This window comes from Plecotus auritus (genome assembly GCF_963455305.1).
Source record: "Plecotus auritus genome assembly, chromosome: 1".
In the NCBI taxonomy this organism is placed as follows: Eukaryota; Metazoa; Chordata; class Mammalia; order Chiroptera; family Vespertilionidae; genus Plecotus; species Plecotus auritus.
In genome coordinates this window covers 25,592,827-25,663,836 of record NC_137770.1, presented here as the reverse complement: position 1 = coordinate 25,663,836, position 71,010 = coordinate 25,592,827, and the positions used below count along the sequence as shown (strand labels likewise).

Sequence of the window (71,010 nt, the reverse complement as noted above, 5' to 3'; positions counted from 1 at the left end):
GGATACAAGCAACCAAAATTAAGTAGGAATTTAATTAAATTTAACATAAAGTTAAATTAGAAGTATATGCAAAGGGCAGCAGCACTTCACTTATCCAGAGGTGAGCTACACAGCAGCCTCAGTTGTTTGGAACAAGGTCAGGAACCAGAAAGGAGCAAAAATAAACAAAAACCAAAAACAAATGAGAAACAAACAACTATCCCAAAACAAAACAAGACTGTTCACAGCCAAGGTCAGTGCCACAGAATTTATCCCGTACACTTGATGTTTACCTATAGGCAAGTGCCACCTTCCAACCTTCCCTCAGAGCCAATTAACTCTTTTTTTTTTTTTTTTTTGCTGGTGCCAAAGGAAAGAGGTTTATTTAGGTGCTGCATGACCTGGGAGAATGGTGGACTTACATCTCAAAGACCATCTCCCCTTCCTTCTCAAGCCTGTCATTCTTAGAGGGTTAGGTAGGGGAGAGGGTTTTTTTAATCCAATTATCTTAATAGCTTTTGGCATACTCAGATCCTATCCATTCATCCTTCTAGCTTTTGGTGTGCCAATTAACTCTTTGTGTAGACACAATTCAAGGGACAATTTGGGTGAAAAACTTCCCATTTTACAGCAGATTTGAAGGAGCACCTTAGAGGGGAGGGAAAAGGCTGTTGGCGACTTGGCTGGATGCTCTGATTGGAATGAGAAGGTGGTTGTTAGTTTGCATTAAAGGCAGAAACAAACCTAGAATAAAAAGTAGACAGGAGCCCGGCCACAGTGGCTCAGTGGTTGAACATCAACCTATGGACCAGGAGGTCATGGTTTGGTTCATGGTCAGGGCACATGCCCAATTTGTGGGCTCCATCCCCAGTAAGGGGTGAGTGGGAGGCAACTGATCAATGATTCTTTCTCATCGTTGATGTTTCTATCTCTCCCTCCCTTTCCCTTCCTTTCTGAAAGCAATCCTATATAATAAAAGGCTAATATGCAAATTGTCCCCTTGGGAGTTTGACCGACCAGGAGCTCGACTGCTCGCTATGATGTGCGTTGACCACCAGGGGGCAGCATGGAACGAAGGAAGGCCCCAGCCAGTCGCCAGAAGACCACCAATCGGCCCTGATTGCCGGCCAGGCCTAAGGACCCTACCCGTGCATGAATTTCGTTCACTGGGACTCTAGTAAAATAAAATAAAATAAAATAAAATAAAATAAAATAAAATAAAATAAAATAAAATAAAATAAAATAAAATAAAATAAAATAATAAAATAAAATAAAATAAAATAAAATAACAGGAGACCATAGCATAGCCTCTGAGCCCAACTAGAGTCATAGAAACAACCCTGTGTCATGGCCCAGTCCTAGAATGGGGAGGGGGCAAGAGAGTGAGGAGAGTGTGTGCTATGGCCTGAATGTTTGTGTTCCCCCAAATTTTTACATGCTAACTCATAATGCCCAAGATGATGGTATTAGGAGGTGGGTCTGTGGGAGGTGCTTAGGTCGTGAGGGCAGAGCCTTCAAGAATGAGATTAATGTTCTTACAAAAGAGGTTCCAGAGAGCTCCCTAGCCCCTTCTACCATGTGAGGGTACAAGGAGACGTCCATGATCCAGAAGGGGGCCCTCACCTGACCATGTCGGCACCCTGGTCTTGAACTTCCAGCCTCCAGAACCGTGAGAACCGGTTTCTGTTGTTTATTATGGCAGCAAGAATGGACTATGACAATGTGATTCATGAAAACTGTGGGCATCACCAAAAGTTAGGAAAATTTTAAAAGTGGGAAGTATCTAGTGTTGGTAAACCTGTGCAGCAATGGGGATTTCCCCACTGCTGCTGGGAGAATAATCACACAGGCAGCACCTTGTATAGCTGAGCATGTGCAGAACCCTTGACCCAGCAGTCTGCTTCTAAGGATATGTAGAGAGAGCCCTTCCTTGCACATGGTCGTGGGAGACACGGGCCCGAAAACTCATGGCAGCACTGTTTGTAATAATATTCAAAATCCCTCAAACGTCCATCAGACAGTAGAACGAATAAGTGCATGGTGGTATATAGTCTGCGATGGAATGTTATACAGCAGAGAAAAGAACAAACCATTGCCACACAATGGCGGCATGGATGAACCTAAAAACCACAATGTTCAACAAAAGGAACTAGTCACAACGAAACACATAGTAGGATTCAATGCATTTAAAGTCCAGGAACAGGGAAAACTGATTATATTGTTTGGAGCTACAGTCATAAATGGTAAAACAATACAGAAAAGCAGACAGGATTACCATATAAATTGGTGCAGAGGTTACCTCTGGCAGGAAAGAGGGGCTCCTTTGGTACCATAGTAATACTTTTTCTCCTTATCTGGGTGATGGTTCTGTTGGTATTTACTTGATTTATAGCCTTTAAGCTGTGCATGGATGTTTTATTTATATACTTATTTCACCAACAATATTTTTAAAAGAAGGGAAAAAAAAGCAAGAGCCAGGTTCTGTCTAATTTACTCTGTTTAAGAAAGCAAGACAGTGTTTAATAACATTAATTTGAAACATTTCCACCAATAACAATGAAAAGAAAAACAGTTTTGGGCACGTGGAGGGCTCACTTTCAGTGATCCGGAAAGTTTTCATTTGTATGTGACAGTTGCTCAGCTTTTTCCCAGCTACTACGGCAATGACCCGAGTCCGTCGCTTTACAAATAAATTTCTGAATTGGTTGAGAAAGAAAAGAAAGAGGAGCCTTAGGGGGAGCTCCTTGGAGGCACAGAGGACCTTCACCAACCTTTTGGCCTCCCTCCCTCTGGCTGCCTTCCCCTGGGCATCACCTGGGAGCCTGTTACAAATGCAGACTCTCAGGCCCCACCCCAGACCTACTGAGTCCGAATCTGCACGTTAACAAGGTCCTCAGGGGCTCCCACGGTACAGAGAAGTGTGAGACACACTGCTCAAGTCCAGACCATGACCAGGACCAAACACTCAACTCATTTCAGGGAAAAGCTGCCTCTGAACAGGCCCAAGGTGGACCCTCCTTGTACTGAACCCCATGCTGCAGTGGGTAGTGCTCAGAGAAACTCAAATTCTTTCATTCATTCAATTAATATTCGGACGAATCATATGAAACTGCCATTCTATGTTTGATATGGTCTAGCTCTTAATATTTATTGAGCTCCTATTATATGCCAGGCACAATGCTAGGTATCGGGCAAAACCAGCCTTGGTTGCTGCCCCATAGAGCGCACAGTCTACCAGGAGAGATGGTCATTTTTTTTTTTTTAATTCACACAAATAGATATTAAATCACAACTGTGGTAATAGCTACAAGGTGGAAATCCCTGGTGCATGGACTGTCCTTGAGTTGACATATTTCAAGGTGGGTGTTGGTCAGAAGAGGCATCCCGGAGGAAGTGTGGCCAGAACTACATTCCCAAGGGTGGGGATGAGAATTCCAGGCAGAGGGCTGGCAGGTGCTAAGGTCTCCTGTAAAGGATTCCATGGAAGACAGAGACCTCCCTGACTGCAGGGCCCAGCTGGCCAGGTCTAGAGTCTCTCCTCTCCCCAATGACCTTGCCAGCAGGGCAGCTGAGCTTGTTCACAGCAGCTCCCCGGGTTTTCTGCTTCCCCAATAGCTCTGTGTTTAAAAAGGCTGCCAGTGCCTTCTCTTTCCCCTGGGAAGGGACCGGCAGACAACTGTTGAGTGGTCCTGCTCGTCCAATGCACTCACTTCACATCTCTGTGCTCTGCTTTTGATCTTTCTTGTCTGAATAAATGCTGGCCTCGGGGAACCGGTTTCAGTTCCCTGAATGCCTGTGCTGATCTCTTGCTGCTAATCTGTACATGCTGTTCCCTCTGCCTGGAACACCGCATGGGCAGCCTGCCCACCTCCCTCCACTCCAAATACCTGGCTTACTCCTGGTCATTGTCAGCACCTACCCGGGAAGTCTTTGTTACCTCCTCCCCACAAACTCTGGTGTTGCTCCCACAACCCCCTGCAATAGATATGCCAAGCACTCATTGCCCCCCCAGCATCAATCCTCCCCAACATTCAGCTCAGGGCACCGGAAGTGCTCAATATTCCCTTGTTTCAGGTATTCATCCAACCTGAAGCACAACAGTGGGCCGCACTGTGGTTTGGCTTACTCAGCTGCTGTTTTCTCCTTCTTTCTTTCTTCCTTGCCTTCATTCTGGAGGCTGGTTTGGTTTCCTAGCCTCCAGAGTACATAAAAGTGACGCAGTCATGCCAATGAGACGTCTGCTGTGGGGGTTTCTGGGAGATTTTTTCCTTTTTTATAACAGGAGACCTCACAGTTGGTTCTGCTCCTTTCTCTTCTTCTTCCTGCCTGGAATTGAGCTGTGATGCTTGGAGCTGCAGTAGCCACGTGTTTTTTGTTGTTGTTGTTGTTGTTGTTGTTTTAAAATTTTAAAAATTTTGGTTGTCTCCCCCCAAAAAAATTGGGAGAGAGAGAGATAGTAGCCATGTTTTAACCACGAGGGAAAGACCAACAGAATCAAAGAGACAATAGTCCTGCCATTGCGGAGCCACAGAACCAGAGCCAGAGGCTTCTTATCTCTTATTCTTCTCAGTTGAGGAAATGAATGCCTCTTTAGTCCATTGGTAGATGGTTTTCTATTATTCGTAGCAGAGAGCAGGCCAGCAGGGGTGTAGGGTTAAGGAGAAAATAGTGGGGAGAGTCTACTTGGCTTGTCAAAGAACGAAGTTAACATTTGTTGAGCACCTATATGTTCCTGGTTGTTGCTTTATATTCGTGACATTTAACTCACAATCTATCCAAGTAGAGTTATTCGGTCATTACACAGGCATTAAGCATATGACCCCATTTTACAGACATGGAAACTGAGGCTTCTACCCAAGGTCAAGCAGGAAAGACTCAAACCCAAATCTGGTGGACTTTAAGCCTGAATTATAGTCTTGGTTAGGTTGTTTCTCACCTGACCCCTCAAATATTTTCCTCCCAGCCTCCCTGCCCCCACCCCGCCACAAGCTCCCAAGGAGCCCAAATATTCCCTATTAAGAGATTTATTCCTTGAGACCAAAAGCAACACCAGAGTTTGATTTTTAAGAGTCTCCATTAAAATGCAAATGCCTCTGGGAAGTATTAATCCCGCCTAAACCTTTATCTTATAGCCTAAGAGTGTGTGTGTGTGTGTGTGTGTGTGTGTGTGTGTGTGTGGAGGGGGGCGGTTAATGGAGCAGTCCTGTGGGAGGGCAAGAAGGAGGGCCTCAGGGCAGGGAGGAGAGGGGCAGATTGAAAGTGTTTAATTGGCCCACTGCCTCTTTCCCTGGGGCCTTGATCAGTCCAAGGTTAGCTCCCTACCTGATTTCCCAGGAGCCCTAAGGCTGATCATTTCCTGCAGCTACTCTGGGAGGGCAATTATCCTCAGAGCATCTTCATTCCCCACCCTCCTCCCAAATACAGACTCATAAGGCTTCCAGGAGCCCTGAGCTTGCAGTGCTGAGTGGAGAGGTGGAGTGGCAGGAGTGGCAGGGCGACATGCTCTCTCTTTATCACCAGACGCAACTTCTGAGGCTTAGAGAGTCCGGTCCTTCCAAGGCAGGTCTGACCCTGTGGTGTGTGCACATGTGGGGTGGTGGTGGGTGGGAGAGGTTCAAGTCCTGGCCTCTGGGTTGTCATGGCAACCTCTCCTTGAGCCAATCTCATGGTGATCTGGGTGTTTCTGAAGGCAGGCTGATAACTTCCTGGCTGACAGCCTCCGTTTAAGCTGAGCTGTGAGACCCTCTAGAATAGGGACCATTGCATTTCTGGCTTGACACCTTAGGCTTCCTGCACTCAACCTCAAGAATCAATACTTTTATTTCTGTCTCAGGGCGGAAGTCTCTTTGCTGACCTGCAGGAATGAAATGGCCCCTTGACGTTCTGAGTCGGGGCCTGAAGGCAGGTGACAAATGTCCCCTGAATATAGAAGGAATATTCCATGGACTGTCCTTCACTGTCTCCCTTCCCCCCACTTTGGTACTGGATCTGCATTGACTGCTCTCATTCCTGTATATTTCCCAGGACATGGGATACAGGTTTTGGAACAGGGACTAAGGAGTAGGTCATCAGCATGCCAGGCAGTGTGATAAGCATGTTCCACGTCTCATTTACCCTCAGTGCAGCCACATCAGGCACAGAGGAGGAGGGCTCTGATAGCCTGGGCGGGTCAGTGGCTTGCCCAGGGTCACGGAGCCAGCTATGGCAGAACTGGATTTGAGCCCAGCTGTCTGAGTGTGGAGCTGGAACTGCTAGCACACTGCCTCTCAGTCTGGGTCCGGTGAGCAGACGGCGGGGAAGCAGGGTACAGGGTGAGATGTAGAAACGTAGCCAGAGGACATAACGAGTGCGTCCAGGAGAGAGGGACCCGCCCCACACTGCCATGCTGAGTGGCATGCCCTGAGCAAGAGGCACCCTTGTCAGGATTTAATTATCTGGAATAAATATCAGACTCCCCCTAAAAAGTTCAAATTTGGTTTAGAATAGCGACACTGTGATTTCCAGTCTTTTGGGATTTGCAATTCTCTGTTTTGGTGGTGGCTGTTTCTTTTGTCTTTGTAAATATCCCTTTTGTAAAAGGATATGTATCTGTGACATGAAATTCAATTAAAACATGTTAACTTTGAAGTCTTCATGGCGACCCCTTAAGGTAACCGGAGATGCCTAAAGATGTTACCTGAAATTAGAGGAGCAGGTTACCAGATGCATCCACTTTGTGAACACACGTCTGGCTGAACACTTGAGATGTGTGCACTCTTTTGTTTGCATGTCACTGTTCAATAAAAATTCGCTGAAGTATTAGAAAAGTGAAGGAGTGAGCGCTGTCCGAGCAGTGTGCATATGAGAACGAGGGTTCGGGGTCACCATGTCTGTTTTTTGGTGGAGCTGATGGGCTCTAATTCGTGACCTCACAGATAGCTTTTTTCCCCCTGTGAGCAGCTTTCTTGTGGCAGCTTCTGGGGGGTCTTGTGTATGTGCCTTTTAGCTTTCAGAGGCTCACCATGTAGGGTTCGCACAAGTGGAGTGTGAAGACCTCAGTGTCTGTGTGCACGCTCACGTGTGAGGGACAGAGGCTGGCCAACAATTCTGGGTTGTTTTTATTTGCACGCAGCTCCAACACATGCTAGCTGTGTGACCCTGGGTGAGTCCCTTAATCCTTCTTATCCATGGTTTCCTCATTCACACGGTGAGAATGCTAATACGGTCCACATCATAGAATTGCATAAGGAAGGATTACATAGGATAACGTGTGTGAAGGGCTTCTCCCAGGATTTAATATGCAGTAAACATGAATGCAACATATGGAATCAGAATGTCTGGGGATGGGGCTTAGGCATGCAATTTAAAAAAAAAATAGTTTTGACCAAACTGTAGAATGACTGGTGGAACGACCGGTCGCTATGATGTGCACTGTCCACCAGGGGGCATATGCTCAATGCAGGAGCTGTCCCCAGCCTACAGGCCCCAGGCCAGCCAAGGCAGGTGCCAGCAGGGGCCCCCTGGCAGAGGGAGGTGACAGGAAGGTGGGGGCAGGGTCAGCAAACTGGCAGCGCCAGGCCAGCCAAGGTGGGTGCCAATTGCCCCACTGATCATCCCACAGATTGGCCTTGATCGCTGGCCAGGCCTAGGGACCCTACCTGTGCACGAATTTCGTGCACCGGGTCTCTAGTAAAAAATAAAAAATATATATATATTTTTATTGACTTCAGAGAGGAAGGAACAGGGAGAGAGGGAAAGAAACATACTTGATGAGAGAGAATCATTGATCCTCTGCCTCCTTCAAGTCCTTAACTGGTGATCGAGCCCACAACCCTGGCATGTGCCCTTGACCAGAATTGAACCTGGGACCTTTCATTTCGCAGGCCGACACTCTATCCACTGAGCCAAACTGGCTAGGGCTAGGCATTCAATTTTTAACAAGCTCCATAGGGGATGCTGGCACACAGGTTAAGAATTACACTCTGATCTGGCCTCTGCCCCCACTATTGCACCATAGAATATCTAGAGAAGTCAGAGGAGCCTTCCTTTGGGAAGGGTGCCTGGAGGCCACAAGACAGTCATTCCTCCCTCCTTCCCACACACATTTGCTAAATGTGTGCCAGGATGGTGTGGGGGAGGGGCAGACAGGTGGCCAGGTGTGACTCCTGTCCCTGGGGAGTTAACTGCTCTCAAAGGAAATTGCCAGATGGCATGCACTCGGTGAAGGAGCACTGGACTCTTAAAAACATTGTATTGTAAAACTCAACAATAAGAAAAGGAACAACCCTGTTAAAAAATAGGCAAAAGACCTGGACACCTCACCAAAGAAGATATGAAGATGAGAAATAAGCATAGGAAAAGATGCTCCACATCCTATGTCATTAGGGAATTGTAAATTAAAGCAACAATGAGATACCACTACACACCCATTAGAAGGGCCCGAATCCAGAACACTGGTGACACCAAATGCTGAGGAGGACACGCAGGAACAGGAACTCACTCACTGCTGGTGGGAATGCAAGTACTACAGTTGACCTTGGCCAAAAAAGGGTCTCTGAGCCACTTTGGAAGACAGTGGGCTGGTTTCTTCCAAGGTAAACATAGTCTAACCATACGACACAGCAATTGTGCTCCCTGGCATTTACCCAAATGAGTTGAAAACTTATGTCCAAGCAAGAGCCTGCATGAGAATGTTTGTAGCAGCTTTATTCCAAAACTTGGACGTAACCAAGATGTCCTTCAGTAGGTGAATGGGTAAATAAACTGTGGTACATCCAGACAACGGAATATTATTCAATGTTACATACCGTATGATTTCAACTCTATGATATTCTTGAAAAGGCAAAATTATGGAGGCAGTAAAAAGAGCAGTGGTTACCAGAGGTGAGGAGGGAGGGAAGAATCTGTGGAGCACAGAGAAGTTTTAGGGCAGTGAAACTATTTTGTGATACTACAAACGGGGATACCTGCTGTTATACATTTGTCCAAACCCATAGAATGTATAACACAAAAAGTAAACCCTAAGAAAACTGGACTTTGCATGATAATGATGTGTCAATGTAGATTCATCAACTCTAACAAATGTTCCACCTTGGTGGGGATGTTGATAGTAGAGAAAGATGTGTGTGTGTGTGTGGGGGGGGTGGGCAAGGATATATAGGAAATCTTTGTACTTTCTCTTCAACTTTGCTGTAAATCTAAAACTCTTCTAAAAAAATTAAATCTATTAAAAAATAAAATAAAATTCCTCAGTTTCCTCATCTGTAAAATGGGGATAATAATAATGCCTGCTTCATGGGGTTTTGTGAGGATTAAGTAAATTAATAAATACAAAGCATTTAGCATAGTGCTTGGCATATAGTAAGTACTCAATCAATATTAGCTATTCAAAAAGTGAACCTTTTAAAGAGCTGATTCCAATCGATTGGCTGTCACTACCCTTTGGCCACAGCAATCCCTTGCACTCAGATAGACAATCAGATGCCTGATGGGATGACTTCCTTTCACTCTGCGTTGGGGTAGATCTTTGCAGAGCCAGAGCTTTCAAGCCCACACATGTTCCAAGGCCTAGACTTGTTCTCAACCTTTTAAATGCCGCAACCCTTTAATACAGTTCCTCATGTTGTGGTGACCCCCAACCATAAAATTATTTTCGTTACTACTTCATAACTGTAATTTTGCTACTGTCATGAATCATAATGTAAATATCTGTGTTTTCCGGTGGATATTTTTCCCATTGATTTTTTTCTTTTTAGAGAGAGTGGAGGGGAAGAGAGAGAGAGAGAGAGAGAGAGAGAGCGCCATCGATGTAAGAGAGACACATTGATTGGTTGAGACCCACAGGTTGAGAACCACTGCTGTAGAGCCGACCAACAGAAAACACAGATATTTACATTACGATTCATTAACAGTAGCAAAATTACAGTTATGAAGTAGCAACGAAAATAATTTTATGGTTGGGGGTCACCACAACATGAGGAACTGTGTTAAAGGGTCGCGGCATCAGAAAGGTTGAGAACCATTGGCCTAGAGGAAGTGCCTCTTAATGGACCATGCCAGTGGATCAGGCAGGGAAAACAGAGCTCAATCCATGTCTCATTTTCCTGAGTGACTTGGCAGTCCCCATTCTTTCCTTCACCAGCATTGTTTGTTTCTGATGTCACTCTGGGGAGGAAAGCTCTGTGCTGGATTAAACTAAGGTTGGTGTTCAAGGTTAAGGTGATCTTAACATCCTAGCAACCAGCCTTGAGCATCATGGCCTCCCAGAGATTAGTTGAGAACCACTGATGAACTTCGACACTTCTTTTGTACTTAAATGCATTTAATATTTATTGGAATTCTTCCAAATAGCTCTAATGGCATAATTGTGTTTGGAATGTGTACATATACATATCAATACCAGTAGTTTACATTGCAATTTAGGGTTTTTTAAAAAGGACACATACTTTTTAGGTCCTAAGACTCTAATAAAAGACCCTTTTATTAGGATTTACTTTTGGTGTTGTACATTCTATGGTATATATTGCTTTCGGATAAAGAATTATTAACATAACCCTAAGTGGTTTGGCTCAATGGATAGAGCATTGCCTTCGGAATGAAGGGTCCCAGGTTCGATTCTGGTCAAGGGCATGTACCTTGGTTGCCAGCTCGATCCCCAGAAAGGGGCATGTAGGAGGCAGCAGATTGATGTTTCTCTCTCATTGATGTTTCTAACTCTATCCCTCTCCCTTCGTCTCTGTGAAATCAATAAAAAATTTTTTTAAAAAAGAATTATTAACATAAGAACAAGTACTACAGTTGACCTTGGCCAAAAAAGGGTCACTGAGCCACAGTCTGTAAAGACCGAGGAGTGAGTGCCCCCAATAGGCAATGACAAACACTTTCCCTTCCATAGAAGATCTATTTGTGTCACCCCACTTTCATTGCTAATGACAACTGTGAGATAGAGGACATCATATAGTGTGGGAGGTTAAAGTCTGCCACAGGCTTGCATGAACATTAAATTACCTCACCTGACTTACTGCAGCCTTGTTAGATCAACCTGAGGCTCTCAGAGGCCAAAGTCCCATTCAAGGCTTTTCAGTTGGTAAGAGGCATAATTTGGACTCAGCTCTTTGGCTTCAAAGCCATATTCAATCCTTTACATTTTAACACTTTCTCCTGTGGCTGTGACCTGGTTGCTGGAGTAGGTTATCACTGCTTGTGGTTCTCACAGCCCACCTCCCCCTTTCCTGCAGACAGAGCCTCAAATCATTTAGTTCAGGTACCTCTGTGGATTCTAAGTAACTAATTCAATCACAATCCTCTGAGCACCCTGGCCAGGGATTGGCTTGGAGATGGACATGTGATTATGTCTGGCCAATGAGATGCCAGGGGAGATCTAAGGAAGAGGTTTCTCTGACCTTAAAAAGTGAACATGGAAGAAACTATCTTCTTCCACTGGGGCAGAGCTCAGGTCCTGGAATAACTTTTCATTCAACATCATTTTGCCATATTGTTGATGAGATGCCATAGGAACTTACTTACCTCTTCTTTATATTGATCAGCCTATGGTAAAATTGGTTTTGTTAATCATAATTTCGCTTAAAGTTGCAGAACCTACCCATGTTAAGTGAGGACTTACTGTATTTCTATCAGACTCATTTTATTTTGATTCTTACTTTATTGCGCCTGGTCCTCTTTTAAAGAGCACCTGGCTAACGGCCTTTGACTCTGGGCCTGTGAGCTCATCTCTGATGGCACCGAGGCTGGGTCTGCCGTTTGATGGCACTTGGCTGCCCTTCCACACAGCAGGGAGCTTTGCTCATGGAGAGGAGCTGTCCCGCTTGGTTGTGCCCGAGTGGCGGGCCCAATGGTAACATTTGTGGACTCAGGCCCCCCAGTTGCTCTCGGAGAAGGTTGAAAGCCAAGCCCCAGACCGCATGCTACGTTAACAGCAGTGAGCTTTCTTCATGAGACCACGGTTACTAAGCACTGGGGCTGGGAAAGGTGTTTCTTCTTTGAGAGGTCCAATCCCTAATGAGAAACCTCAAGAACCAGAAAGTAAGTTTCACACATGGACATTAACCCTTAAGTTCTTAGTACCCTGGCCAGCTCCCCAAATGGGTTCAGTAAATCTTAATGGGAAGGGTAACGATTACATAACATTTCTATTTTCAGAGTGAATCTTCCATTGCTTTGCTTTACTCTTTTCTCAACCCAGTGAAGAAGGTAAGAAAGAGATGGTCATGTGACACTGGAAAATGGCCTTATACTTACTCAACCCTACCCAGACCCTGGGTGAGGTGCATCATATGTGGTCTCATTTAGTCCTTATCATGACCTATGCAGTAGGAATTCCTATCTTCATTAAAATTTTTTTTTTATTGATTTCAGAGAGGAAGGGAGAGGGGGAGAGAGAAAGAAACATCAGTGATGAGAGAGAATCATTGATCAGATGCCTCCTACATGCCCCACACCAGGGATTGAGCCCACAACCTACGCATGTGCCCTGAATGGGAATTGAATTATGACCTCCAAACCATGATCTCCTGGTTTATAGGTCAATACTCAACCACTGAGCCACACCAGCCGGGCCCTATCTTCACTTTTCTAAGAGTGTAATGAATCTCAGAGAAGAGACTAAGTTGTGGGGCTGGGATTTGAATCTAGCCCCTGTGCCCATATCACATATTTCTGGGTCTCAATTTTCTTAGATGGAAAATAAGAGGGTTGCAAGATGGACTCTCTGAGGTCAATTTTATTTTATTTTATTTTATTTTATTTTATTTTTTAATATATTTTATTGATTTTTTACAGAGAAGAAGGGAGAGGGACAGAGAGTTAGAAACATCGATGAGAGAGAAACATCGATCAGCTGCCTCCTGCACACTCCCTACTGGGTATGTGCCCACAGCCAAGGTACATGCCCTTGACCGGAATCGAACCCAGGACCCTTGAGTCCCCAGGCCGACGCTCTATCCACTGAGCCAAATCAGCTAGGGCTGAGGTCAATTTTAGTTCAAACACTATGACTCTATGAATATTATCCTCTGCCATTAAAAGATGGAATTGAAGCATGGAAATGATCATTGTCTGGGGCCACATAAGAGACTAGAGGTAGGTGAGCCCTGCTCAAAGCCAGGCCTCTGGGCTCCCTTCTCATTGCCCGAGCAATGGACAATTGGAATGGCTCCCGCATTAGGGAATTGAGATCAACATGTTGCACAGCCAGTTGGCTTCAGCGCCCTTGTCTAGTTAGCTCCGGGCAGTCTTCAGTGCTGCCAGTACCTTGTCTCTTTTTGAAAGTTCCAGCCTCTCCTCCCAGGCAAGCAGCAGCCTGAGACGCTGACCCAGGCTGGGTTCCAGGAGCCAAGGCTGGACACCTTGTCGGGGAAATCCAAACTATAACGTCCAATAGATCCCTCCCCAAGCCCTTACTCGTGCTAAGCGCGGTTCTAAGTGCTTTTCCGGCAGTAGCTGCTTGTATATCTATGTATTTAAATGGTTAGAATATCCCTCTGGGTTGGGTATTATCACATACACTCCACTTTAATGATGATGAAATTGAGCATAGAGAGGTTAAGTAACTTGCCCAAGGCCACACAGCTAGTATGCATCAGAAACAGGATGTAAACAGGGAACATCTGGTTCCAGAGTCCACACTCTTTATTGCTATGCTCGATTGCCCAGCTTGATGTGTTAACCTTAGAAGACCAGGTAACTAGATGAAAGCTGTGTATATGGTGATGGATGACCACCTGAGACCCCCAACATGGAGAACAGGTCTGGGAGAGTTAGGGCTGGACAGTGGAGTCTGAGGAGACCCCCTGCCACACTGGAACTTGGCCTGATGGGAGGAAGGAGCATGTAAGTCCCAGAAAGGCTTTATGAAGGACACCTGCCTCGGTGCCCGTGAGTAGGTCAGGACTTGGACGCCAAGCTGACTTGAATATGGTTTCTGACAAGTAGACAAAGGTTGGGTCTGATGGTTTCTCTCTCTGCCTCATAACACCCTTTCATTCTCCTTTGCACCCTTGTAATTGTTTAGTCACCAAAGAACCGGGCCAGCCTGGTCCAGGATTGTATCGCCGCGGCCCTGCACATACAGTTAAGCAAATATTTGTTGAATGAACGTATGAGTGAAAGTCCGGCCCTGAGGTCTAAAGTATACTTTCAGCCAGAGCTCTTGGGGAGGGCTCTTGAAGGGGAGGGCACACAAATAACAAGTTGGCATTTGAGGAAGTATTTGAAAGGAAGGGCAGGCTTTAAAAAGGAGGAAGGAGAGGATTACGGAGGTGTATTTAAGAGATAGAGAAACACTGGTGGGAGGCGAGGGGAGGGAAATGTGGGCATAAAAGCTGAAAGGGAGCCTGTGAGCCTGGCCAGGCTACCAAAGAAGCCCTTGTCCAAGGCCTCGCTGGGCAGGGCACTGGCCTTCCTAGATTTCCTGAGGCTCCCCGAGATGCGTTCTAATTGTAAGCGTTTTATTCTCATTGCCCAAGGACAGCAGGTTCTGAGGGTAGGAAACTTTCCTGGCCCCTGGCGTGAGAGTCTGTGGGCTGGGCCTGGGCTCTCCCAGCGCAGGTACTGAGCTGGGACAGTGGGGCGGTCTGGAAAGCACTGAGGAGCCAACCTAAGGCAGAGTGCTTACAAAAGCAGGTGTCAAAACCTGGCCCAGATTGCCTGGGCCTGGAAGAGCTTCCCAAGAAGTGAAAATTCCAGCCCTCCCCCACCCACCCAGGCCACACAACAGCCCAGTCATAGGGCCCCCTGGCTCCTTCCCACACCTCTTTCTACCACACCACCAAGATTGCTGAGTGCAAGAGGAAACGCCACCTCCCGCAGAAAACCTAAGGGACTTTTTTCCTCCCTTCAATAAACATTTGCTGAAATAACTTTTTTATTGGTGGTTGTTTTAAAACACGTAGCATAAAAAGAGTCCTGAGAATTAATCCCATCATAACTTTTGTTCCGCTAGATCTGTGTCATCAATGTGGACTTCAATTTCCTCATCTATAAAATACGGCCCCTTTCTAATGTTAGTATTCTACCAGTGTGTGCTGCCCAATGGGCGGCTGAGCATTGCCTTCTGCTCAGCATCTGTTCAACCAATATTCTTTAAGTGCCAAGAGCCCAGACTGTTTTTGACATTATTGGAGATTGAAAAAAAAAAAAAAATTCCTGGCCCCTGACCATCGTTTATTTAAGTACTCATTGAGTGCCAACTATAAGCTCAGTACATGGTAGGTGCTATAGGAGTTTTAAAAATGCAAGACATTGCCCCTAATCTCCCAGGTAACTTCAAGCACAACAGAATGACATATATGATAAACAGAACAGTTTAAAATAGCGTACAATTCATGTTAGGTAGGCAGGGAAGTGCTACTTAAGGTTAGAAGAGGGAGAAATCACTGAGGGTTTGACGGATCTAAGAAGGCCATGTAACAGTAGGGCTTGAGTTGGCTAGAATGTAATGTTGATGCTGATGATGAATACAGCCCAATTTATTGAACTCTTAGCATGTGGTAGGTATTCATATGGTGCTTTATAAGTATCACATTTATTTATTTATAACTTTTTATTTATTGATTTGAGAGGTGGGGAGAGAGAGTGAAAGAGGGAGAGAGAGAACATCGATTTATTGCTCCACTTATTTATGCATTCATTGGTTGATTCTTGTGTATGCCCTGACTAGTGATTGAACCCACAACCTTGGCATATGGGGATGATGCTCTAAACAACTGAGTTACCCGGTTACCTGGCCAGGGCCTGTAAGTATCCCATTCAATCCTTGCATCAACTCTCTAATGTAGGCACTATTATTATCCCCATTTAACAGATGAGGAAACTGAGGTCCAAATGTTTTGTCTAAGAATCTGACCATTCCATCATAACACCTTCTGGGAGTGAAGGGACAGGGATTATTAATCCCTCCAGAATCAACATTGTAGAGGTGCTAGGTGGAACCATCTTTGTAGCACAATGTCTACATTTTCAGGTTAAATTCCCTCTTTTAATATATTCAGGCCTCTTGCATATACACCCCTAAGGTTACAATGTACCTTCCAGATCTGAATAAATAAACATCTTTGTAGCATAATGTCTACATTTTCAGATTAATTCCTTCTTCTTCTTCTTCTTTTAATTTTGTTAATACTCATCCAAGGATATTTTTCCATTGATTTTTAGAGAGAGTGGAAGGGAGAGGGAGAGACAGAAACATGGATGCACAAGAGACACATTGATTGGTTGCCTCCTGCATGCACCCCAACCAGGGCTGGGGAACCTGCAACCACGGTACGTGCCTTGATCGGAATTGAACCCAGGACCGTTCACTCCACGGGCCAACGCTCTATCCACTGAGCCAAACCGGCTAGGGCTAAATTTCCTCTTTTAATAATAATCTCAAGCCTCTCGAATATACATCCCTAAAGTTACACTGTACCTTCCAGATCTGAATAAATGCAATGGACTCATCTCAGATCTCAGTTCCCTGTTATATTTGACCATATTGACAACTTATTTTGGCTTCCATGGCAGTGGGCAAGCTCACTCCCTTGTTCAGGGCAAGGGGATTTGAAGAGGCTTGATGTTCTCTGAGTCGATGTCTGTGCCTACCTTTCTTCTATCTTATGGGGCACGCTTTGTCTGCTATCTTCTTTGTCTTCTCTGATTTCTCCAGCTTATTCATTGTCAGCATCTCCTAAGACTGAGTCCTAGGCCAGCTTCTGTTCACTCATTCATTAACTCAAAATTTATTTGTTAATTACGTGTTATTTGAAATTTAACATACCTAAGAATCATCTTTGATCTGAAGGAGTTTGGTGATTCTATCTGCACTCCTGGTGTCAGCTTCAGGGAGCACCCACGTGTGGATGACTTACACAGTGATACCCCCAACATGGATCTTTCATCTCCTCCCCAGGTGTTTTCAGGACTAATTTTGACACATAATATTCTGGAAGCAGAATGCATTAGGTTTTCCCTAGATCACTCAAGTCCTCCTTTCCCCATTTTTATGAATATCATCCATCTTCCTGGGCCTCTTGTCTGTCACCTTTTATGGGCAGGGATAATAACTTTTTTGCTTTGCCTTCTCAAATAGGGGGGCACATGGTACATGGCTCATAGAAAACATTTAAACAAGGCTGTCTGACTAAATTATTTAAATGACTAACTGAACCTTGAGCTTCGAGAAGGCAACTCTGTGCAGTTCTGTATTTAGTTTCAGATGGTTGAGTGGCATTTGATGGATGAAGCAAGAATAGTAAGCAGATAAAATTCCACGGTGTCAGTTCAGCAGTCCTGTACAAGATTGACTTCGGGCCATTTTATTCATGTGTTCTTCGGCCTTCTTTTGGTGGCAAGTGTCAGAAAACTTAACCCATTTTAGCAGAGAGAGAAAGGGGATGTATTGACTCCATCACTGTGAGGTCCAAAGGCCAATTCAACATGCATATGAGGTTCAGAGACTGAGATGATTATCTCCTGGCTGATTCTCTCTTTACATGTCTTAGATCTCTATTCCTCTGTGTATTACTTACATTCTCAGTCAGGTTCTGTCACATGACAGGAAAAATGGCAGTGGACAGACACAAACTACATTCTTGCACAGGTGTTTTAAAGGAAGGTTGCTACCTAGCCAATGTGGCTCAGTGTTTGAGCGTAGACCAGGAGGTCACGGTTCGATTCCGGGTCAGGGCATATGCCCGGGTTGCAGGCTTGATTCCCAGTGTGGGGTGTGGAGGAGGCAGCCAATCAATGATACTCTCTCATCATTGATGTTTCTATCTCTCTCTCTACCTCTCTGAAATCAATTAAAAAAATTTTTTTTAAAAAAGGAAGGTTGCTCCCCTATTCCTTAATATTCACATATCAAATCTTAAGGAAGACTGTGATTGGCCCTGTTTGGGTCATGAGCCAATCCCTGAACCAATCACTGTAGCTTTGGAAATGGACTAACTACTCTAATTGGCCAGCTTAGTCTATACACCCACACTTGGTTCGGGATGATGGGACACCAGGATTGGCACCTCTCCAGACCCACAGGGAGAGGGTGAGTAATGGTTCTCCAAAGAAAGGAATACTAAAAACAAAACAAAACAAAAAAAAACACACCCCAAAACAAAAAAACACCAACAACAAATAAACACCAACAAAAAAACCCCAAAAAGAAATATAGGAGAACATAAATCCACCTCACTCCTCCTTTCCTTAACCCCACCTGGCCCAGCATTTTGACCAGAGAATTGACTATCTCTTCACCTTCCAAAGACTTATTGTGTTAGATTAAAGATACTGGGCTTTCCTCAGAGACGGCTGCATTTCTATGGGTGCTGATTTACTACTAAACCTTTAGACATGTTGCCTGTTGTTTAATAAAATTCTCATCGGTGGTTATTGAAAGAGAAGTCCTCTCATTCCCAACTTACATATTTTCTTCTCAAATATTTCAGCCATATATATGTTAAACTTTAAACTAGACGCCCCCCCCCACACACCCCAAATCACTACATGCCACTTCTCTTCTCATGTTGCCTTACTTTGTTTTTCAAGAGGCTCATTTATCCTGGTTTCTCCTGGTAGGTGTTTGATTGAGCAAGGGAAGAGCAGGAGGAAAAAAACCATTGTCAACAGGTCTGTGCAATTTGCAGAAAATGTAACAGCTAGCCTCAACTTTTTGTTGGCTCTTATGACACCATCTGCCCTTCACCTATGAATTCTCTACAGTATTATTTTTAAATTAGCAAATCAAAGCAAATGTTTTAACTCCTTGGAACACCAGGGACACCTGGAAGACTGATAACGACAGTGGCTTTATCTGTATCAGGAGCTGTAAAATCAAATGCCTCTAGGGGCTAGGCAGGCCATGGAAATGACCTGGCAGGGTGGGTGGAGACTGTGTCAAACTGGGGGTCAATTTCCATCTCAAGAGAGCAGCTTCCAGTGGGCTGTCGCCCATTGTTGCCACCAGGTAGTGTGTGCTGTGTCAGATATTAATTGTTCACTAATACATGGTTTCCTTCTCCTCCATGGAACACCAGAGTCTTTGCCTCTTTGAAATTAAGAATAGCGATGTGACTTGCTTTGGCCAATGAAATGTAAGCTAAAGTGACATATATCACTCCTGGAGGCAACATTTAACTGCTGGTGCCTGGCCCTCTGTGTGGGAAACCAATCATTCTACCACTAATAGAAAGATGTGGCCAGGAAACTGGGAAGGCTGGTCAACAACCTTAATTGTTTTGATCACTCACTGTTTAGTTGAAACATTGTTAGCTGAAGCAGCCTCCACCTGTTTGTTTCATGTAAATTTCTATTATTGGAATTTCCTGCCTAAAGGTTATGGGCGTATCCCATAGTCTCAATAAAAGGGATTGCAAGGCCAGAGCAAGGGGTAGTCCTTCCACTAGAGTTGGCCTTCCGCCTGGCCCCCAATATTTCCAAATTAATACTTTTCCAAGTCTCTTTTCATTTGTGTGCGGCCTTCTCCAGAACCCGAACCCTGAACGGGAACCCTGAACCACGCGGGACGTGAAAGGGGTTCCCACACTCTCTACTTCTCCCTGTTGTTGATATGGAGGTGCAATACTAAGCCATCACCTGTAGGGCAGCCATCCTGGGCAATCAATCACCTTGATCCAAGGTTGTCTCATGTTAAGCCACTGAGTTTTGAGGATACTTGCAACTTCAGCATAACCTATCCTAACTTGACTATGGCACGTTGCCTGTTTTCAAGAGAAATTAGAAATTTAGATTTTTGTGAGAAATCTTTGATACATAAAAGAAAAAGAATTTAAGGTTGAACCAACAAAGCCAAATTCAGCCTGCCAACTACTGGTCTGCAGTTTTGGGTCTGCCCAGTTTGAGTAGAGAATGGATCAATTAACGAATGATTTTTCTCTGTGCAGCAATCCTACCTAAACTCCTACAGCCTTTATAATCGATGCCACATACTAGCTCTTAGTTACTCGTCTTGCTCTTCATTAGTGTTCAGGTCATTCTTTCTAACTAGGCAGTAGGTGGGGACAAGTGAGGGATCATATCTTAAACTTTATGTACCTCACAGGCACATAATAGAGCTCTAAAAAATTAGTATTAAGACTGGTTAATTACTCAGAACTATCATTTCCTCCTTTGATAATGGAGGAACACCTCTAGGGAATTAATTATTTTATCTTGCCGGTGCATATTTTCCTGTTTGCAAAGAGCTTGGGATTCATCAATGTCTATTAAGCTTCAAAATGTAATTGTCGCCGTAGCGGGTTTGGCTCAGTAGGTAGAATGTTGGCCTGCGGACTGAAGGGTTCCAGTCTCGATTCTGGTCAAGGGCATGTACCTCGGTTGCAGGCTCCTCCCTGGCCCAGGCCCTGGTCGGGGTGCATGCGGGAGGCAACCAATCGACGTGTTTCTCTCACATCAATGTTTCTGTCTTTCCCTTTCTCTTCCACTCTCTCTAAATATCAATGGAAAAATATCTTTGAGTGAGGATTAAAAAAATAATTAAAAAAAATAAAGTTTCAACTTAAAAAAAAATGTAATTGTCTAAATAAGTCAGAAATGCAAAATCCAATGTATTAACCAGGTCTTCTCTAGTTGCAAGTAATAGGAAACCTAAATTCAAATTGCCTTGGGTAAGATCTAATTTACTGGTTCCTCTAACTAAAACCTTCAGAGGTGGGGAGAATGCAGGCACAGCAGGTCCAGGAGCTCAGACAATGCTATCTGAACTGGAGCTCTCCTTCCTCCATTGCTTGGCTCTACTCTTTGCATTAGCGTCAGCATCAGTAGACTCCCTCCATGTGGTAGCTTCTGGCAATTTCAGGTCTAGTTTCTGCCTGCTTCTCTTCCTGGCAGATCCACAAAATTCCTAGTCTCACTGGACTAATTTGGGATACTTGGCAATCTCTGACCAGACCACTGGCCAGGGCTGGGTGAATTAATCAGGGCTTTCCTAGTTGCAAGCGATAGGAAACACAAATTCAAACAGCCTTAGGCTGGGTCACTTGTCCATCCCTAAGAGCCAGTGGTAGAGGAGCTCCATCCAAGCAAAGCAGGGAGAAGCAGGCCAATGTCTACATACATGGGCCCACTTATGGCCTCGCCCTCCAGCCACTTCCAGGGCCAATGACCATGTAGAGGGGCCGAGTGGGGGCAATGTGGTAGAAGGGAGGTTCCGAAGCTATGTTTATACAGCGTGCTATATAAAATTGAAAACCATCCACATCAAATAATGGAGGAGACAGGATGGATAAAACAGGGAAATAGAGGGGGCTAGTGACCCCCAAGTCACCCCTTGGTGCCATCCCTGTAGCATATTTAATTTGTGGGGGCTAGTGACCCCCAAGTCACCCCTTGGTGCCATCCCTGTAGCATATTTAATTTGTGGAGGACTACCAGTGGCCCAGCTACATGCAAAACAATCCCTGGAAAGGACTTGCTCTAACCACATATACTAATTATTAGTCCCCACACATGGATCAGGTTAGTTTTTTCTAAGTCCTAGACAAAGATGCATAAAGTAACTCTGTCCCTATTCAGTGTTTTCTTCCATATAAATGTCCAGACCTCAGTCTCATGGGGGAAACATCATAAGGCAGTTTCACAGGACCCCGCTTTGATCTTCATGCTGCAGTAGAGGTGTAGTTGGCCTTTCGGATGCTGAGAGCCCTGTTCGTCCACAAAACTATCAAATTACTATTCATTTTGCATTGTAGATTCTTTCAGGGCCTTACTTTCTTTTTACTTACTACTTCAATGCTATGAGCGAAGGGGCAAATGGCCAGGCCATGTCATTGGGATGAGATCTGCCTTCCCAGTCCTCTTCCTCCGAAGGATTTCACTGCACGGGGAGAGAAGGAAAAGAAAACCTCACTATACTTGCATTGCAGAGGCAAGCTCACTTGGTTTTGCTTACTGCTCCCATCTGTCTCAAGTAATGTTGTTTCTTTCACTCTGAACATCTGCGCTCCAAGAAGGCATGAACTTTTTCTTTCACTTCCTTTCTTCTTCGGGTGATGACCTGACCTCACTCTTGAGAAGGAGGCCGGCAGTCACTGAATATAAACAGTTACTCCTATCTGGCTCCCACAGAAAGGTAGGGGGTTGGCTGAGCCCCCAGGGCGTCTGGAGATAGGAGATGCCAACCGTGGTGCCAAGGTCTCAGGTGCCACACGTGTGCTTGAGGTCTCCGGGCTTTATATACTGGAGGGCATCATGGAACACACAAGTCCTCTGGAGTCTCCCTGAACCGTCTACCACTCTGGGAAGATGAAAAGTGGGAATAGAGTTGGCAATGGAAGTTGTAATGGGGAAGAAGGCCATTTGCAGTGGGAGGAGGGCTGGGTGTGCTCTGCCCCTGAGAGGAAAGGAGAAGCTGATGGAGTGGGACAAAAAGCCCAGGTCAAACAGTGCTGGCCACCCAGAAAGAGAAAGCAGTGGAGGGCAGGCCTCCTGCAGCAAACTGCCGCGGGCTTAAGGCACGTATGGTGGCCAGGTGGGCTAGTGGGTGGGGTAGAGGCACCCACATGCCTTAATCTTCTGCTCATCCTTCTCCATGGGAAAATAAAGCCGGCTTGCGAGATCACCTCCTCACTGACTCAGTCGTGAAGTGTCCAAGGATGAAAATGTGCTGAAATGCTCTCTCTCGGTCAGGCAAAAAGCGCTAAGGATCAAGGAAGATGGTTCACTCAGACTGCGTATGCTTCAAGGGGCTTTCGGCTTGTTCTGCTGCCGCCTTCTCATTTCTCTGTCTTCTGTCTCGGGTGGCCACCGGCGCTGTGCGCGGGGTGGGTGGGGGGGATGCTCTTACATAACCGCTCGCCGCGTCCTGCTTTCTCGCGTGCTCCTGAGCCGCAGGGTGGGAGAGCCTGGGACGGCGATGGAGCCCCAGCTGGTGCCGCGGAGCCGAAGCCGCCCCTGCGGGGAGAGCAGAGCGAGCAGCCGCGGGAGGAGGGCGCGAAAGGCGGCGGGGGAGGTGAAGGTCAGTGGGTGTGAAGCGCCGGATCCACACCCCCTCCTCCCCTGTCCCCTCCTTCCCTTCCTCTCCGTCCCCCTCTGACGTCTGGAGCTGGCAGCTCGGCGGGTTCCGCATTCCCGACCCCTCCCCGCCGCCCAGGGGCCGCTATATAGCCGGGGCTGATGCAACCCGTCCCGCCGCCCGCCACAGCCTGCGGGAGGGACGCTCGGCGGCCGCGACGGGAGGCGCTGGCGGCGGCGGACGCTGCAGCAGCGGCGGGGCTGGCGCCGCGGCGGCTCCCGGGCCGGGACGGGCCTGGGCACCGGGCGGAGCTCAGCGGCCGGGCGGCAGCGGCGCTGAGCGGGCACGGCGCCTGCAGCCGGGCCCCGGCCCCGGGGACGCCGCCTCCGCCCGCGGCTTCTGCACGGTGGGTGCGCGCGCGCGCGCGCGCGTGGGGGGCGCCCGGGCCGGGCGGGGTGGGGCGCGCCGGCAGCGGGCACCTGGGACGCCCGCCCCCGCGCGGGCGGAGCGCTCCCAGCTCCGGAACCCGCCGCCCCGCGGGGAGGCTCCCGCAGCCCCGGCGTAGGTCGCTGCAGCCCGGGCCATTCCCGAGAAGCGCCTGGAAGCCGGTGGCGTCCCTTTGGTTCCCGCCCTGGGACGGGAGGTTCAGTCTGCTCCCAGGCAGCCAGGGCTCTCTCTCCGCCTCCCTCCAGCGCTCTTCTCCCCCGTGCGTTTGCAGAGAGGCGCTCGCCTCGGGCGGCGGGGAAGGCGGGTGAGTGGGGAGAACACTGCCTGGGGGAGACGGGCCTGGGGGTGCATATGGGAGGGTGAAAGACCAGGGACTTGCAGGGTTCTTGGGGGGTGGGGGGAGGATGACAGTGACCGGCTGGCAAGTGTGCCGCCCCCACCCCCTGGAAGGGTGGAAGCGTGCCTCCCCGAGGACTGGAGAAGGCCCGGGCCTCTCTCCATCCAATGAAGAGTGCTTCTCTAGGGGCATTGTACCCGGGTTCTGGGATGGGAGGAGGCCTAGGGGTGGCCCGGGTCCCCTTTGCGTTCCCTGGGAGGGCTCCTAAGCCAGGTTACATAAGGAGGCAAGCCGGCTCCTCTAGGTAACCAGCCCCTTCTCTCCTGACCAGCCCAGTTTAGAAGGCTCTCTTATGCCCCGCCCCTCAAAAGGAGGCTGAGGGGTTGGGTCTTAAGGCCAGGACCCCAGACCCTGGGAGGCCCGGAAGATGGGGAGGCCTTGGTTCTTCTGCTGGGATGGTTGGGTCATGCATGCGGCTGGAAATGAAGAGGCTGGTGGAAGGAAATTAACTCACCCTTTGGGTCAGCTCCACTTGCAAGGTTGCCTGATCCTGGCCCAGTGTGCAGTCCTCCCTACTGGCATCGCGGGTATCAGACAGCGTCCTGACCACATGTGCTTAATGCAGATGAGCCCAGGCCTGTCACAAAAAAGGGCGTGCAGGCAAGTTGGTGGGCTCTCCTCAAGTTTGGGGAGCGTCAGAAGCTTTGAGCCACGACTGGTGCCTGCTTGTTCTGTAAGGCCTTGCTATGAATTGTGTTCATATATCATCTCCCCAACCTCCCTTTCCTGAAGGTTTTTAAAAACACCTCCCATTGCTTTCATCTTTCCAGCAAATCTGGCTGCAGCTTGGATGGCTGCCTGATCTTCCTTTGCAGGTTTCTAGGGGAGAGTTTAGCCGGGTATCAGGTGTGAGCATGGCTCTGATTAACCTGAGGACCTGGGAAGAGAAGCAAGGTCTATTCTCGTGCCTCTGGCTGGTTAAGGTTTTGCCTTGTTTAAAACAGGGAGAACCGATTTCTCAAAGGCTCTTCTGTTCCCCTTCTACGTTGGCTTTGGTTCAGAGCTGCAGGCAGCTCCAGAATCTTCCTGAAGAGCTGGGTGCCGTAAGATTTGAAAGGCTGCTGGAAGGCATGGGTGTGGAGGCCTCTGACTTTTCTCCTGCGTTGTTTGCAGCCACGTCTAAGGAGCCGTGTTGATAAGTGGTAATGGTGTCCCCTAGGGAAGCATTTGGACCGGGATCTCCTCACTCACTCAGCCTAGCTTTTGCAGCCACCGGCGTCTGTCTCCCCCACCTGTTTGCAAGCTGTGTGGGCATCTTTTCCAACCTGCAGAACCCTTGGCAGGAGGCGGAGGGCCTTGTTTGTCGTGGGTCTGCTGGTGTTGCAATGGGCTGTCTCTCTCACCAGTGTTTCTGTTCCCAGCTCTGCTCTGGAAGAGAGGGGTCAGTGCAGACTCAGGTTGGCCTGCTCTGTGTTCATTCAGCCCCAGCTCAACTTGAGCAATCAGAGCCAGGGCTGAGGGCAAGCAACATTCTTTTCTGCTTTTGTGCTGCAGGATGCAGTTTGCTTTTTTCCATGCGAATGAATTATGTTTGAAACTGAAATGGGAGGAAGAGAAAAATAGAGTGAGTGTGTATGAATATGTGTGTGTGTGTGCATACCTACATAGGCAGGGGGAGAGCAGCAGACACATTATTTTTCCATTTTCCTTTAATTAAGGCTCTGTGGAGGTGTGTTTGAAAACAGAGGGTCTCCTATGCCTTTGAGGAGGGTGAGAACACTGTTTTGGCTGCGTCCCGGGCCATATGCAGCGTATGGTGGCCAATGAAACTGGGCCTGGCTCTTTCTGTTGCTTGTCTTGGCAGTCGGTTCCGTGGCTTGTGTTACCAGCTCTGGAACTTACGGGCTGCCAAGCTCCGTGTGCCTGTGTGTGTATGTGTGTGTGCGCTCTTGTGCGTGTGTGTGGTTTGGCCTCTCGGAGCTCAGCAGAGACAAATGCCTTAGCGACCCAGGTTGGAATTTCAGCCTGTGTTTCTTTACACTCATTGCTGGCTGTGGGAGGCCCGGCCAGAGCCCACCGTTCTGGGGCTTTTTTAAGTCTGTTTTCTTGCTGCAGCCCTTGGGATTCCAGTCGTGGAGCTTCGTTTCCAAAGCTTCAGCAGGGCCAGTGGCATTTTTAAAGAAGGGCCAACAGACTTATCACACACTCTGTGTGTATGACTGTGCAGTGTATCATGCTGTGAGCTCCTGCAGCCAAGGAACAGAGATGGGGTGAAGAGGGAAGAGAGGATAGAGGCTTGTCGGGTGGCAGTACGTTCCCAGCCTCATCTTGCAGCTCGGATAAGGATTCTTGGCGGAAGTAACTTCCTGTGTGTTTGTTCAACACCTACACCAGGCAGGGGAGACGGTGCCTACAGACAGGGCCTTGTTGAAAGCATTTCTCTGGTCTCCTGGGAAGAACCTTTCCTGGGGAGAGGTTCCAGTTTCTTCCACAGCTGGTTGCCTATGCAGGGGTCATGCATGCCAGTGTGCCCATGCCTGGCAGCGGCTCTGACCGCTATCACCCCTCTTTTTCTTCTTAGGCAGATCTGAAGAGCGACCCCCTCTAAGCAGTACAAGGATAGAGTAGGTAGAAGGACACAGAAGATGCTAGCCCTCTGCTTCTGGAGGCAGGGGTGGAGACGCAGCCAGCTGGTGGTGCCAGCCATCTATGCAGCTGTGTTCTGGAATGGAGGATGGAGGAGACCTTGGAGAAACTGGGGCAAAGGTCAAGTGCTGGGCCTGGTTTAGGCACCTTTGTACACAGCCCTGACCTGCCCCCTTTGTTTCTGTTCTGCAGTAACCGACTGGATATAGGATGGTCCTGGCCCTTGGGGTTTAGAGCTGGAAAGTGGGAGAGCAGAGCATCCTCTGGGGGAGTCCTCTTCATGGCTGTAGGAAAAGGAGACCAGTGTTAGGTGGGAACCCTACAGAAGTGACCTTGCGGGGTCGTCCAGCACTTGTGTCCTTCAGGAAGGAAGGCTCTGTGGCTACACTGACTTCATACTCACTGGGGCAGGCACTGTTCCAGGTACTTTCCAAGTTTTCACCACTTTAATCCTTACAGGGCACATAACACTATTATTCCCACTTTACAGCTAAGGAAAGTGAGGCCCAGAGAGGTTAGGAAACTTGCCCAAGTCACACAGCGAGTAAGGGCAGAGCTAGTTTGCACATGTATCTGACCTGGCTCCAAAGCTCCGCCCCATAACCCGTCTCACTCTCCTGCCTGTAGAGCTGGGACAGCCATCTGGAGAGGGCCTTTCCAGCTTGTCCTTGTTCGCAGGGGCTTTCTCCATCCATTTGCTCCTTGCCTTCTGGATCTCTAGGCAAGAGATCATCTCAGATAATTCCTTATCTCCAAGAACAAGTTTACTGTTTAATTCTCCAAGATTCATGGTAGTTATTACTTTGTTCTGTGATCACTGGCCTGGCACCTTCCCCGCCTCCCCACACACGCATACACAGTGTCCTCCTGGGAATCTTCCCAGGCTCCGGCTCCTAAGACCTAGACCGCCTACCTGCTATTGGTGATTCCCAGGTACTGGCTATTGGCTCTTTTTTTTTCTTTTAAATATATATATACTAGAGGTCCAGTGCACGAAAAATTTGTGCACTGGAGGTGGGGGGGGAGTCCCTCAGCCCGGCCTGCGCCCTCTCGTAGTCCAGGAGCCCTCAGGGGATGTCCATCTGGCTGCTTAGGCACGCTCCCCATTAGTCAGACATCCTTAGTGCTGCCACGGAAGCGGGAGAGGCTCCCGCCACTGCCGCTGCACTCTCCAGCCATGAGCTTGGCTTCTGGCTGAGCAGAACTCCCCCTGTGGGAGTGCACTGACCACCAGAGGGCAGCTCCTGCATTGAATGTCTACCCCCTGGTGGTCAGTGCACATCATAGCAACCGGTCGTTCTGCCATTCGGTCGATTTGCATATTAGCCTTTTATTATATAGGAGTTTTTATTTTTTAGAGGGAGAGAGATAGAAACATTGATGAGAAACATCATCGACCAGCTGCCTCCTGTACACCCCCTGCTGGGGATCGAGCCCACTACTGGGGCATGTGCCCTGACCTGGAATCAAATCAGTGACCTCCTGGTTCATAGGTCGACGCTCAATCACTGAGCCACACAAGCCAGGCTGGCTACCTGCTCTTCCAACTCCGCTAGTGCTCCTAGGGCCTGATCCTGTGAAATAACTCCCTTGCTCCTTGCCTGTCCTCACTCACCTCCACTATTTCGAACCTTGCACTCACTTGCACACATCTCTGGCTCCTTATGCCAGCCTAGCTAGCTGTTTGCCAGGAGGGGAGCTGACCTTCTCAAAGAGGCCCAGGGATTTGAAAACCTCCCTTAAACTTTTGTTTCTGTGGACAGATCCTAACTTTCATGATGCAGATCCTAACTTTCTCTTAACCTGTCTTTTTTTTTTTTTAATCCATCCTTGCCATTCTAGATGGAGATGCCAATTATTGGCACTTTTTAGTAAAAATTGATCCATCAAAGCAAGACTGTTATTTGTAGATACTCCCATAAAAAAATATGATATTTTATAGATTTACATACAGTGAACCAAGAGAAGAAAAGAGGGGAAAAACTCAAATTACATGTATCTTTTTTTTTTTTTTTTTCCTGTCAGCTAAAAAATGATGTTTCATGTTAATATCTCCCAATAGGGTCCATTTTCTGGACTTGAAATGTTTCCTGGCTTTTCTGCTTATCCAAGGCAGCACCCCTGACTGGTGCCTACCACCCCTGAGGAAGTCAGAATGGAGAGATACCGATACCAGGTCTTCAGGTTCTTTCCCCATGGACCCACTCAGTCCCCGGTTCTCCGAAGCTGGCGTTGAGGGACCTGCATCAAATCACTCACGTTCTTGGGCTCAGCAGCAGCTTTCGCTGTGACCTCCTGCACGCTTTCTGTCCTCTTCATGCCCCATCTTGATCTGTCCATTACCCAGTTTTTCTTCATTGGCTAGTTTCCAAGTTATTCCTGGTCAGTGTCCCAAATTGCCAAAGTCTTTTTGGATTCTAAGCCTGTCTTTTGAGGCATACGCTTCATTTGCCAATTTTGGTCTTCTGCCAATGTATAGCACTTGCTCTTTATTTATGCATCCCAGTTACTAATGGAAACATGGAGGGTGTTTATCTGCCTTTTGGACCTCCTGGGCCCTGAAGGGGGGGAAAAAAACTCCGGGTTCTTCCCCTAAAGCTTTTACTGCCTAGTTCCCCTTTTCCTACTAAATTGTTTCCGTATGGAACAATGAGTTGGGAGATGATTTCACCTCTTGTCATCGTTCCTATGTCTTCCTTGAAGTGGGTAAATTCCTCCTGGCTGTTATTGGTTCCCCGCCACTGTCTCTCTGTCTCTCTCTCTCTCTCTCTCTTTCCCTCTCTCCCTCTCTCCCCCCTTATAGATCTCTAAATCACATCAAATTGTTTTATTTTTCATATCACCAAAGTTGCCTTGCAGCCTTGGATCATCAGCCAGCTCTTCCCAGTTAATGAGGATCCAATTACGAGAGGCAGCCGCTCCACCTCCTCCATCTTCTGCCATTAGGATGACTTCTCACTGGTGAATGTCAGCTGTTGTGGTTGTCTCCTAGGAATGGCATGTGTTAAGGACTTTGTGGTTTGTATCTGAGCAGTGAGGGGCGCCCTTGCGGGGGGGGGGGGGGGAAGGAAAGGGAGGGGCATTTTTTTTTTTTTTTTGCTTCTGCAAAGGAAAGCCTGGAGCCTGATCCCCTGAGTGAGGCTGGTCATTGGGCTGGGTTCACAGGGAAGCAGGAATGGCAAGAATTTCTGAGGCTGCTGCTCCCAGAGAGCGGTTACCCCTCTCGGAGGGGGGATTTCACAGTAGCAGATATTTTGGGCTCATTTGTTAGTGTCTCATTTATACCATCTGTATGAAAATAAACAGAAGCTGCAGGCAGAGCCTATCATTCCCGGAACAGTGGGGCCTGGCTTCCATCTCTCAGAGATGGCTTAAGGCAGGGAAACACACAGGAACCTCTGGGCTGTTTTTCTTGGGGTCTACTGTGGGAACGAACAATCTGGAGGTTGGTGACGAGCATCCAGACTTCCAGAGGTAGATCCCGACCCCACTCACTGAATTTGGTTCCACCGTGAGTTTATCATTTGTTCCTTCCTGCATTCACTTATTTACAATTCAATGAGTATTTGTTGATTACTTTTTTTATGCCAGAAATGATGCTACATGCCGGGGTCATGTGGGTCAACCATCCATGACTGCTGCTTTTTCCCCCTGAAATCACCCCTCCACTTGCTAAGTGGCCACGTGGCACGTTTTGCCACGAAGGAATGGGTTCTTCCCGTTCAGGGAGGTTCAGGGGCTTCTGGCCAAGGAGGGGGTTTTGCTCTGTATTTTTGCTGGCGTGTGGCATCCCCGGCCCCTCTTAGGGGTTTATATGCAACTGAAGCACCAGGCACAGCATTTTCCAGCCTCACATCTCCTGTCTGTTTTGATTAGCTCAATTAAGCATCTTTTTGGGGGTCATTGACTCCTTGGGGCATCTGTTCAGGTCTAGAAAAGGGGATTTTGTAGGGTTTTCTCCTCTTCTGAGAAGGAAATGAGCGTTTCCTTTGTCAGTTTGGCTCAGGTAGCCTAAAACCAACTCCTGGCTGCCAGGCATCCCTTTGCCACACAGGAATGAGTCCTTACCCTGGCCCTTTTCTTGTTTTCCCTGGAGGAAGCCTGGGGAGCCGGGAGCTCATCCACCAGGCCCTGGAGCAGCCTCCTGCTGTGGCACCCTGTGGGCCCCTGCATTGCAGGCCCAGCTCCAGGGAGTAGAGGGGAGACTCTCTTCCTGATCCTGGACTCAAGTCCAGCTCAGGTTTAGGGAGGGTCACAGCACATTGACCAATCGCATGTGAGATGTCTCAGGGGCCATTTTTATGTCTGGGCTCCCACCCAAACTGCCATGGGGTTATTCGGGGAATGTCCCAAACCTGGATCTTAATGGGAGGCAAAGTAGAGGGTCCTCTGTGCAGGAGAATGATCCTCCACTCTGAACAACTACTATTAGAAGGTCTTCCCTTCTGCTTTAACTCGCTTGGAACCCAGGAGGGGAAAAAGGGCAGGATCTAAAATCCAGGGCCCAGGAGTTCAGCTCTGGCTCTTTCCCGTTCTGGCTGTGTGACCTTGGCAAGTCATTCACCCTCTCTGAGCTTCACCTTCCTCATGCGCAAAATGAGGATGTGGTTTAGATAAGCACAGGGCCTCCTCCAGCTCTAAGACTATAAGTTGATGAGAATGCGTCTCAGATCCTTTTCTGAGATGGCCTGGGGGACACGGGGTGCTCAGGACGGGGAGAAAGGATGTGCCTTCTTGCTCATAGTCGGATGGATGGTTAAGTGGACGAATGAATGAATGGTAGGAGCCCTGTAAGGGACCACATAAGTTTGGCTTTATTGGAAGACAAGCTTTCTGTACTGCCAGCTGTGCCTTGAAGTAACCACTTCTTACCCATGAACTTCTCCCAGAAAAGAGAGGGAAGAAATAATTCTCTCGATGTTGACCTATCTAATTTCTGTCTTTCTTTCATGCCTGAATCTGTCTTCCCTTGCAAACCTTTTGGGTCTGGCACAGCCAGAATACGTGTCTGCTTTGAGAAACAGGAGACTCTGGAGGTCTTTTCTGGTACTGGGCTCCGCTGGGGAAAGCACAGGCTAATTAATTGCATCTCCTTTGCCTCAATCTCCTCCTCATAGACACCAGAGGCACACGCTCACCTTTAACTTCGATTTGCTTCATTTCATATTCAGGGTGTCTTAACAAGTATGCAGAACGGGATGTGTGATTTGAGGGGAGGCACCGTGCCAAGCCCAAAATAGCTCCCTCTTAAACAGGTGCAAAGATGCTTGAGATTCCGCTGTTATAAACCATCCTCTTGGGAGGCAGTAGGTTGTGGTTTAAATCCCAGCTCTTCCAGTTTCAACTGTGTGCAGTCTTGAGTGAGTTATCTTCCTAAGCCCTGGCTTCTTCCTCTGTGTCATGGGCACTGACCCAGTCCTATGGGGCTGTAGGCGGATTATGCAGTGCCAAGCACATGGCGAATGCTGAATCAATGAGCCGATGGTTGGATTAAGCATTACCTTAAGTGCCAAGGATAACCTTGATATGAATTAATGGATTAAGATTCCCTCTGTAATAAAATAAGGGCAGAGAGAGACACTGGGATGGGAAGGGGTGAGGGGGACATTAGTGAAAGAAAGGATGAGGTCCTGGCAAGACATGGGGGCTTAAGCCCCTCATAGCACTTCTTCTGGCTGACAGTACGTGTCTTCTTCTGCCTACTCCAGGCTGGACTGCCACTCCTGCTATGATGCCTGGGCAGATCCCGGACCCTTCCGTGACTGCGGGCTCTCTGCCAGGGCTTGGCCCCCTGACCGGACTCCCCAGCTCAGCCCTGACTGCAGAGGAGCTGAAATACGCTGACATCCGCAACATTGGGGCCATGATCGCCCCCTTGCACTTCCTGGAGGTGAAACTGGGCAAGAGGCCTCAACCTGTGAAAAGTGAGGTGAGTGAGCCTTGTTCTCCCAGGCAGAATCCAGCAGTAGGACGCCCGGGTTAGAGTTTCAGGACTAGGCCTACACCCGCTGGGTGATCTCAGCGTTGCTGCTCATCGTGGGGTCTGAGGACCAGTAGCATCCATACAACCCGGTGGCTGTTAAAAATGCAGAATCTCAGGCTCCACCCCAGACCTTCTGAAATAGAGTCTGCATTTTAGTAAGTTCCCCTGGGGAGTTCATGGACATGGTAAAGTTTGAGAGGTCCCGGGGGAGGACAGGATGCTGAACCTCTCTGATTCTTTGAGGGGCAAGGGTAGAGTGATTAATAACAAAAATGAATAATAGCATATTGGGCCCAGCTGGAGTGACTCAGTTGTTTGAATGTTGTCCCGTGCACCAAAAGGTTGCTGGTTCAATTCCTGCTCAGGGCACATACCTGGGTTGCTGGTTTGATCCCCAGTCGGGGAGTGCACAGAGGCAACTTATTGATGTTTCTCTCTCACATTGATATTCCTCCCCCCCACCCCCTAAGCATGTCCTCGGGTGAGGATTAAAAAAAATAATAAAATAAAAAATTCGATATCTTTAAAAATAATAATAGTAATAGTAATATATTCGCAGTCTCTCTGGGGTGTTGGGAGGATCAAGGGAGCTCATGGAACTGTGCACATGCTTTGAAAAGTATACAAGAGAACACTAATATTGCGTTATCTTTAAAATCATCGTTAGTCATGTCATTGCTCTAACACCCTTGGCCCCAGGCTACAGCTGAACGTGGGAACTTGGAGGAAGGATGGTGTGGCCTTTCTTCTCAAGGAGCTGCCAGAGCTGGGCTTGGCCTCAGCCACCCATATCGTCTGCCTTAGATGTTTGCAAGGGACCCACGCATGGAGCACTCCCTCCTCGGGTCCCTTGCAGCTGGAGCTCTCATGAGCCTCGCTTGCAGAAGAGCTGCTTTTCCCTGGGGACTGGTGAGAAGCAGAAGTCCCCAGTGTGGGGTGAGCATTAGTGCTGGGAACGCCCCCAGCCCGCTTTCCCAGGGCTTGCGATTTGGCCAAAGGCTTGACAGAATAGCTGCCCACCTGGAAGGGAGAAGGAGCCCGTGGTGGGAGGGGAGAGGTGGCTGTGGACAGGTGTGGGGGACAGGACATGGGAAGCAGCTGTGTATCAGGTGCTCAGCAGTTCTGATGAGGAACATGCACAGGCAGAGGTGCCCAGAGGGGGCTCGTGCTTTAGGTTGGAGCTCGGAGGGCTGGACATTCCAGAGAGAGGGGCTCTTGCGTGGAGAAAGGTGCCTGGTCCTGGCAGAGGAGAGCTGGGTATGTTATGCAGCTACTGCTCGGCCCTCGCTCTCCCCAGGAAAACCATAAAAACTGCAGAGAAGGGCCGCTGAGGGCTTGGCCAGGGGTGGCAAACTGGCCATTGGCATCCTGGATCTGGCTCTGAGATGTGTTTTGTTTGGCCTGCACAATGTTTTAAAAGAAACTTGAACCAACACTTCACTTAAAAAGTTGGACTTTAATCTTTGATTAAAAACTTGGAAGATCTGCTCACAGGTGCCCTGTCCTGGCATGGCAACAGCTACACGGAATGCCGAGATCCCCTCACTTCTTTCCTCTTTCCCGTTTGCCACAGGCCCTCACACCTCCCTATCATTCTTAATTTTTCTTCCGCTGTTCGTTTTGCTTTGGTTACCACCAGCTGCCTTCATTTACTTAACTGCTTGGCCCCTATTGTAGACATTTGCACTTGAGACACCTGGATTAGGTGCATTATAGATGTCCACTAATGATTTCAAGATGAGAGTTGATGGTAATGACATTCTTGTGAATGAACGTTGCAGATCGACATGCTGTCGATAGCACTTCTTGGCTCCTTCTCCCTTCCAGGTGGGCAGCTATGCTGTCAGATGGGGACCTCAGGCCTTTGGCCAAATCGCAAGCCCCGGGAAAGTGGGCTGGGGGTGTTCCCAGCACTAATGCTCACCTGTACTGGGGACTTCTCTTTTCTTTTCTGAGGGCCCTTGCCTTTGGTCCCTTGCTGTTCACCTTCCCAGGCTCATATCTCGAAAGCACCAGTTTCAGGGATCATTCCACACTATAATCACCCTTTAAACCAGTGCCCGAGGCGCATCACTGGGCAGCTGAGGCTTCAGTGTTTATGAAAGCCTTCGTCAGGGGCTGGCCCACCAGAGATTAGCCTGGGAAGTGGAGTTACCACCTCTTCCCTCTACAAAAGGCGCTGGAGAAGCCTTTTTTTTTGGTGGGGGTGGGGGAGACCTTTATTTGGATTGAGTATTTTTACATTTCACAGCCTCCCCCACATTGGTGGCATATGCCCCATACCTGACAGTGACGTGCTGTCTTCACAGGCGCCCACAAACACGCGCCATCCGGGCCGTGAAGATAACCAGCCACTGCTGGGGCGTATTTGCATGCCTCTCCCTCCTGTCACCCTGCAGCATCGCGGGGGGCGAAGTAGACTGTGCTGGCGGGAAGTAAGGTCAGCCCTGCACTGGGAACTGACCTCCAAATGCTTTCTGGGTTCGACTCAAGGTGGGTGGGTGTTTTGGGGTGCTGGTGCTTATTCTTAGAGCAACTACAACAGAAAGCGGTGGGGAGAGAACCTTGTCGCTGCAGAACCTCATGTCCCAAATACTTTTTTGCATATGGCAAACTGCCTTCGGTGGATTTTCACACAGGCATTTTAGTAAAGTTCCTTGAATTATAAAATCTCCTAGTTCACATTTATTAAGCATTGACCATATACTGGGACCTGTGCTGTTTAACATGCGTGATCTCGTTTGTTCCTTTCCTGATCCTTCCTGGTGACTGGGTTTTTCCCATGTTAGAGAAGAGGAATATGAGGTCCAAGGAGGAGGGGGTCAAGTCACTCAGGAAAGTGGCAAAACTGGAGTCTGGGGTGATGACGAGGCTGCTGCTGCAATAGCCACGTCTCGGATGCACTGAGCCAAGCAGCAGGCACGGTGCTGGACACTCTTTGTGAAATATCTCATTGAATTTGCACAAGAACCCTTGGAAGTAATTACTGTTACTATTATTATTGTTATGCCCACATGATGGATGAGGTTAACAAGGCTTGGAGAGGGCCAAGGTCATGCAGCTGGAAAGCTAACTTCAGAGCCAAAGCTTTATTAACCTTATGCTGCGGCTGCCTCTCTATCAGGTTGAGGAAGGGGGTGGGGTGGAATGAACCCGGCCCGGAACATTGGATCATTTTGATGACATGGCCCAATTAGTGCTGAGTCTGGCAGTTCTGTGGCCGCATTGTCTCCCAGGTTTGGAGAGAGAGTGGACTGAGCGGCCATGCAGGCAGCCCTCTGAGCAGGCTCTTGGACTGTCCACCTTGCAGAGGCCAGTAGTCTCTTGGGCCATGTGCAAATCCACGAAGCAATTTGGTAAAAGAAAACTGGATGGATTAAGTTAAACGATAGGTGTTTTGTGCTGATATTATTATGTGGTTTACATATAATGCTAAACTGTTTTGGTGCCAACTGCTTGCCTGCAGTCCATTTGTCCAACAAATATTTGCTAAGCACACCTACTATGTGCCAGACACTGTGCCAGACATTGGGAACTGAACCATAAACAGAGTTGACAAGCTCCCCCCACCCTTTCTCTTGGAACTGTGTAGTGTAGTGGGGGCATCCAGAAATAAAAGGTCATGGAGTAGGCAATATTGTGAAGAAAAATTAAGCAGACCAGGTGGGTGGCGAGTGGGGAGATTGCTGGTTTTGATGGCTGGCTAGGGTCTGGGGATGCTATATTTTGGGTTATGTGATTTTTAGAGTGAGCACATGCTTCTTTCTTGCCTTTTTTAAAAAATTGAATTTATTGGGGTGACATTGGTTAATTATATAGGTTTCAGGTGTACAGTTCTATAACACATCATCTGTATATTGTATTGTATGTTCACGACCCCAAGTCAAGTCCCCTTCCATCACCATTTATCCCCTCTTTACCCTCTTCTACCTCCACCCACCTCTTCCTCTTCTTTCTTGCCTTTTTGTTCTTCTTTCCTTTCCAATATTCCTTTTCAAGACAGTTTTGCTCTCTGGCTTTCTCTAGAGCTTTTCTTTCTACACATTTTATTCTGTAGCCCATTCCAGCTGGACTCCTTAACCAGTCCCTATTGGCCTGAAGATTGTGGTCCTTCTTGGGTCATGTATGAGTGGGCTGCTGTGGCTGCAGGGGCCACATCCTGCCTCTGAGCTTGGAATGCATTTTCAGTGTGGCTGGTGGGGGCAGGGGGCAGATGGGAAGGTCAGAAGTTCCACCCTTCCACACACATATACAAACCAGGCACTTACTTAACCACCTGCTAGATGGGACCCCTCACTCTCTGTGCCACTGCAGGGCTCTAGAGGGGTCTCAAGTTCAAGGGAAGTTGGACTGGATGACCTTTTAGGAAAGAGGCTGCAGACTGTCATTCCACGGGCAGGAGTCAGCCTACAGATGAATCTTGTTGGCCCTCACAGTATTTTTTCTCTTTTTTTTGTTTTTTTAAATTGAATGAGTTGCTATATTTAAAAGCCAGGAAATGTGAACTTTCTGGCTTCTTTTAAAAAACCAGACTATCTGGCCACTCTAGGCCCACACCCTTATATGCAATGAAAGCTACTGCTGAGTAGTAGGTGCTCACTGTATCAGCATGCAGTCTTCAGTTGACCACAGACCCCACTGCTCCCTGTTGCCTTATACCCAGCCCACTTCACACCCTGTCACCAGCCTGCTTTTGAGTTTGAGTCCTGTTTGTAGGTCCCAAGGGTCGGGACTAGATCTTACGTTTCTTTTTATTTCCACCAGCCTGTGTGCGCTGCCTTGCATAGACTGTAGTTTTATATATAGGCTTGTTGTTTTGAACATGAATTAGCTGTGTCAGCTTGGCAAGCCACTTAAATGTCCTCTGCCTTGATTTCTATATCTCTCCATTCTTACCTCCACGCCTTGTCCGTTTGCTTTTCTGTTTCTGAACTTTAGCGACTTCAGGCAGAAAAAAGGAACACAGTGAAAATCCAACCAACTATTCCCAAACTTGGCTGATCACCAAAACCTCTTGGGGAACTTCTTATAAATAAAAATGTCAGACCCCGCTCAGGCCCATGGACTCAGAATGTCTGGGGGCAGTCCCGGGAATCGGTATGTTTAGGAAGCTCAGGGATGACCTTGTTCATTATACGTCTCCTCAGGCTCTTCTGATCCTTGTCAGGGCACATTCCAAGGGCCTCACCGTCAGGATTCTGTGCATTCCATTGCAGACTGCCCTTCAGTGCATATTCCCCAGGTCCTCGTTCCCAGGTCCTCATCATCTTCAGAGCCCGAGAGGAGACTTAGCTGTCTGTGGATTTCACACTGGTCATTTTCCAACTTCTCCAGGGTCTCTGAGGACATTTGGAGAGTTTTCACCTTTGCATGAAACGTGAATTTGAATCTGTGGACTGTAGGGTGGCCCTGGAAGGTGTGCTCACTCGCAGCCACAGGTGGTTCTCCAGAGTTCATGCCACCAAAAAGACCAAAATGTTTAGCCTGTTTGGCCTGAGCATAAAAAGTTGCCCCCAACCAGCTGACGTGCTGGGTAAATGTTGGCATGAGCATGCTTGTGTTTTTAGTGATTTAACACATAAAGGCAGCCCACTGAGATTTTTTAGCAAGCCTTGCATAATTGGTTTTTAATTTGCGGCTCTTCGGAATGGCGCTGGCCTGCTTCCCCCTGACTCAGACGCTTTTTCTGTCTCCTGCTTGGTTGGCAGAGAGAGCCAATCTGTCCCTCTCTTGGAACAGAATCTCCTGACTCGTCTTTGAAATCCTGAATTTCCACTTTAATTCCGTCACTTTGTTAGCACATTTTAAAAAGCTGTTAGCTTTTCCCCCGCTTTGATAGTTTAATTTGAAGGAGAATGAGTGATAGCTCAGAGCAGCTATGACTGTTTAACACTGCCCCCTGTGGAATTGCGTCTGATTTGAGTCCATGCCCTGAGCACTCACAGGGGTTCTGAAGCTTTTATTTAACATCAGAGGTTGGCCATACCTGCTGTCATCCTCGCATGGGGTCACCTTCGAGAGCTGATGGTGGGGATATGGCTGGACATGTATGTTCTTAGCAGAAATCAAATACCTCTGGAAAGTTCAGAGAGTCCTGTACTGCTTTCTCAGATTCTCTGTCTTAAAGATGGGAATAATAGTGTTGCTGTGATGATTAAATGAACGCATGTGGCTAAAGGGTTTCACATAATGCCTGGCACTTACTGAGATGCACAAGAAGTGTGAGATATGATTATGATTTACTTTTCAAATGTGTCAATTATGCAAATTAGTTTTATAATTTATTCAAACACTGTTACTTGGGCTCTCATTTCCTTGAGGGCACTTTGCCCTTGGAGGTGAGCGGCCTGAGTGTGTGGAGGGGCCCAGGTGTCATGGGAGCAGGACAGCATCCTGGCTTCTACCCAGAGGGACTGCTTCTGGGGCCTGGGAAGAGCTCTGGGCTTGGGTCCAGCTTCTGGGTTCAAAGTCTGGCTCCTTCGCTCACTCTCTATGACCTTGGACAAGTCAGCTGGTCTTTCTGAGCATCTGCTTTTTCCTCTGTGTGTAAGGATGACTGACGACAGCGCAGTGCATCTGTAACTTACTTTATGAAGACTGAGTCCGTTTGCATAGAATGACACCACAAATTCTGACCGCATCGGCCTTTCCAGTGTGTTGTGCCTGTAACCTGGGTTTCAGGAAAGTGAGCAGACCTTCCTGTTTCTGGTTGTTCATGAAGTTTAGATGCAGCCGAGTTGTTGTTTCCATCACAAACTGTAAATGAGAAGACTCTTCAGCCCTCTGATTTCCCCTCAGCTGCCTCATGTAACCTCTTACCTTGTTTCCCATGTTTTAAGGTCATTGCTGGATTTCCAGAACCATCAATTTTTGGAAAAAAAAATTTTTTTTATTGATTTCAGAGAGGAAGGGAGGGGAAGAGAGAGAATGAAACATCAGTGATGAGAGGGAATCATTGATTGGTTGCCTCCTGTACTCCCCACACTGGGGAGTGAGCCCATACCATAACCCGGGCATGTGCCCTGACCAGGAACTGAACCGTGATCTCCTGGTTCATAGGTTGATGCTCAACCTCTGAGCCACACTAGCTGGGCAAAAACCATCAATTTTTTAACAGCACTACCCAGTGGCCTTTCCTGTCAGTGCTGGTCATCTTACTTTGGTGTCTCCAGATCCACTGTCAACAAGGACTCGGGGTTGGGAAACTGAGTCCTCTCACAGGTGACCTCCTCTGGCTGAACAACTCTGGAGTCAGCCGAGTCCCTTTCCCCTCTTCCGTGTCCAAAAGACACAAGACAGCCCTGGCTGGGTGGCTTAGTTGGTTGGAGCGTGTCCTGTGCACCAAAAGGTTGTGGTTCAATTTCTAATTAGGGCGCATGCCTAGGTTGTGTGTTGGATCCCTGGTCAGGGTGTACAGTTGAGGCAACTGATCAATGTTTCTCTCTCACATTAATGTTGCTCTCCCTTTAAAAAGAAAAATCAATGAAAACATATCCTCTGGTGAGGATTAAACAACAACCACCACCAAACACACACAAAAAACAAAAGACACAGATGACCTGGCCTGAGGCTAGAGCTCGGTGATTAGGAGGACATTTGGGCAGATTAGAGCAGGCTGCAGAGGTGCTGGGAGCGAGGTCAAGGCCTCCTCTGGGCTTAGCGACCCCTTGAGGCTGCTCACATCCTGCCCTGTGCTGGTGCTCATTGTGCTCTGTTCAGTGGCTGGGTCCCTGTACTAAGAACAGAGGATGTGCATGTACTGGGTGGCAAGCTCCTCTGGGGGATCTGCCTCCATAGCTCTTTCCCTTCCTCCTCTCCCAACCACCTCCAAGAACAAACCTTGGCTTTTTGGAAGCAGTGCAGCAACGCAGGGCTGATGTAGCTCTGGAAAGGTTACTAGCCATTTGAGCTTCGATTTCCTCCATTATAAAAGTGGGGGGAAGCTAGACCCCTACCTGACAATATATACAAACATTAACTCAAAATGGATCAAAGACCTAATGTAAGAGATCTCCGGGTTCATAGGTCGATGCTCAACCTCTGAGCCACACCAGCTGGGCAAAAACCATCAATTTTTTGCAAAACTCTTAGAAGGAAACAGCCATAAATCTTTGACCTTGGATTAGATATGACACAAAAAACACAAGCAACAAAATAAAAGATAGATACATTGGACATCATGGAAATGAAAAACTTTGTGCTTTAAAGGACACAACGCAAAAAGACAGTCCACAGAATACGAGAACATATTTTGCAGATTATAGATCTGATAAGGAACTTGTATCCCTAGACTATGTAAAGAACTATTGCAACTCAGTAAATAGAAAGTAGGCCAATTAGAAAACAGGCAAAGTGTCTGAAAGCACATTTCTCCCAAGATATGTGAATGGCTAAGAAGCATAGGAAGCAATGCTCAGCATCATTAGCCATCAAAGCAAAGCAAATCAAAACCACAGTGAGATTCCACTTCACACCCACGAGGGTGGCTGTAATAAGAAAGGACAGATAATCACAAGTGTTGGTGAGGATGGGAGAAGCGGTAACCCTCAAACTGCTGGCAGGAATGTCGAATGGTGCAACCACTTTGGGTTTGGCAGCTCTTCAAAAGGCTAAACATAGACCCATACCATATGACAGCAGTTACACTCCCAGGTATACAGCCAATAGAAAGGAGAACATGCTCACACAAAAACTTGTACATGAATGTTCACAGCCATGTTGTTCATAATCTCTCCAAAATGGAAACAACCCAAATGTCCAATGAATGATGAATGCATAGATAAAATACGATATGTCCATACAGTGGGATATTTGACCATACAAAGGAATAAAGCACTGATCCACGCTACAACATGTGTGAACCTTTAAGACATTACGTTAAATGAAAGAAGCCAGTCACAGAGGACCACATATTGCAGGATTCCATTGATGTGAGATGTCCAGAATAGGCAAACCCATAGACAGAAAGGAAAACCAGTTCCCTGGTGCCTAGGGCCGGGGGAGATGGGAGAAGTTGTGTGTGGGGTGCAGCCAAGGGGGGTGGGGTGTTCTTTGGAGGGGATGAAAATATTCTAAAAATGATTGCGGTGATAGTCACAACTTTGTGAATGTACTAAAAACTGTTGAATTTTATACTTTAAGTGGGCGAATTGTTTAGTATGTGGTATCTCAATAAAGCGATTTTATTTTTATTTTTAAAAATATTTTTATTGATTTTTGAGAGGGAGAGATAGAAACATCAATGATGAGAATCATTGATTGACTGCCTCCTGCACACCCCACTCTGGGGATCAAGCCCATAACCTAGGCATGTGCCCTGACCGGGAATCGAACCGTGACTTTCTGGTTCTAGGTCAACGCTCAACCACTGAGTCACACCTACCAGGCAAAGCTATTTTAGAAACAGGGAAGAACGATATCTACCTCACAGAGGTGTGGGGAGGATTAAAAGGGATAATTTATGTAAATCGCCTAGCATCTATGGGTGCTCCAGAATTAGTAGCTGTAGTTATTAAAACTCCCTTTCTGGCCAACAGCAGTGGAAAGGTCAGCCTCTGGTTAGGGGCATTTTCTCCTCTTTTTATTACTAGAGGCCATCTAGAAGCAATGAGAGCAATTTGGCAGGATTTTGTATGGAACTCAGGAGGAAATATGGAGTAATCCTGGCTACTCATTAGAGTCCCCTGGAGAGCAGTTAAAAAAATATTGACATGGAGCCCAGAGATTCTGATTCAATTGGTCTGGGTGGGGCCAGCAGGTGGTTCTAGCCATTGGTTGAAACCCCTGGTACAGTATAAACTGGCCCAAGTCTTTGAAGGAATGAGGATATCTGTGTTCAGGACAGAAGGCTCATTTGAGCATTGCACTTTATGGTTTGCAAACTACTTTTGTAGAAATGACCTCCTTGATCTGTTCAATAACTCTATGGGGTAGGTGTTATTAGTATTATTAGTTGTTAGGGAATCAAGGCTCAGAGAGATGAAGTCTCATTTTTAGAGCATAATTTTATCTATTTGTTTTTGCTTTTTTAAGAAAGCAAAATCCACACACATGCTCATACCTATTAGTTATCAACCTAACACCTTGGAGAGCACTGCCAAGGTGACCTCTGGTGCCAGCATAATCTATTTTGCATCTGAACAAAGCTCTTCCTGCTACTTTCCTTTAACTGATGAGCATCCTGAGAGTGCAAGGCAAGGTGATAAAACATTATTTTCATATACAGCCAAGCGCTGCTTAAGGAATGACGGGGATGGGTTCTGAGAAATGCGTCGTTAGGCCATCTCGTCATTGTGCGAACATCAGAGAGTGCACTTACACAAACCTGGGTGATACAGCCTGCTCCACACCTAGGCTATGTGGGACAGCCTATTGCTTCCAGGCTACCAGCCTGTACAGCATGTTTTTGTAGAAAACAACACAAGAGTAGGTCAAACACAAAAGAAAATGAGGCAGTCAAGACACCAAGTAAACACGAGATGTGTGAGGCTGCTGTTGGCATAACACAGCATACGCTTTTACAGCAAACTTTATAAATAGAAAATGTACACACTAAAATAATGATAAAAAGTATAGTAAATGCATACACTAGTAACATAGTCATTTATTACCATTATCAAATGTTGTGTACTATGCATAATTGTACATGTTATATTTTTATACAACTGGCAGTACAATAGGTTTGTTTACACCAGCATCACCACAATCACCTGAGTAATGCTTTGTGCTACAGTGTTATGATGGCTATGACATCACTAGGCAATAGGAATATTTCAACTCCCCTATAATCTTATTGGGCCACCGTCATGATGCGATTCATCAATGACCAAAACGTTATGCAACACATGACTGTATGTGTGTGTACATATATCCACATATGTATATGTACATACACACACACACACACACTGTAACTACTGATCTGTGTGTGCAAGGAAAACATAAGGCAAATAATTTGGATTCTGAGGCTGACAGAAATCTGTAACCATCCCCCGTAACCTCTGAGTTAAAGGCATCAACCACAACTCATTGTACTGATGGACTATAAGTATATAATACAACTGAGCCCCTCAAATACAGCCTTTATCTGTTTAATATATTATGGTATCATTTCAACAAGAGCCTTCTACTGCTGAAACCAATCTGAAATCCACTGGTTTACATCAGCACTCCTCAGAGTGGGGTCCGCAGGCCAGCGGCGCCAGCCTCTGGGAGCGTGTCAGAAGTGCAGATTCTTGGGTCTGAAGCAGACTCTCCAGCCGGTGTGCCCAGAAACCTGTGATGTAACAAGTCCTTCAGGCGATGCTGCATTTAGATGACCTGAACGTCCCAGATCTGACTGTGAATGATCGTCTCTGAGAATGGCTTCAAGGATCCAGCACCACATTTTTCTCCAAACCTATCTCAAGCTTCCCGGAGGGACCCTCACACCATCAGATATTCATTAACGTGTGTGTGGTACCTGGATCTTTGTAAGGCAAGGTTGCTCCGAGTCAGCAAACACTGAAGCATTTCCAAAGCAGTTATTTCCAGGTTAGAGATCCTCCCTGCTGCCAGCACTCACACCCTAAGGGACTTCCTAATTAATTAAGCTGCCGCGTTTATCAGTAGGCCAGCTTCTTTTTTGTTAAAAAAGGGAGAATCAGACAGACTGTTCTGATGCCAAAGGAGCCCCCATTTGCTGGGAGTTCTCAGCAGCTCTGGTCTAAGAACTGGGGGGCGGGGGAAGGGAGATTTCTGCTCCATGCCTCCTCCTCCTCCCCAGTCTGCCTGGGTGCTCTGAAGCCCTTCCCCCATCTCTGAACTTTATGTGTCTCGACTTCATTACATGCATCATTCATGATGAAATCATTTTTCCATCCTCCAAGCCAGGCATTCCTGGTTGTGAATTCGTTTGGCCACGTCACCTGGGTGGGATTTTTACTAGTTCAGTACCCGCAAAGTAGAGGTCGCTGTTCTGCTCAGCGATTTGTCTGTTATCTGTGCCTTGTGCCTGAAAGAAGTTGGCTGAACTCCGTATGTTAGCTGCACAGCCTGCATACAGATTAAACGGAACTGCGTTGGTGGGGAATAATTAAGCCAAGGACCTTGGCTTTCACCTTCACGATGAAAGACAAATGACTTCCCGAGCTTTAATAGGATGGCGGGACTTGAAATATTCTTCCACGTTGGCTAACTCGGGACTTTCAGAACGCCCCGGTTCATAGATATTCTTTGCAACAACCGCATTTTCATTGAATTATAAATGGTTGTTTTGCAGGAGCTCCTGTCTCTATTTTTCAGGTGGTTTTATTTTGTTTTGTGGGTGTGTTTTTGCCCCAGGGTAATCAAGGTGTATTACACTGCTTGTTTGTGTTATTGTGGAAGACTCAGTTTCCACTGTCTTATTAACTCTTTTTGAAAAGAAAACAGATTTTTCTCTGAAGCCAGATACAGCCTGCTTTGTACCAGTCTTTTGGAGGTGGGGAGAGCCTTGTCAGGGCCACCATTTCTCTCCTTTTCTCATCTTTGGAAGCGATTGTCAACTGGGCAAGAAAATCGGTTGATTGCCTAGTGGGAAACGAAACCTCAGCTAAACCATAAGTCCAAAATGGGCCTGAAATAGACATATTTCAACAAAAGAAGAGCCATCATTCTCCAAATAGCTTTTCTCCAGCAAAAGAACTTCCAGTTAATCACAGTCCCCTTTTCTCTTCAATGTTAGCTTTTCTGCCCGCGCCAGGGTGATTTTTCCTTGTCTCCTGGCTGCTACCTCACTTTTGTAGTTACAGTGTTTGCTCTGTCCTTAACAGGACCATCCGCAAATGGGTGTCACCCTGCCAGCGGCTTTGTGGGGCTTTGTTCCGAACACAATGCCGTCTTTTCTCAGCAGTGGAGACCAGCGAGCTGTCCTCCAATGCTTTCTGAGAGAGTGGCCTCTCCCTGTTCTGTTCATGTAAACCAGCCCTGAGCCCCAGCGGCCTATTGTCTTATGGGTTCTCTGAACCCTGGAGAAGGTTTTCACTGAGGGGGGTGGGCTGGGAGGGCCAAGGTCAATGCTTCATCCTGCTGAGATGTGAGCAGACAGAGAAGCCTTTCGGATGGATCCCCCTGTGGGCTCTGATGCCCAGTGACAGCAGAGTCAGGCTTTCTGTTCATAAAGAAGGTGTTCCCTGCCCCCGCAGAAAGCAGTGTGCTCTGGTTGGTACTGTCACCGCCTGACCTAGGGACCTGGGCAGACTCACTCCCTGTCTCTGAACTCGAGTCCCTGGGCTGCGGGTGCAGCAGGCACCTAGGATCTCTAGGTCTTCTCAGTCCCGGAACCTCAGGATAGAGCTTACCGGACAGCCCTGCTGCTCCCCACCGCTTCCTGCAGATGCCAACTGCACCGAGCGGTTGCTTATCCACCTGTGCCCCCAGCCAGGGGAGCGGAGTGAATCATCTTGGCAGGTGGAGCCCTCGCCGCTGCCAGCTCTTGTTCAGAGCCTTCACCTGGTGGTTGGCTCGGCTGGTTTGAGGCTTTGAGTGAGCATGGCATTCAGTGTGTGGGGTGTTTGTAGGTGACTGTGTTTGATTAGAGCCTGGCATCGGGGGCCGTTGAAGTGGAAGGGGCACCAGACGGGGAGGCAGGAGTCCTGGGTTTTGTCCAGGTCACCAATTCTGTGGATCAGGCCTCCCTTTAGCAAAAGTTTATTGAACATTACTGATGGCCACACGCTTAGCAAGGTTCTGGGCACACACAAAGTAGCAGACACAGACTGTGCCCTCATGGAACTCCCAGTTTAGTGGGGGAGGTAGGAATTGAGTCTAGAATACATCACAGTAGGGGCCAGATAAGCTCAGAGTTCTATGGGAGCGCTGAGCAGAGGGACACCTCCCTGGCCCTGGAGGGGATGAGCATCAAGGAGAGTTTCCTGTAGGTGGTGATGCTTGAGCTGAATGTACAGGCCTAGAGTAACTCAAGGGGACAGCAGGAGCAAAGGCATGAAGCTAGGGGAGTGTAGGGTAAAAAGAGGCTTAGCACTGCAGGAACATGGAGTGTTGGGGAGCGATAGACAGGAGGTGAGACCATAGCAGGAGGGACAAGTCATGAGGAACCTTGCTTGACTCATTGAGCTTGGGCTTGATGATAATGACCATCTGTCTCCCTCTCACCTCCCCCTCCAAGGCCAATACCTGGGTCAGATTTGCATTTTAGAAAGATCCCTCGGTATGCCTTTGATGGAGGATGGTCCTGCAAGGTCAGGAGGTCACCCAGGAGGTGGTCCAGGAGAGAGAGGAGGCCTGGAAAGTAGTAATGGGGATGGAGAGTGGGGAGCAGCTCTGAGGAAGATGTAGGATATAGAATTGGATGGCCTGTATGGTCAGCATTGGAAATAAGGAGAGGGACAGGTGAGGAGTAGACCCTGAGTTTCTAACTTCAGTGAATGAGTGAGCAGTGGTACCAGTGGGGTGGAGAACAGAGACAAAGTCACCAATTGAAGATACAGACTTTGAGGGGCTGAGGGACATCCAAGTTGAATGTCCAACTGCCAGTTGGATGTATGGGTCTGAAAATAAAATTTGGTTGGCACTGTTGTGTAGGTGGCGATCGAAGCCACATGGAAACGATGATCCATAGGTGGTGCGTGAGGGAAGCAGCAGGCCAAGGAGAGGGCTCTGGAAAAGGATCCCAGGCAAGAGACAGACAGGAGAGGTCAGAGAAGTAGGAAAATTCCAGGGAGAGGGAGTGATGTGCAGTCAGGTGGAGCCAGGAAGCCCAGGCGGTCGGACCAGCACTGTCCTTTGGACTTGGTCAAGAGGACTCAGGTCCTGTCCTCAAGTGTGAGCCTTGGAATAATCCTCTCCCTTCCCTGGACCTCAGTTTCCTCATCTGTAAAATCTAGAGATTGGCCTGGGAGCTTGCCAAGAGCCCCTTTCTGGCTCTGAAGTGACTATTTCTGAAACCTCTTGGTGGGGTGGCGGGTGGGGGGGGGGTGGCGGGGGAGGAGGGGGGAGGTGTTGATAAGCCAACACTGCTCCTGAAGAGCGAATGAATGAAAACCCAGGGACGTCAGAGTTGGGTCAGAGATTTTAGTCCAGCCCGTCCATTGGAAGGAAGCATGATGCAATGGAGTGGAATCCCTGTCTTTTCCCAGCTGGGTGACCTGGGGCAGACACTTCACCTTGGGGATGGAGAGTAAAATGAGATCCCTATTACCCATCTTGCAGAGGTGTTGGAAGGTTAGTGAGAAGTAGAAACTATTGTGTTTGTTACCAATTAGCCTCAGGACAGGAGAGATGAGCTGACTGGCCCAAGGTCATGAGGAATAGAGCACCATGGTGGCTAGAACCAGGTGTCTGATGACCAACCCCGGTGGGGTCGCTTGCCAAGGGTCATAAATTAGCAGCCCACAGATGTGTTTTGTTTGGCTCACTCAGTGTCCTTTTCAAAATGGAATTCGTTGCCAACATTACAAATTGGGAGTTAACTTAAAAATCCACATTTTCAGCTAGTCTTGAAAACTTGAGAGATTTGACAATACTGAGCCTGCATTGCCCTGGGGCTAGTTGAGAGGCCATGGCCCCATCTAGCCCTACTCCCTCACTAATGGTTACTTACTTGGCCCTTGGAGGTGACTTGAGTTTGCAACTGCAGCCTTAGGGTGACCATTTGTCTTGACTTTCCCCTTATGGCCCTGTCTTGTGTTCACAGAAACTGTCCAATATTTCACAGCTGAAGTCAAGACCTTGGCATTAGGAGCAGAGGGCCTGGCTAGAGAAGATGGGAGAGAGAGGAGGGCAGAGTCTCCAACAGCTCAGTCCCAGGGGAGACGCTGGTCGGGAGGGCCTGGCCCCTGTGGGTTGCAGGGGGTCAGCAGGGGTATTGGACAAGGGCCCTGGGGTTTCCTCGTTCCTCCTACACGGGTGGGAGGAGGCAGAGGGATTCATGGGCCCAGGCTGGCTGGCCTGCCCAGTGAGATCTTGTCCCTGGACTGCCCTACTTTTTTGTTGGTAGAGGCGGGGTTGGGGGGGGGGGCGGGGGGGGCGGTGCAGGGGAGTGGGGAGGGACTGCTCAGAGCAGCCTGTTTATATGGGGGAATGTCTGGTATGTTTGGTATTTGGGTGTTTACTTCCCAGGGTGCTCATGGGTCCCTGGTGTTGAAATCTGTCTTCTTCATGCAGGGGGAGGGACCCAGTGGGCCCGGCCAGGGCTGGATTTAGAAGCCTCAGAGCTGTTACTCCAGGTCTGCTCGACAGCCCTCATGCCTTGACGTACCGCCACCTGCTTCCCCTGGCTCAGGTGTCCTTTTATGCCAGATTCTGTCCATGGGAGCTGGAGGCTGGGTGTACCCCAGGCAGCCCTCTCTCCGCCTCCCTGTCTACCTGGGAAGGCAGGCAGGGAAGCTGGCGTTTACTGAACCCTTCCTGTGTCCCAGGCTCCAGGCCTCATTGCAGACCCGTGCAGCAGCGCTCGGTGCCTTCCTCACGCAGGTGAGGAATGAGGCTCAGAGAGGCTGAGAGACTTGCCCAGGAGCACACGGCCAGTCCGAAGCAGGGCTGCTGGGGATCCAGGCCGCTCAGACCCTAAAGCCCATGCCGCCAACCTTGACGCTGTGCGTCTCAGGAGGGCCTGGCTCTTGGCGCATGCTCGTTTCAGTCCGAGAGAAGCCTTCCAGACCTTCGCTGCTGATTAGTGCCGGGGTTTTGATCCCCCCTCCGCTATTTCTGCTTGTCGCCAGCTTTATTGCTCTTTTCTCTGTTGCTTTGTCCATATGACAGTTTCTGTACATCCAGTGCCTCAGGTTAAAAAGCACCATTGCTTTTTCTCATCTCATCTATTTGTGGGTCCCACAGGATACATTTTTGGAAAGGCTTATGAAATGCCAGAATTCACAATCACATCTGCACAACTGGTGCCACTGTCTGACAGTCACGTGGCCTGCAGATGGGCCTGGGAAACAGGGCCCCCGGTGAGGGTGAGGCAGGAGCTGAGCAGTGAGGCCCCTCCCTGAAACCACTTTGCTTTAATGCTACACATTCACTGTTAATTGTGCAGTAAATAGTTTTTATTTGAAAAGACCCACATAGGGAAAAACGCAAAATGGTCATCGCCCTCAGATGGAGCTGAAAGGGAGGGGGGCCTGTTACCAGGTGTGGGGGCTCACACAGACCACCTGCCCTTCAAGGAGCAGGAGGCCTCAGGCCTGGGGACCCAGAGGCTGTCACTTCTCATCTGCGAAGGCGGGGAGGAGACTGTCCTGGGTGGTTTACTGAGGCCATTTAGCCCACTGGACTCCGAACCCAAGGACTTGATTCCTACTGAGGTGCCCTCCTCTGCTGTTCAGAGGCCCTTCTGCACTCAGGCTGCTGCTTTCCAGCTGTTCCAGAAGCTGGCTCCTGGGTAGCAGTGGTTCCCCCCTGGCTCACTGGGGACCGCCTTCTACTCCTCCATTTTCACCTGGCATCACGTGACTTCACAAGGGGGGCCCTGGTGTCCTGGCATCTTTCAGTGGCAAGAGGCAGGCACCTTCTCAGACTCCCTCCAGGCAGCGGTTTTTTGGATAGAGTCGGGGTATGCATCATGGACCCCACGGACTGGAAGCTCAGTCAGGCCTCTCTCTCCAGGGGTGGAATTGGAGGACCAGGAGAGTTTCTTTGTCTGTGTGTGCTTCCTGTCTGTCCACGCAGTCTGTCTGTACCACTGGCCTCTGTCTGTGTCTCTGTGTGTGTCTCGGGGGCTGTGCCTCTTGGTCTTTCTGTCTCTGTCTCTGTTCTCTGTGTTTCTTTCCTCTCTGTCCCTCTCTTCACCTTTCCCAGTCTGTAGCTTGGGTGAGGCAAGTAAGATGCCCAGGGCATGGCATTTAAGGAGGTACTCACTCTTGGCTGCTGACCCTGTCCTTGCATGAGCCCCAGGGTTGAGTGCTTCCTTAAATGTGCTTCCCTGGCACCTTGCTTGCCTCATCCTGGTCCAGGCCCTGTTTTTCTCTGTCACCCCTCCTTCTCTTTGCCTCTCTGACTCCCTCCTAGAGCTGAGTGTGTGTGTCTCTCTTGTCACATGTTCTCTAGTCTCTGCTCATCTCCAGCAGCTTGATCTTTCTGCCCCTCTGGGCACATGGCTGAGGTTGCTTGCTCTCCAGTCCAGCAGTTCAATTTTAAATTTCCTGGAGGCAAATGCAGCCCAGCTCGGGTCAGCCACTCACCCCTTGTCCAGTCAGCTGTGGCCAGGGGCTGGGGTCCCCTAGCCCTCAGCAGGGTCTTGAGAACAGGCTCCCTGAGGAGGTGGGACAGCTCAGCAAGAGGCCCTCTTGGCATGGATCCCCAAGTCCCTCACAGCTTTGCCCCAGGTTTGCCTGGGAATTTGGGAAAAACAGAGCCAGAACTAAGTTTGAGAACAGAAAAGATAGGCTCCCCTCCATCCCCTAACCCCCATCTCTTGGTTCTTTAAATGTATTGAATGTCAAGTTGCCTCCTCCTCAGGCAGCCTGGTTCTTCTAGCTGCATCTGCAGAAGAAACTGTCATCTCCCATTCTGGGGTTCCAGTTTTAGATGCCTGAACTGTGTGATGAGAACAGTCTGCTGTCTCTCACCCACTCACGTCCCAAATGCTTTAATCCAGGGAGCATCAGGAGGAGGGGCAGCAGCCTCGACTCTGGGGATGAAAGAAAGCTTGAGGAGGGCTGGGAGTGTGTGTGTGTGTGGAGGGGGCGGGTGGGGGCGGTCTCCAAAAGGTCCCAGTTGGAGCGTGCAGACCACACAGGCCCAGGCAAAAGGAGCCAGAGTTAGCCCGCGGGGATGGAGAAGACTGAGGGGCACTGCCCAGTCCCATATTTCTGGTGGGGCCTCAGCAGCTGTTCTCTCCATGTCCTCTGGTGACTCTTAAATAGCAGCAGGAGGATTTGGGGCGAGATGCAGCATTGTCAGTCGGGAAGGTGTGGGGATGGAGTGTTAGGGTCATTTCTTGCCTCATTGGGAGATGTCTGCCAAGGTGGGGCATGGGTGCAGAGAGGCCTGGGGGTGACCTTGGAAGCTCATGCCAAGTGGCTGTGGAACTGGAGGCTTTGGGCTTCAGTGCACAGCCTGGATGCCTTGAGGATCTGCATAGGGTTAGTGCATTCCTGCCACAGCCATCAGGGCCCTGTACCCTGATCTAGGCTCTGCCTTCAGCCAATGTGCTTCTGAGAAGACAGGACCCAATCCCCAACCACCTGCAGACAGAGAGGCTATCCCAGCAGAGCACTGGGGAAAAGGTTATGCAGATACCAAAACAGGCCGTAAATTTTTAATGATAGAACCCAAGCCTGTGTCATTTTTCTCCATAATCCTTTGTTCATTCATTCATTTGACTAACGTTTGCTGAGCTTCTACTAAGTGCCAGCTTCTGTGCCAGGTGCTGGAGATGCCGAGGTCCTCAGCAGGGAAGTCAGGTCCTATGTAAACAGAGAATTATGGGGGGATAGGATACACTCTTACAGCGGGGTGCTCAGAGTGCTGTTGCAGAACAGCCAGAGCAGTTAATTCTCTCTGGAGTCTAAGGAGCCTTCCTAGAGGAGGTGACATTTGCTCTTGAAGGTTGAGTAAGAGTTTTCCAAGTGGGAAAGGAAGGCCATCTCAGGAGGGCCTGGCTAGCTTGGAGAAAGATGAGAGGTTTGGGGTAGAGGAGGATGGCAGGAGGGGGGGTCCCTGTGGCTGGAGGAGTGGGTATGGCAGCCGTCTGTCTGGGCATCAGCCTGGCCCAGTTGATTTCTTAAACTTCCAGCGTCCGGCCTTCTTTGAGCCACTGCTAGAGCAGCTTCTGTTTGCTCCCAACTTGATGTAGGATGAGGCCCTGCACTGGGGTGGGGTAGGAAGCTGGGTCTTAGAGGACAGAGGTTGTGTCTCCTAGGAAACGGCAGCTCTGCCAGAGCCCAGGGTGCTCTGGGGGAGGGGCTCGAGGCCCAGAGCTGAGCAGCGCTCAGGTTGCACACATCACCTTAGCAGTTTGTGGGCAAACCCTCTTGGCCGAGGGGAGATTGCACCGCCTGCCACTTCCTCCAGTTCCTTCCCTCTGCCTGTCGTCGCGGTTACCTCTGCTTTGTTGGGGGTGAGGTTGAGGTTGGGCGGAATCAATTTTGTCCAGGTTTCTATTTTCCCAGATGCGGGTCAGCCAGAGGAGCTGTCACTTCTGGTTCTGTTTCAAAGGAGGCTGAGGGGCTGGGAGGTGCGTGGGTGCGGCCCTGTTGACAAGGCACCTCTCCAGCCAGCCTCCCAGGCGGAGTGGGAGTGAGGCAGAGAGGAGTTCAGAGGTGGTGGAGAAAGAGAAGGGGCTGCCCTGCCAGGGGCTGTGATAATGGCCTTGGGTGCTGGTCTCCGGCCCAGGCCCTGGGTCCTGACCTCTCAGAGCATGCTGGGAGTGCATGGAGAGAGGCTGTTTATTTTCCTGGCCCAAAGCCCTTTCGGCTGAGACCTTGTTCCAGGTCTCAGGCTGCCAGAATCACCCCCACTGGCTCGAGAAGTGAGAGAGTTGGCAAGCCCAGAGCAATCCATGACCTCTCTAATGGCCTCTTACCCTAGGCTGTCCCCACCCTGGCTGGTCGTGTGTGTCCTCCAGATTCTCCTGCGGGTAACGGACCATGAGAGGCATCACATCAAAGTGATCCTGATGGGCTGAGCCAGTGGGCAAGAGCAGGAAGGTTGAAGTCACAGAAATGCTAGTTGGAATACCGACCCTCAGTATCTCCATCTGTCCAATGGAACAGTAATAGTACCTTCATCATCAAACTTTTTGAGGATTATGTGACCTATATTTAAAGCATTTAGCAAAGTAGGCAGCAAGCAGCAGCTCTCATTATTATTAATGACACAAGAGCTGCCACTTGGACTGAAAGCCAGTGTTGGTGGGCAGAGTTCCTCCTTCCCAGGTCATGGGCGCTCTTTCATACATAGTGCATTTCCTAACATGTCCTGGGGAGAAGTAAGTCCAGAGGCTCAGGAGGCCCTTCTGCCTGTGTCCCGTGCAGGGCACTTTAGGGAGCCTTGGGATCCTGGGATACAGGTGGGTGTCCTGGGGGAGAACATGCAGGTAAGAGAGTTAGAGCCAGGTGAGGAGGCTGGGAGACTGTTCAGTTGACAAGGAGATAAACCCAGGTGTTTGGAAGGACCAAGAGGGAGGAAGAAGGTACCTCAGGGAGGTGGGGGGCAGAATGCAGAAGCTGCGCCCACGCCCAAGGTGGTTTTGAAGGAAATGCCTGGGAACTGCTGGCCTGGAAAACAGTGCCCGGAGGGCTTGGGCTGGGCAGGAGAGCAGACCATCACCGTTGGGTGCCACCTCAGTGTGAGGAGACTCCCAGGTTCGGGCCTCCTGAACTCTGGCAGAACCCAGGCAGCCCTGCCCTCCTGGCATCCTGACTCCCCCCAGGGGTGCTTACCTGCTCCGGAGAGGGTCCTTGTCAGTATTTCCATGTCACCAGCTGAGAGGCCGGGGAGCTGGCAGACAGGGTTGGCTCCCTCACTGCTGAGATGTGTGTTAGGAGGGGGATTGTCCATCTATCTGTCTGTGTGTCAGGAGGGAAGCTCTGTTCCAGGCGTGTCTCAATGTCTAATCAGTGGCTCTCGGCCCTCACAGCTAGACGAGGAAGAGGAGCGGAGGAAAAGGCGCCGGGAAAAGAACAAAGTGGCGGCAGCCCGATGCCGGAACAAGAAGAAGGAGCGGACGGAGTTTCTGCAGCGGGTGAGCAGGGCAGCTGGCCGCGCAGGGAGGGGGCTATGTGGATCAAAGGAAGTCATCTACGCTGCAGGAATCAATGTGTACCTGCTTTTCTCTGACCCTGTCTGATGTCTCATCCTGAATCAAGACAGCCCAGGGCAGCCTGCAGCAGCTCCAGCCCAGCCCACCCAGATCCCGGGGGGGCCAGAGAAGGTGGGAGCAGCCAAGCTCCCTCCACTGAGGTTAGACCCTTGGTGCTGATGGACCCAGTTGGCCCAGGACTGGTGCTACCCATTTTGGTACCCTGGTGGCTACCAAAGTTGTCTAGGGTGGGTGCTGGTGAAGTAGGTGATAACGCCACGCATGTAGGCAGTAGACATAGCACCTGGGCAGAGAAAAGCTCCTCCCTTAGCTGCAGGAGGCTCGTCCAGCTCTGCCCCCAGCTGGCTGGCTTCTGCTCCTGCCCCCGGGACCAGAGTTCAGCTCTGATACAAAGGCCGGAGGAGGGTTGCCTTTCCTCTCGGCCCTCAGAGCAGGCCCCTGCCCTTTCATTGGAATGTACCAAGCAGGAGATTGTTCTTTCTCTGCTGAGTCCCATCTAAGAGGCCTTTCCTGATTCTCAGAAATGGCAGATGGCAGTGAAGGAACATGACCAGAAAGTCCGGGCCAGTGATCTCCAGCTTCCCCACCCCCAATCCCTTCTTCATTTCTAAATAATAAGGGTAACAATATATAATAATAACAGCATGGGCCAGGCTCTATTCTACAGTATGCAACAATGAGCAATAGTTGCTAATTTTTGTAAAGTTGGGCACTGGGCTAACGGCTGTGTCTATTATCTCATTTAATTGGCATAATAACTAGGAGATACATGCCTTCATGATTCTCTTTCTGCAGATGGGGAAACTAAGGCATGGCAAGGTTAAAAAGCTTGCCCAGGTCCCTCAGCGGCTAAGTGTGTAGAACTGAGATTCGAGCCTAAGGCTAACTTCAAAGGATTTGTTCTTAACTCTCTGCTATACTGGCTCTAATGCATTCATTCATTTGTACATTCATTTAGTTGTTTGTTTATTCTTTTACTCATCCACTGATTGGTTGACAAGCATTTTTAAAAAATATATTTTTATTGATTTCAGAGAGGAAGGGATTGGGAAAGAGAAATAGAAACATCAATGTTGAGAGAGAATCATTGATTGGGTGCCTCCTACACACTTCCCACTGGGGATCGAGCCCGCAACCCAGGCATCTGCCCTGGCTGAGAATCGAACTGTGACCTCCTGGTTCATAGGTCGACGCTCAACCACTGAGCCATGCTGGCTGGACAACAAGTATTTTTAAGAAAGTACCAGGTGCCCAGCACTGTGCTGTGTACACTGGGGGATGCACATGTAGGAGCACACATGGTCCTTCCTGTGGGAGCTGGAGAGAGAAAGCCAGGTTGGCCTGTTTTTCTCTGGCAGTGAGGGATCTGTGATGGCTTTCTTCACATGCTTGCAACAAGCAGAGAGCAAACCTGAGGTCATGGGTGTAATCAGCATGGAGCCGTGCGTACGCCTCTGGGCTGTGAGCACCTGGCCGGGTTAGACTCCTAGATCTCAGAGCCCCCTTGGAAGAGATGGTGGACCAACACTGGGCTGCATGTTTTCAAGAAGTTTCTAAGACACTGGTCTCACATGGGCCTTTACAATGGATGGAGTGTCGCATACTCAGTGCCAGCCCCGAGTGTCTGCAGAGCTGGGCGAGATACAGAGACCACAGAGAAGTCTCAGGTGCCGGCCTTCCAGGGCTTGTCAGCCAGTGAGCAGGCAAGATATACCAGTGAGTGTAAACTGATAACACACTAGTGCAGTAAACAGTCAGCGCCAAGTGAATGTTGCCAGCTGCTCTTCACACTCCAGGATGTACTGTATGCCCGTATTACACGTGTCTCATTTAGCTTATAACATTCCAGTGAGATAAATTACTGATTATTCCCATTTTAGACATTGACCTGTAGCTCAGAGAGATCAAGTTATTTGCCCAAGGTCACACTGCTAGCAAGCGGTAGAGCTGGGATTTGTTTATTCACTTGCTGACCCATCTGTCCATCCAGGAAGTGTTTAGTGAGTGCCCGCTGCACAGAGGACAAGCAGGCGGTATCTGCACTGGGGCGGCGGCGGGAAATGAATGGTAACGTGTGCGATCCTTGCATTGGGCAAGCCCAGCGAGCTGTGAGAACATACAGAGGGGCCCTGTCCTAGTCCAGGCTGAGGAAAGACTGCTGATTGAGACATAAAAGAGGAGGAGGAGCTAGCTGAGGTGAAGGACAGGCATGGAGGTGGATACCAGGAATAGCACAAGCAAACGCCAGAGGCAAGAGGTGTTGGAGATTGTGGTTAAGGAATTGAAAAGAAAGGCTGGGGTTTAGAGCACAGGTGGGAGGAAGGAGAGGCAGGCAGGCCCCAGAGCCTTGGTGTGTCAGGTGGTCCTCTATGCTGGGTGGTCTGGGGCAATCCCAGTGTGTGCCCCTTGTCCTGGCCCCATTATTTTTTAAAAATATACTTTAATTGATTTAAGAGAGGAAGGGAGAGAGAGGTAGAAACAACAATGATGAGAGAGAATCATTGATCGGCTGCCTCCTGCAGGCCCCACACTGGGGATCGAGCCTGCAACCCGGGCATGTGCCCTGACTGGGACTCGAACCATCACCTCCTGGTTCATAGGTCGATGCTCAACCATTGAGCCACGCTGGCCAGGCTTGGTCTCATTATTAATTACACCTTCTTGCACTCACAAATGTCCCCATTAGGAGGTGAATTGTATGGTCCCAGAGAACTGCGGAAGGGTTTCAGAAGGGGAGAGAGACACACTTTAGAAAGATCCCTCTGACTGCAGCATGGGCACGGATTGGGGCAGCCGAGAATAGAGTGGGAAGAGCCCTGTGTGGCTATGGTATTGTCCGGGTGAGAGAAGAAGGCAGCTGTGAGCATGTGGAGAACTGTATGGCCTTTGGGTCTAGGAGGGAGGCTTGCACAGGTCTGGCAGGGCCTAAGCCCAGTCCTTCCCCTCTGTCTCCCCATCCCCCTCCCACCTGGTCTTAGAAGCAGAGGTTGGGTGTGAGGTTTAGGCATGGGTACAGATGGCTATGCTCACAGTCAGTGTCCAGACCTGGGGAATTCTCTTAGAATTTACTTTTTAGTGGGTAAAGTATTTACAAGGCCAAGAGGTACAAAGGGATGTGTGTACGTGTGTGCGTATACATATATACCAGTACATACTCACCTACACGTGTATGTAAAAAAAATCACTCTCCCATCCTTGACCCCTGGACACCCAGATTCACCCTAGGAGATTTCTATAACATCTCAGAGTTCTCTCTCCTGGACCCGCCGGGGCCAGGCAGGAGGCAGGAGGCAGGAGGCAGGCCTTTGAATGGGTCATATTTTCTGGCTTTCTCTCTCCAGCTCCCACAGGAAGGACCATGTGTGCTCCTACATGTGCATCCCCCAGTGTACACAGCACAGTGCTGGGCACCTGGTACATTCTTAAAAATACTTGTCGTCCAACGAGCATGGCTCAGTGGTTGAGCGTCTGCAGGGTGACCTCAGGACCTCCTCTATCTGCCATGCAGAGTGGCAGGCCCCCTAGGCTTCTCCCTTCTGCAGTGCCAGCCTCTGAACTGCTGTGCTAGCACCGGTTCCCTGCGTGCTGGTGGCAGTAGCACCACCTCACACTCCGTGGCACGCTGCACTCTTCATCGCCACTCTCCTTGATGGCCACAGTGACTCTGGAATGGGCAAGGCAGCCCATTTCCCCGAGGAGGACTCTGACACTTGGAGGCATTAAAGTTTGCTCAAGGCCACACACTGGCCGAGTCAGGACTAGAACCCAGGGCTTCCTCTACTGCCCAGCACTCTATTCTGGTTGCCCAGGCTCAGGGAAACTGGGAATGTTCACAGCGGCAGAGCTAGCAAGTGGCAGAGTCAGGATTTTAATCCAGACAGGTCTTTTGGGTTCAGAAGGTTGCACCAGACTTCTTCCCAACTTTTAGGGTAACTTTAATAAAAAATAGAGTCAGAGAATCTTAATGATTAAAATCCCTTGGGCCAATCATTATATTTTCCGGGATGAAAATGAGGCCGAGAGGAGGGGAGTGACTTGGCCGAGGTCACCCAGCCAGGATGAAAAGCCAGGATGCTCAGCCCCTCACCCTGTTTTTTTCTATTGCCTTTGCTGACCAAAGTGGAGGAGACTAAAACTTCACGTGTACTAATTCTGTTCTAAAACAACAAGTGGTCTCATTTTCTCTAGGGCAATACATATTCACCAGAAGGCAAAATGCTAAACAAAAATGCAAGCCTAGTTCTTCACTTCGTAATGAACATGTGAAGATCCTAGCCCATGGTCCTAATTAATTAGGAAAACAGATACTGTCATTGCTGTTATAAAGCCACAAACCACTTCTACAGTCATGGTTAAGAAGAGAATCTTCTAAATCAACTTGTACACACTAAATAAATATGTAGCACCAACCAATAAAACAGGAAATAAAACTAAAAAGCAGTCCGGGACATTCTGAACAGCCAGATGGTATTCCGTGATATACCCTAACATTTGAGCCAACAAAATGCCACGGCGTCCCTGTGATAAACATGTGTGTGAAGCAAGGCGCCACACACCTGCTTGGTCTTTCCGTGTGATGCAGATGTTCATACATAAGGCTGGGTTGACATGCATTCGTTTTAAGGAGGTGGGTCTGTACTGGACGCTGCATGTTGGACACTGACCCTTACGTGTCCATTTTTAAAAATTTATTTTATTTTTTATTGATTTCAGAGGGGAAGGGAGAAGGAGAGATAGAAACATCAATAGTGAGAGAGAATCATTGACTAGTTGCCTCCTGCACGCCCCCTACTGGGGATCAAGCCTACAACTGGGGCATGTGCCTTGACTGGGAATTGAACCGTGACCTCCTGGTTCATAGGTAGATGCTCAGCTGCTGAGTCACACCATATGGGTTACGTAACTTCCACTCACTGTACCTACAACCTATTCCCTTCTCTGTCCTTCCCCACCACTCTCCAGAACAGCACCCTCCCCCAGGCTCACAGGCAGCTCTCGTCCATGTCTCTCATTCTCCAAGACCTGCCAAGCTTTCCCGGAAATCCTCCTCTTCTCCCCCTTCTCTTGCTTCCTCTTCTCTTGCTCACAGCTTAAGGTAAAATTCCTTAAGCCTCCCTAACCCTTGGGTTTTACAAAGTGCCTTTCCCACTGAGTCCAGGATCATCATCTTTTTACCAATGAGAAGACCAGGGCTCAGAGAAGTTAAGAAACTTGCTGTGGACTCTTATTTGAAATCCTAAAGCTTTTTTTCAGGCTGACTCTACACCACCTTCCCAGCTTTCTACGTACCCCACTCCGTCCTAAAATGACCTATGGTCATGATGGGCGATTTTATCTCCTAAACGCATCTTAAGCTTTTCCATGTCTGTGTCCTTGTTCACTTCAGGCTGCCTTCCTGAAATCCCTCACTCCCACCAACCTTCTCTACTCAACCAGAGAGTCCACCGATTTTTCAAACCCAGCGTCAGACCTGGCCATTTAGTCCCCTCGGAAGGTCTTCCAGACACAGCAGCCTGGCTGACAGGCACATAGTAGGCTCTGCCCTGCTGTATGGATTCTTCTTCCCATCAGGGTGGAAGCCATACGAGAGCCATGTTGGGGACTCACGGGTTGGGTTTCTCCAGAGCACTCATTGTGCACACAGGTCCTCAGCAGATGCTCATGGGTGGGTGGGGTAGAGGCTCAGAATGATCCAGAGTTGGAGCCTGGGCTGGGGAGAGCCAGATGGTCAGTGGGTTTGTGAGAACTTCCCAAGGTCAGCAGTTCCTCAGACTCAGGGAGCCGGCGGCTAAGATGCGTACCTCCTGGCCCCAGACTGACGGGTCAGGCCTCATGGTTTCATGTGGGGTCGCTCCTGGCCTTCAGAGGTGGACTTCTCTCGGGATTCCGAGAACAGTGGCCCAGACCAGCCTCCCCATGGCACCTCATCCTGCTGAACTAAAAACCACCATAGCTGAGTTTTAATATTTTCCCCCTGAGCATTTTTTCCCTTTCTGTGAAGCTGTTCTCCCTCAGCATCTAGTCACAAGGACTGCATGTCTCAGCAGTCCCGAGGTCCCTGGACGCTGACGCTGCCCCCTCAGAGACGAACACAAGGCACAGCTTAGTCAGACCGGCTGGTGTGGGGAAGACAGAGCCCAGGGTGTGTGGGGGCCCCCCCAGGTGGGGGCAGTCATAGGCCCGAGCCAGGGCCACACGGCCTGTTGTCACACACACAGTTGCAACCGCAGCTTGTTCTCTGTCTAATACAGGTTGCTCAACCTCAGCACTGTTGACATTTGGGACAAGACAGTTCTTTCTGTGGGGCCACCCTGGGCACTGCAGGGCAGGCGTTTGGGAGCGCCCTTGGCTCCCAGCACGAGGTGCCGGGAGCAGCCCCCTCGCCAGTTGTGACAACCGAAAACATTGTCAGATGTCTCCTGGGAGGCAAAATTGCTCCTGGTTGAGAACCGCTGGCCTAAAACTTTGCTGGCCAAAGTTGAATAAATTCCAGCTCTCAAACTGGTTATAAGCTTTTAGACTCAGTCCAAGGAAAATCATTCAGGAGCTTTTCTGTTTTATTGTGTTGCTCCCCGAGGCTTTACTTGGTATGCCCCTCACCATCCACACGATAAACATATAAATCCCCAAATCAAACCAACATTCTTTCCTTTCCCGGGAGCCTCTCCAACTGAGCTGGAAGGTCATTGGGAATCTCTCCTGAGGTCTAGTGGAGACCTCAGTTTGAGTCAAGAAGAATGACTGTTATTGCCTACCAATGGGCAAAGCGTCTAGATAACAGGGGATAGGAAGAGGCTGTTCAAACAATTATGGGCTAATAACCAGGAAGCACATGTTGCAGAAGGAATTACACTTGTTCTTTCCATAGGCCAGAATTCCCGCAGCATGCATTTGTCACCCCTCAAAGCACTTGGCCATTTCACTGCCACCTGGGGCCACCTCTGTGGGCCCTCTGCACACCTGTTCTAGGCCCACTCGGCCTCCAGTCTTCTCCCACCTTTTGTTTCTTGTGCAACAGCCCTGAAGCAGGAGAGTGTTCAGCATATTTGAATAACAGTAAGGAAGCCACTGTGTTTGGAGAGGATTGAGTGAGGGGAGAGAGGTGGGACATGAGCCAGGCTGGCCCAGGTGTAGCCTGCCGGGGTTCATCTCCCTAGGGACACAGGGCAGTGTCATAGTGTGATGGACACTGCTTGCAGTAAGTCAGTTATCCCAGGGGCTCAGGGGCAGGTTCAGTGCTTCCTCCAGTGGGAACCTGGCAGACAGGAAGCAGGGAAATGTTGCTCTAGCCCAGTGGTCGGCAAATTCATTAGTCAACAGAGCCAAATATCAACAGTACAACGATTGAAATTTCTTTTGAGAGCCAAATTTTTTTAAATTAAACTTCTTCTAACACCACTTCTTCAAAATAGACTCGCCCAGGCTGTGGTATTTTGTGGAAGAGCCACACTCAAGGGGCCAAAGAGCCGCATGTGGCTCATGAGCCGCAGTTTGCCGACCACGGCCCTAGCCGGTTGGGCTCAGTGGACAGAGCATTGTCCTGTGGACCAAAGGGTCCCGGGTTCGATTCTGGTCAAGGGCACGTACCTTGGTTGCAGGCTCCTTCCCGGCCTAGGCCCTGGTTGGGGCACATTTAGGAGGCAACCAATTGATGTGTTTCTCTCACATCAATGTTTCTCTCTGTCTTTCCCTCTCTCTTCCACTCTCCCTAAAAATCAATGGAAAAATATCCTTGGGTGAGGGTTAGAGAAAGCAGGGAAATGCTAGCCTTCCTCCTACTCAACGGCAGAGCCTGTCCTCAGAGCCGGTCCCCAGCCTGTGAAAGCTGACAGCCATGTCTCTGTGTTTGTGCACAGGAATCTGAGCGGCTGGAGCTCATGAACGCAGAGCTGAAAACCCAGATCGAGGAGCTGAAGCAGGAGCGGCAGCAGCTCATCCTGATGCTCAACCGGCATCGCCCCACCTGCATCGTCAGGACCGACAGCGTTAAGACCCCCGACTCAGAAGGCAACCCACTGCTGGAGCAGCTGGAGAAGAAATGACCATGGGCTGGGAGGAGGAAGAGGCGGAGGAGGAGATGGGGGAAGGGAGGAGGAGGAGGGTCCCAGAGGCTCTTCCTTGCTGCATGAAAAACTCTTCAATGAGGCTCAGCACAGCCAGCATCAGCCCTGCTTTTTTGTGAAACTCGGATCAGCCACACCAGGGGAAGAAACCCAGGCTGATGAAACCCAGGACCAAGCGCTGAGACCAAAGTAGTCCTGAGGGGGGCCTGTTCTGCCTGGGGCCAGGCTTGCAGGAGGCAGGACAGAGGCTCTGGGCCGGAGAGACGCCCAACCAGGCAGCTGTGGGCACTTCTCCGGCCTCTCCGCCAGGGCATTCACCCAAAGGACCTCCGAGCAGCCAGGAAAAGCCATGAGTTGCAACCAAAATTTGGCTGAGGATGGAACTCAGAGTGAAACTGCAATCTGCCTGCCCCCAGCCCTGACCCTGACCCTGATCCCGATGCAAGGCTGGAGAAGGGCACAGTGCCAGGCCCTGCTGTACCCACCCACCGTGGTCCAGCTCGGTCCTGCCCGGAGTGGCAGCCGGGGCGCACCCTCGCCGGCCCTGCTGGAGGTGCTGTGGGCACGAGGCGCGGGCGCCCTTCCAAAGCACATACTCACTGAATGTTTACAGACTGGCTGTCCTGGCAGGGCTTTCAACTGCACATGTTTTTTTATACTTTCTTTTGTTGTTGTTTTTTTTAATATTTTTTACAAAAAAAAGATTTTATACAAGCAATATATAAATGGATTTCTATAATCACTCGATGTGATACAGTATAAATATGCTATGGTTTGTTTGTTACGAACAGATATTCAGCAGTTATGGCCGTTGCGTGTAACTCCTAAGTACTGTAGTCTCTGGGTGTTGGGGGTGGCAGGGGCGGGGGTGGGGTGCATTTCCATCCTGGTAAACCCTTCATAGTACTCAGTCCTGTATCGCTCAGTAAACATTACTCTTACTTACCCAGCTGCCTCTTGTGGTGTCTGCCTAGGGGGTGGGGTGCAGGGCATGCTCATTGGGCCTCCCGGCGTGTGGTGTACCAGAATGTTTGGAATATCTGCTGTAGGCCCTTGGTTTTCACAGCAGCCCTCCCAGGTAAGTGTTGATGTGCCCATTTTACAGATGAGGAAGTCGAGGCTCAGAGAAGTTAATGAAACCTGCAGTACTTCGTTTATTCACTCCACATGTGTTCACTGAGTGCCTCCATGTGTGTGCCAGGCACCCTACAAGGCACAGGGTGGTCACTGGGGAATAAAACAAACCTAGGCCCAGCGTTGGTGGAGCTTCCAGTCCTGAGCTGAATCCTGGGCTTGCTCCATACATGGTCTCAGCGCATCTTCACAACAATCGTGCCAGGGAGCAGCAATGGCCACCATTCACAGGTGACGAATTAGAGGCCCTGGGAGATGAACTTGCAGCTGCCATTTGTTGACTTACATTGTGACAAATATGGTCTCATTTACTTCTCCCAACGCATGAAATAGGCATCACTGCCCCATTTGACAAATGACTGAACTGAGAGGGTCAAGTGACTTATCCAGGGTCACCCAGCTAGCGAGGGGCAGAGCTGGTGTCTGAACTTTGCCTCCAAGATCCCATGACTCTCCACCTGTCACCAACTGACTATGTGGTTATCTCTGTGGTTGGATGTCTCATCTGATTAGAACAGGAAGCCTGTGAGGCTACAGTTTTACAGATTTAGTTTCCGGAAGGGCTGGATAGAGTTTCAGGCTATGTCATGTTCATGGAGTGAACCACTGACCCAGGGAAATGTGTGCCTGACCTAGAAGAGAGAGTGTGGATAACTCAGCCAGGTCCTCACCTGCGCAGCTGAATACATGACTCTGAAAAGCAAGGATGGCTCAGTGTGGTAGGCAATAATTGCCATCAACTCGGCACACAACAGTTCACGAGGCAACTTCATGAATGTTATCTCATTTCCAATCACAGCCCTAGGAGGTAGGTGGGATAGGTGTTTTTAGCTCCATTGTATAGTTGTGCATATAGGCTTACAAAGATGAAAGTTCACCCACCTGAAAAGAGGCAGAACTAGGAGCTGACCCCTACTCTCCTACTTTCTATGGTGTATTCGCTCTTCTCCATCACTGGGGCTAGATAACTAGTGATTGATGATGAGGTTTCACGTAGCAATGACGGTGCGTTGCTTCCCAAATCATGAGCGAGGCCTTCTGGGATGGATGGGAAATATCTTTGGTTTCTTACTCAGCTCAAGTTCTCTCCACTCAACTCGTTTGGTGTGGACTCCCTGAGCCCTGCCTTGGAAGCAGGGCCTGGTTAGCTCACTGTCAGCTGTGGCAGCCACGGCAAATCCTCAGGCTGATAAGTCCTTTGACATTTTTCAAGCTGTGAGAAAAACAAAGATGTAGACTTACAAGGGTCCCTCAAGTGACCTGGTAGGAGTTCCTGCCGCCTGCCCCTGGTCCTATGCTTGGATGCTGTGAGCCAGTACCTCCAGAATAGGCCCCCCTTAGCCTCTGCAGATGGGCTGCCGGCCAGAATCAGTGCTGTGCTGTGCCGAGGCCTGCCCTTGGTGTTTCTTCCTCACCAGGACTGCCACTCCCTCCTGGGGGTAGCCAGAAGTCACAATCACAGTCTTCCTCATAAGAGCTAATGTTTGCATGTGTTCTGTGTTCCTGGCACTTAATTTATTATTGTTATTGTTATTATTATTATTATTATTATAGCTTTTTAGAGGGAGAGAGAAACATCATTGTGAGAGCAAACATCAATGGGTTGCATCCTTCACGCCCCCTATCGGGGATCAAGTCAGCAACCCAGGCATGTACCCTGACTGGGAATTGAACTGGTGACCTTTCAGTAGTACATGGGACAATGCCCAACCAACTGAGCCACGCCAGCCAGGGCTGTGCCTGTCACTTTAGGTGTGTTACTGCAGCCGGTCCATATGACCTTGCCCGGAGGTAGGTGCCATCATCCCCATGTTATAGATGAGACAGCAGTGGCAAGAAAAGAAGTCACTTGCCCAAGGTCACAGTCCTATTGGGTGGCAGAGCCTGGATGTCCTTACAGTCTGACTCCAGGTGTACAAACACAAGGGCTGGGCCTCACCCTTTGGGGAAAGCTCCGTGTTTGTGGTGTGACCTCCATTACAGTGAAACTTGTGCGGGGAAACATTGAGAATTCCCAACTCTCAGACACCCATCTCCAAATGGACGTAAGAAGACATACTTTAAAGGTAAATGGGTTCAAGGCCAATATTCTGCTGACTAGCCATGAGCCTCACTTTCATCTGAAAGGTGGGATATAATCCAAGTCTTGTTTATGGGGTTGTCAGGTTCAAGTGAGGAACGCATAGGATATTGTCTTGTGAAATACAAAACTCCATAAAGTGGTAATTTCTTATCCTCTGTTCGTGTGGACAGTTGTTGATATTTACCACACAGTACAAATTATGCAAATACCTTTTATTCTCTAAATACCTTTTATTCTCTAAAGGTGGCTGCGGACAGTGTGTGTGTTCTGACCATGAATCCAGTTCCCACGGTGATGAGTGCCTGGGTTCCAAGACTCCTGGGTTTGTTTGGCTCCTGATTGGTTACCACTAGCTTTGTTGGGCTCACCATTCTTTTTTTTTTTTTTTTTTAAATATATTTTATTGATTTTTTTACAGAGAGGAAGGGAGAGGGATAGAGAGTTGGAAACATCGATGAGAGAGAAACATCAATCAGCTGTCTCCTGCACACCTCCTACTGGGGATGTGCCCGCAACCAAGGTACATGCCCTTGACCGGAATCAAATCAAATCAAATCAAGTCCGCAGGCCGATGCTCTATCCACTGAGCCAAACCAGTTAGGGCTGGGCTCCTCATTCTTTCCGTGAGCCTCCCTACGCCCTCCCGTCAGGTGTCCTCTATACTGAGTGGCCATGAAAATCAACTGTGCAATGTGAGGAGGATAAAGCTTATTTGCAATCAGATGGGCAGAAACTAGTACATGTTGGCCAGGATACGGATTAAAGAGACCTCACATGCCGTGCCAGTGGGAAACTGGTATGACTACCGTGTTAGGCAATTTGGCAATAATCAGTGACACTAAAGCTAAACGCATCCTTTGACCTAGCAATTCCCCTTCTCCGTACATACCTTGGAGGAACTCGAGCATAGGGGCACAAGGAAATGGACAAGAAGGTTCGCTGACGCTTTGTTTGTAATAAAGAGAAATTGGAAACAACCTAAATAGCTAGAAACAGAAGAGCAGATAAACAAATTGTGTTTTCATAAAATCAAATATTATTCAGCAGTTAAAAAGAATGAACCAGAGCTACAGGTATCAATGTGGACAAATCTCAGAAACAATGCTGAGCTGGAGTCAAGGGGGCAAACTGGAGAGGGACAGAGGCAGTGTACCATTTATGGAACCTTTCTAAAGATGTAAATTGGTATTTTGTTGTTGATGGGCACAAACAGATCTGAGTACTAGAGGTATAAAAGCTTGCCCAGGAATGCTCTAAATGGCAAAACAGGTGATGGGAGAGGCTCCTGGGGGTGGGAGAAGGGGAAGAGGGAATGACATCTGCAAAGGTAAGGAGGACACTGGGTTTCAACTGTATGTGCAACGTTTCATTTCATTTATATCTAATCTGAATCAAATGTAGAATAATGTTAGAATTTGTCAGAGGTGGGTGACATGCTCACAGACATGGGTTATAGTCTCTCCAGACTTCTCTGAATGTTTGGTATTTTTCATAATAAAAGAGAACAAGCCACAACACAAATAGAAGGTTTTGTTTTTCCACACGTTCCTTAGCCAGCTCAGGGGAAGAAAGCAAAATCTGAAATTACAGTGGAGTTGCAGCAGAGGGTCTTTGAACGTTGCAAATTTAATTCCATGCCTAGAGGGAGAGAGGATTCAAAGAGTGTGACTTGTTTAGCTGGTCCCAGGACGAGGACACCTTGGGGAGTGTGGATCTGCTCATTTCAGTGGATCCTGGTCCGTGCACTCAACATACTGAGCAACTGAAAGCATATTCGAGGCTAATTTTGATCTACAGTTTTTTCATTTACATGCTGACTTTTTAACCCAACCCCTATGTAAAATGCAATCCACTGCACATAAGGCTAAAAGCAAAGCAAAAGGGAAGTGTTTAAGTGACATGAATCCAGTTTTCACAGGTAAATTCATGTCCTCTTGCTGCTGTAACAAATTACCACAGATCCTATCTAATAAAGAGGGGATATGCTAATTGACTGCCATGCCCTCAAATATGGCGGCACCCAGAGCCACAAGATGGCGGCGCCCATTCCCCTCAGCCCCGCTGGGGTGGTAGGCGTGCAGCACGGCTGGGCCTGCCCCCAGGCTGGTCTGGCCACTCTGCACACCTGCCTCCTGAGTCCCCCAGTCCCCTCAGCCCCCCAGCCACCCAGGGCTGGCCCGAGGCTCAGGTAACCAGGGCCAGCCGAGGCTTGCGCTGCTGGTAGTGGCAGCAGCAGAGGTGTGATGGGGGCGTTGCCTTCCCCTGATCGCCCCTGAGGGCTCCCGGACTGTGAGAGGGGGCAGGCCCGGCTGAGGGACCCCCCCCCCCCCTTCAGTGCATGAATTTTCATGCACTGGGCCTCTAGTATAGTATAATGGTTTAAAACAATACAAATTTTAATATGGGAGAGTTCTAGAGGTCAGGAGTCTAAAATAGATATCACTGAGTTAAAATCAAGGTGTCAGAAAGCCTGCATACCTTTTGCAGGCTCTCGAAGAGAATCTATTTCCATATATATATATATATATATATATATATATATATATATATATATAATTGATTTCAGAGAGGAAGGGAGAGGGAGGAAGAGAGAGATAGAAACATCAATGATGAGAGAGAATCATTGATCAGCTGCCTCCTGCATGTCCCTCACTGGGGATTGAGCCTACAACCCAGGCATGTGCCCTTGACCAGAATCGAACCTGGGCCCCTTCCGTCCCGAAGGCTGATGTTCTATCCACTGAGCCAAACCGACCAGGGTGAGAATCCATTTTCTTGCCTTTTCCAGCTTATGGGGACTGCCCACATTTCTTGGCTGGTGGCCCCTTCCATCTTCCAAGCCAGCAATGGCTGGCTGTGTCTTTCTTACTTCATGTGGCCCTGACAGTGAGTCTTCTGCCTTCTCCCTTCCATCTTTTAAGGACCCTTGTGATTATATTGGGCCTACATGGATAATATAGGATACTCTTATTTTAAGGTCAACTGATTAGCAACTTTAATTCCATCTGCAATCTTAATTCCCCCTTGTCATGTGATATAATGTATTCAGTTTCTATCTTTGGGAGGCCAGTGTTCTGCCTAACACAATAAAATTTAAGAGTTGAAGGTTCTTAACTATGGCCCTCTTCACTCGCTGACAGATAGGCTGTTTTTTTGTGTAAGTGCCATGAGGATGGAGTCTCTACATGGGGCATCCCCAGTGCCTGGCACAGTGCTTGGCACATATCGATGGTCAACACACACACAATGCACAGACACATATACAAACTCAGATACGGACACATTTATTCATATAAAGTGTGACCAAGCATAAAGTAATGAGATTGATGCCAGTCTTACTCCTTTATATACATTTTTATAACTTTGAAATGAGCTTGTTCTCCATACTAGCAAATTGTCTTTTTCTTTTTTCGGGGGAAGAGCTAAATTATGGTTAATGGTTACTTAAGCTGAGCATACTGTTTTGGCTTAAACACTAAACATTGAGCCCCGCAGACTGAGGGGTCCTGGGTTCGATTCTGGCCAGGGGCATGCGCCTGGGTTGCAGGCTCAATCTCCAGTGGGGGGCATGTAGGAGGCAGCCGATCCATGATTCTCTCTCATCATTGATGTTTCTATCTCTCTACCCCTCTCCCTTCCTCTCTGAAATCAATAAAAATATATTAAAAAACAAAACAAAAAATTAAACATTGTGAGAGATTGGGTTTGTTTGGCTCCTAAGCTGGCTCTGTGGGTGATTCTTGAACAAATGACTTCTAATGCTTTGGGCCATTTGCAATGAAATGAACATTGAAGCATCAGCCTCTGCCACCCTGGAGGACAGCACTCACCTGGGTGGACTCACCTGTTGTGCCCCATTTAAAATTCTCTGACTCCAATTCTGAGCAACTCCACACAGGTGCAAACTGACAAGGCCGCCCACAGGCACACGCACTGCACCTGAGTCCCTTCCTGTCCCAGGGGACATCCATGGCCACCCCGTTGGCACTTGTACACATGCAACGTGGAAATTCAGAGGAGTCCATGTTTGTAGGGTCTCCGTTGACTCACTGGGGTGAGGGGACAATGGATAAATGCTTTCCCCTTTCATTCTCCAGGCGAAGAGTTCTGAGATGCTTTTCCTAAGTTTCCTCAAAGGGACTTGCAGGATCAGGCCAGACCTGTAGACATGACCAGGACAGGTGGCCCAGCTCAGCAGGGCATCTTGTGTTGGTTTCTCTCCTTCCCTGTGTCACTCCCCTGCTCCCTGGGACCATGTCCCACATAAACCACCTGAGCACAGGCATTTGTCTCTGGCTCTCTGGGGAGAACCCAGGCAAAAACAGTTGGTATCAGAAGTAGCCCTAGAAATCAGCCCCTCGGGATGAAATGTTTGCAGCTGAATCGCTTGCCAGTCAGATGGCCCAATAGGAAGTGGGGTGGGGCTGTTCCTCAGTCACCCGTGCGGATTGCATATGAAGCAGGTGGAAGGTGAAGCGATGTCTATGGCACCTCAATGGTAGGGGGGTAGCTACAAAGCTTGAGTGGGTCGCCTTTTGTTAACTGTTTCGGAAGCCAAGGAAAAAGAAATGACAAACCAGCCCAGCTGGCGTGGCTCAGTGGTTGAGCATTGACTATGAAGCAGAAGATCACGGTTCAATTACCAGTCAGGGCACATGCCCATGTTGGGGTTCCATCCCCAGTGTGGGGCGTGCAGGAGGCAGCCGATCAGTGATTCTCTCTCTATTGATGTTTCTATCTCTCCCTCACCCTTTCCTTTCCTCCCTGAAATCAATAAAAATATATCTTGAAAGAAATGACAAACCGAGTCCAATCAGCTCTCAATTGAAGACGGCTGTGAAAGCCGGAAGGCCTCCCTGGCAGTGTGTAAGCAGACACTTCTCTCTCCCAGTCCCAGGGACGCTGCTGAGAAGCAGGCCCGCAGTCTAATTGGAAGGTGGCAGGCGCATTAAGGAGAATGAATGTCACCTGGAGAAATTTTCTATGTTCGTCAAGGTGCTCAAAGGGAAAAATGTAGAACACCGACACCTGGAACGGGGACATTTGCCTACTCTAGAGCAGGCGTCCTCAAACTACGGCCCGTGGGCCACATGCGGCCCGCCGAGGACATTTATCCGGCCCGCCGGGTGCCGCTGCCTGTCCTGCTTAGCAGCCGACTCGTCCCGGGCCCGCAGTGCGCATAGGAATTTGTTCATAGTTTTTGTTTTTTTAAAAAAATATATTTTATTGATATTTTACAGAGAGGAAGGGAGAGGGATAGAGAGCTAGAAACATCGATGAGAGAGAAACATCGATCAGCTGCCTCCTGCACACCTCCCACTGGGGATGTGCCTGCAAACAAGGTACATGCCCTTGACCGGAATCGAACCCGGGACCCTTCAGTCCGCAGGCTGACGCTCTATCCACTGAGCCAAACCGGTTTCAGCCATAGTTTTTTTTTAAACTATAGTCTGGCCCTCCAGCGGTCTGAGGGACAGTGAACTGGCCCCCTGTTTAAAACGTTTGAGGACCCCTGCTCTAGAGGATACTCTGGAGGCCCTAGAATTCCTTGACCTCATGGAACTCTTCGGATTTTGGAGGCAACATATATACCTCACTTAGGAATACTGCTCTAACCCACTTCCCAGGGACCTAGAACGCCTCCAGGCTTGCGT

General features: G+C 48.8%; 1 protein-coding gene across 3 annotated transcripts; it reads left to right on the top strand.

Annotated features, from left to right (window-relative positions):
* Positions 1 to 22,780: 22,780 nt before the first annotated feature.
* JDP2 (Jun dimerization protein 2) lies at positions 22,781 to 63,087 on the top strand. 3 transcript variants are annotated; one of them, XM_080658640.1, is made up of 4 exons: positions 22,781 to 22,921; positions 32,057 to 32,277; positions 53,894 to 53,998; positions 61,933 to 63,087. In XM_080658640.1, the coding sequence occupies exons 2-4, from the start codon at positions 32,077 to 32,079 to the stop codon at positions 62,116 to 62,118; spliced, it is 492 nt and encodes a 163-aa protein (XP_080514766.1). In that variant the 5' UTR covers positions 22,781 to 22,921; positions 32,057 to 32,076; the 3' UTR covers positions 62,119 to 63,087. The 3 variants fall into 3 exon arrangements, with proteins under 3 accessions (XP_080514766.1, XP_080514767.1, XP_080514768.1); XM_080658641.1 differs by lacking the exon at positions 22,781 to 22,921 and adding an exon at positions 23,186 to 23,324; XM_080658642.1 differs by lacking the exon at positions 22,781 to 22,921 and adding an exon at positions 23,503 to 23,669.
* The last annotated feature ends 7,923 nt before the right edge of the window (positions 63,088 to 71,010 follow it).

Bases quoted from the DNA above. Each gene is read 5' to 3' on its own strand.
- JDP2 (XM_080658640.1), top strand. From the start codon at position 32,077: ATGATGCCTGGGCAGATCCCGGACCCTTCCGTGACTGCGGGCTCTCTG. The intron at 32,278-53,893 runs GTGAGTGAGCCT...CGGCCCTCACAG, and splicing joins CTCAACCTGTGAAAAGTGAG to CTAGACGAGGAAGAGGAGCG. The intron at 53,999-61,932 runs GTGAGCAGGGCA...GTTTGTGCACAG, and splicing joins GGACGGAGTTTCTGCAGCGG to GAATCTGAGCGGCTGGAGCT.